Raw genomic sequence first — 71,575 nt, 5'->3', positions numbered from 1 at the left:
ATGTAAACACGTGTGCAGATTTGTGCGAGTTGCAGTTGACCACGAGTGGAGGTGTAATGCAGTGACATTGGGGAAGCGGTCCTGGCTGTGGAGACATCGTCCGCGACTCATTGGATGGAGACCATTGGAAGAAGTCATCTAGTGGTGAAATTCTCCTTTTCTCCTCTTTAATCGTTACGGGGCATTGTGAAGTGTTAGTTTGCTGTGGAATCCTCATCTCCTCTCTGTCTGAGCCCTGTGAATGGAACTAGCTTTGCTGTGGAAACCTCATCTTCTCTCTGTCTGAGCCCTGTGAATGGAACTAGCTTTGCTGTGGAAACCTCATCTTCTCTCTGTTTGCCTGAGCCCTGTGAATAGAGCCAGCTTCGCTGTAGAAACTTCATCCTCTCTCTCTCCGCCTGAGCCCTGTGCATAGAATCAGCTTCGCTGTTGAATCCTCATCTTCTCTCTGTCTGAGCCCTGTGAATGGAACTAGCTTTGCTGTGGAAACCTCATCTTCTCTCTGTCTGAGCCCTGTGAATGGAGCTAGCTTTGCTGTGGAATCCTCATCTTCTCTCTCTGTCTGCCGGAGCCTTGTGAGTAGAACCAGCTTCGCTGTTGAATCCTCATCTTCTCTCTCTCTGAGCCCTGTGAATGGAACTAGCTTTGCTGTGGAGACCTCATCTTCTCTCTGTCTGAGCCCTGTGAATGGAACTAGCTTTGCTGTGGAAACCTCATCTTCTCTCTGTCTGAGCCCTGTGAATGGAACTAGCTTTGCTGTGGAAACCTCATCTTCTCTCTGTTTGCCTGAGCCCTGTGAATAGAGCCAGCTTCGCTGTAGAAACTTCATCCTCTCTCTCTCCGCCTGAGCCCTGTGCATAGAGCCAACTTTGCTGTTGAACCTTCATCTTCCCTCTGTCTGCCCGGGCCTTGTGAAGAGAGCCAGCCTTGCTGTCGAATCCTTATTCCTTTCCATCCATCTGGATCCTGTGAGTAAAGTCGTTATACTATTGCACGCCCACCTGTGTCCGCTGTCCGCCGGTGCCCTGGGAAGCGAGCCAGCTCTGTTGCTGATTCCGTACTCCTCTCCGTCCATCCGAATCCTGTGAAGAGAGAAACAGTTCTGCTGTGAATCCGAGAGAAACAGTTCCGCTGATAACTCTTACCGGTTCTCTGCCTGCCTGTGCCCTGAGAAGAGAGCCAGCTCTGTTGCTGATTCCGTACTCCTCTCCGTCCATCCGAATCCTGTGAAGAGAGAGACAGTTCTGCTGTGAATCCGAGCGAAACAGTTCTGCTGATAATTCTTACCTGTCCTCTACCTGTCTGAGCCCCGAGAAGGGAGCCAGCTCTGTTGCTGATTCCGTATTCCTCTTCGTCATCCGAATCCTGTGAAGAGAGAGACAGGCCTGCTGTGAATTCGAGAGAAACAGTTCCGCTGATAATTCTTACCTGTTCTCTGCCTGTCTGAGCCCCGAGAAGAGAGCCAGTTCTGTGGCTGATTCCGTACTCTTCCCCGTCCATCCGAATCCTGGGAAGAGAGAGACAGTTCTGCTGTGAATTCCGAGAGAAACAGTTCCGCTGATAATTCTTACCTGTTCTCTGCCTGTCTGAGCCCCGAGAAGAGGGCCAGTTCTGTGGCTGATTCCGTACTCCTCTTCGTCATCCGAATCCTGTAACGAGAGAGACAGTTCTGCTGTGAATCCGAGAGGAACAGTTCCGCTGATAATTCTTACCTGTCCCTTGCCTGCCCGAGTCCTGAGAAGGACCAGTTATACGGCTGAAACCTCACCTTCCTCCAGTTGGCTTGAGGTTGTTTTTACTTAATTTATCCAATAAAGATTCTGTGTTTTTCTACATTACTTTTCCTCTGTGTCCTCTGTGGTGTTGGCTCCTCGCGGTGGTACGTGACTCGGGGGCTGGGACGGCCGGTCATTTGGCGTCCACTCCTCCCCCGACCCGGTGACACATTCATGACCTCGAGACTAGATTACTGTAATGCTTTATTAGCCGGTTGTCCTGCATCCTCAATAAACAAGCTACAGTTAGTGCAAAATGCAGCCGCTAGAGTTCTTACTAGGTCAAGAAAATATGATCATATAACACCAATTTTATCATGTCTACACTGGTTACCTATCAAGTTCCGTATCAATTACAAAGTACTATTACTGACCTATAAAGCCCTAAATGGTTTAGCTCCTGTGTATTTAATGGACCTTCTATCGCCCTACAATCCATCGCGTTCTTTAAGATCACTAAATTCGAGGCTTCTAGTCATTCCTAGGATATCTAAGTCCACTAAAGGAGGGAGGGCGTTCTCACATTTAGCTCCTAAACTCTGGAATAGCCTTCCTGATATTGTTCGAGGCTCTGACTCGCTGTCCCAGTTTAAAACTAGATTGAAGACGCATCTCTTTAGCCAAGCATTTACATAATGCTTACCTTTTATAATACTGCTGAATCAGATCAAATGCATTTAATACTATAAAACTTGAAGAGACTGTAGGTTATCTGTATAGGTTGCATCGTATTTGCAGTCATTACGTTCCTGTGTATATTGCGTGAATGACGGGTGGTTGGGCAGATATTGTGTTGCGGTAGGTAGTATGCCAGACGGAACCGTTGTCCACTGAAACTGCCTATTCACGCACCAGTGGGGCTCGACAGCCTTAGTCAACGGGTTGGCGCGTATGGTTGGGTTGCGGAGAGATTGTGGTTAGGTCTCAGCAGCAGGAGGGACGTAGAGGTCAGTAAGCTGGGCTGAGTTGAGTGGGGGACGGAGGGGGGTGATTTTGGGATGCAAGAGTCACTGTCTTCATGTTTTGTCATTTACGCCTGTGTTATGGAAATCATCATTATGAACAGCAGCTACGCTAATTTTTTTCCCTTTGCTTTTCTGCTGTTATCTCGGGACGCGAGTCCCGAGAAAATGGCGTTCGTCAGCTCCAGTTTGTATCCAGCCTCTCACGGAGACTTCAGATGCTCCAATCACAAAGCCTATGAAGTGACGACTCAACACGGGCGATATGGACTCTCTATGGTGGACGGCACTGATCCTCAACAACTCGTCTTAAGACCGGCGTGATTACTTGGACTTCCAAAAAATACTCTAAATGTTCCGATCCAATCTGACTTGTAATGCTGCCCGAATCATGCACTGTTCCTTCGTTGGCCAGAGGAGAACTGGCCCCCCGACTGAGTCTGGTTTCTCCCAAGGTTTTTTTCTCCATTCTGTCACCTGATGGAGTTTTGGTTCCTTGCCACTGTTGCCTTGGCTTTTGGCTTGCTTAGTTGGGGACATTTAATATTCAATAATATTATTGATCTGCCTTACTTAAGGTGGACGTTGACGCAATTTCTTTTAGAAACAAACTTTGTTATATTGTTTTCATGTTATCACTGTGAAGCGCTTTGATACAATCTGTATTGTAAAAAGCGCTATATAAATAAAGGTGACTTGACCTGACTAATATTGGTTGTAGTAATTCGAATCATTTGTGCAGTCTCACTGTGCATGTTATTCAAAAACGTGTTCACAAACAGCAAACAATTATCATCATCAACAGAAAGAGAGGATTGTTCAATCCAAGCACGTTTGAATCTGTTAAAGAAAGCTACTGGACTCTCGCCAGCTTTTTGTTTCGTATTTTGCTGCATGAGAGATGTCTTGTTTAGCAGATGACAATTTCAGCAAAAATGTCGTTAGTTGTTTGAAAAAAAAAGTTGAAGTTTACCCGAATTGGCCCAAACCCAATCAACATCGTAATCATCGTCATCTGTCACCCTAATTCCACGAAAAGGTTGAGACAGATCAACAGGTTCTGAATCTCTTATCAAAATACTACGTGCCGGCGGCGCGTCATATATTGGGCTTAACAGACCAATCTCTTCAATTAATTCCTCCTCCGTGATTTCAGGCGGGAGTGTTTTAGTTAATATGAAACGATAATCACGCCCTGTTAATTGACTGTAATGCCGAGTTCAGACTGCACGATTTTCAAAATAATCGGGTCACTGTTGTTTGCACACTGCATGACTATCTGGGGTAACATTCAGTTGCTGCTGTGTTCACACTGCACGATGGCTCGGCGACAGGAGGTTTCACACTGCATGACTTTACAAAAGAAAGAATTGCCGACAACTTCTGCCTGGTCCGCAAACTACGTTTCACAACCAAACAAACGCGAGAAGTGATAAGGAAATAACGGAAGATCACGCGTGCGTGATACCGGAGTTCTCGCGCGACACTGAATTTGTTATTAAAAATGATAGCCTACAAATTGTCTGTGCACTGATTTGTAGCGAAAATGAAAAAAAAAAAACAGTTTATGCAGGAAATGGTTGGGAAGACGAGGGGAGCCTATGAGGGGAGCAAGGACTGTGTTTTGCAAAGAGAGTTGGGGGTAAATAAATAATTTTGCAAATGTCCTGCTGTTGCTGCTGGTCATGCAAATGTTTGTGCTTTGTTTCTGTTTGATATAATTGTAAATATAGGCCTATCTATTAAAATACTGATATTCTGCATACTCCCCCTCCTCTCTGTATCTTGCTCTCTCATTGGCTGTCGGTCATCGCTGATGTAGTTTTCAGTCAGAAGTTCAGAACACATTCACACAGCAGGATTGTGAATCGCCGACAGGTCCAGATATTTAGCATGCCAAATATCTCACGGGCGTCGGCGACTCGTCGGCGATTCTCTCAGATCGCGTCTTTGCTCATTCACACTGTGTGATTGTCACTCGCGTGAACGAGCACTGATTTGCCTGTGATTTCGGGCATTTGTCGGCGATTTCTCAAAACCTGTCGGCGAGCCAAAATCGGGGCTGAACTCGGCATAAGCTGTCAGTCGCTTCAAAACTGAAACATACTGATGCGGAGTTTTAGCTGGATCTGGAAGTTCTTTGCAAAGCGCAACAACATCGGCAAGAGGCAGAGGATGGACTTTGAATCCGTCCGAAGTTTCAACGAAGGGACACAAAGTCGCGGTTGTGAGATCAGGGTATAATCCATTTCACTGCAACAGTCTGTGGGACAACGGTCTGTTCCACAGAATGTGAGAGCCCTTTTTTCTCATCCAGCAGAGAGTTGTTTTCTCTCTCGGCTGAAGAAGAAAAGGCAGCAAAAACTGCACTCTCCCCCACAGGCAATTCAGCATTTGGGACAATCTTATTGTCCATATTCTCAACCCTTTCTGGACCTTTATTCCAATAGCATTCCATGTCTTTCCAGACCTTATAAGATTGTTTCATATACGAATAATCCCAATCGGGATCACCCCAAATTTCCAAAAAATCATGTCTTTGGCGCTGTGCATGTCCGCATCCTTGAACGAACCCTCACGAGGAAACGGATCCAGCTGTGTTTTGCCAAAAGACCAGCCAGCTAAATTTGACAAATATGGCTCCGTAAAAACTGCTTGATTATTTCTAATCATAAAATCTTTTCGGAGATTCATTTACCAACGGCGGACTAATTATATTCCCCATTGTAAACACACAAAGATTTCTCCTCAATGCAACTTAAATTAAGTTCAGAATGGCCAAAATAAAAAACAAAGAAAAGTATAAAATTTCAAGTTAATTGTGTTAGTAAATTGGCCAATAGAGAGAAATAAGAAAAACGAAAAGAAAAAAGAAAAAGAGAAATGAAAATCTATTTATCCATAGCCCAAGACCAAAGAGAAATTCAAATAACCTTTGCGAAAGAAAGAAAAAATTATCTCTGTGTCAAATCTATTTTTTTCTTGCAAAAATGGAGGAAAGTGATCAATTTTCCTAACGTTCTTCCCGCATTTATCGAAAACCCGAGGATAACCGGTCCCGTATCATTTTATACGAAGACAAATAACATCAAAAGAGGGAGCTCAAGTCTCTTTTGCCTGTTCTTCCCGCACTTTTTATTAAAAAATACGAGGTAACCGTCCTGTATCTTTTTATACAAGGACAAATAACAAAAAAAGAGGGAGATCAGTCCCCTTTTTTCTGCTCTTCCCGCATTAATTAAAACACGAGGCTGATTTCACCAAATATGGTAAAAATCACGGCACTATAAATTAATTTTCTCAGCAGACAGGAAGAATCAACTTTTCTCTTTCGTGAAAAAAAAAAAATCAATTCTTACCTGTCTGGAGAAATCCCGGACGAAGTCCCCAACTGTTAGATTCAAAATGAAATTGTCCAAACGAGAAGTGCCCCAAATCTTGGTCTTTTATTATGAATAAACAAATCACCACCAGCGCTGGATGGAGACAGAAAGCTCAGCTCTTAATATCTAGATTACAATATATATACTGAAAGTTTAAGGGGAGTAATTCAGATCTCACCAATAGAACCATACATTAGATCATTGGATATCATATAGACTTTATGTAACAGCTTCTTTATATGAGCTGTTTCCTGTTAGAATCTCCTTCGAATCCTGGGGTTCCTAGAAGACTTTGTAATACACATTGTATAGGAAACGAACAGAAAGAATATGGAAGGGAGGGGTGAGGAGCTCACTCCTCTATTAATGAAAACCAGATGTTTGACTTACATTTATACAAAAGAATGGGCATACGTGGCTATTCTGCTGGACCATAGAATCTCTATTGTACCTAGACTCTTAGATTGTATGCTAAAGGAGAATAATAATTCTTACAATGTCGAAATCTTATAATCTTTTGTAACATTATAAATGCATTTACTGTCACTTTTACTTGTCACTTCAATGTCTCCTTGCTGAATAAAAATATTACTTTCTTTTTTTATCTTTACTGACCGAATTAATGAAGTTTATTTTTTATTCTTAGTTAAGCCAACGCTGCCATTGCTAGACGGGTTGTATCAATTTGGACATGCTTTATATATGTTCTTACTTAATTGCATAATATAATATTTTAATAAAACTTGTGTGACAATAATATGTCAAATAATTTATCAATTACAAATTATAAGCAATATCTGACAGCTGGTGGTGCGATAGAACAATTAGTAGTGTAATGTTTGCCACTTCACTTTGTAACCACCCAGAGTTTGGTTCCTGGTTTAATTTCTTCGTTTGTAATACCACTACTATGCTGTGGGGGGCGCTAGGTGTCCTGCTCCCTTGTATATAGCCATATAGGAGAAGAAGTTAGGTTATGGTGTGGAAAGGGAAGCATGGTTCTTCTCTCTATGTTTACACAATTTGTTCAGAGTCCAGATTGAGAAACTATAGTTTCATGCTCAATCAAGTAAGTGTTTTTCTTTGTCTGATTTGTTATGTCAATTGAGGTTATTTCTGTGTAAGCTGTATTTAGCTTTTTTTGGGGAGAGGGGTTTCGGCTATTGTTTGGTTTGAAACCAACATGCTAATGCTAGTATGTATGTGTTTTGTTTGTAGAAGGACTCTTTGAATATCCTGTTTTTCATTTGTTCGATGAGGCTCAAGGCTGCAATTCGACTTGGAACATGAGAGTTCTATACGCTAAGGACAGTGTTTTCAAAGCTTGACTCTGGTTGTATGGGAATTGGAGTCATTGTGGATTACAACTAGTTACTGCTTCACCTCTGTCACGGGACTAATATTCCTTTCCTCTCCATCGCTGCAAATGGAATCATTGACTCTGATACAAAACCTTGGATGTACTCTATGGATTACAGGACAATGAAGAACTAAGGGTTTCATCTAAGGTTTATTTTTATTGCTACTCATCAGACAGTATTGCATTTGTGTTTATCTTTGGGGTATGTTATTGTATATTCAGTGTTGGCTGGGTGGTGTTTATGTAAATACTCTTGTGTGGGTCATCGGATATAAAATGAAAGCATTTCTATTTGTCTATTGAGTTTTATCTTCCAACTGGTTTTGCACTCATTATATTCTCAGCAAGTTTGGTCTGTGGGTCCCTCCCTCAAAATTATCTTGTAGCTTGTCTCCTTAGGAGTGGATAGGGAGACGGTTACAGAATGGCACCCGAACAGGGACTTGAAGGCCATTGAGATATTTAATTAGTGTTTCTGACAGTTTTTCGGTCACTTAGAGCAATCTAACTGTCATCTGCTATGGACAGGAAGGAGTCAGTCAAGTCATCTTCATTTATATAGCGCTTTTAACAATGGATTGTTTCAAAGCAGCTTTACAGAGATAAACATATAATTTAAGGTAACAGATTGTTTTGGCGTTATAGCGGTTCTTGAATAATGTTACTTCCAGCTAAAGTTAACTTTGATTCAGCTCCGTCGAAATGATCAGACTTTAAACGCGAACCTGTGATTAACGCTGACGGCGTTCACATGCTCATTCAGAATTCTATAGTTATGTGCTTTTTAAAATATGTGCGCAGGTTTGTAATTCATACAACCCAGCCTAAACAAATAACTTTTCTTGCCTATAAATTTTGATACAGAATTTTTTTTTATTTTATCACTTCGGGGTACGCGAGCCGGAATTCACAACGCTTTATCTGTAGAGTGGGAAAGGGATCCTCCATAGGGAGAGGATAGTGGATACTTCAGCACTGCATTGTCATCGGGTCCAGGCAAAGCTCCCTCGTCAGATCTGGACACAGCCTGGATCCAGCAGGCTGCGGGAAAACCTCGGGATGAACAAAGACACTAATATTAGCGTAGATGCCATTCTTCTTATGATGTAGCGAGTACATCAAGATTTAAGGGAAGTGTTCCCAGTTCCGGCTGACCTAATCTATGCAGCCTAACATTGAATTTATAGAAGTCTATAATGTATTATGTGTATGCTAGGTCAAAGAGATGTGTTTTTAGTCTAGCTTTGAACTGACAGAGTGTGTCTGCTTCCCGGACAATGGTAGGAAGACTGTTCCAAAGTTTTGGTGCTAAATAAGAAAAGGATCTACCGCCTGCAGTCGATTTAGATATTCTAGGTATTATCAACTGGCCGGAATTTTGAGATCGCAATAGACGTGAAGGACTATAATGCGTTAAGAGCTCGCTCAAGTACTGCGGAGCTAAACCATTTAGTGCTTTGTAGGTAATCAATCAATATTTTAAAATTTATACGATGTTTAATAGGGAGCCAATGCAGTGTTGACAGAACCGGGCTAATATGGTCATATTTCCTGGTTCTGGTAAGAACTCGAGCTGCGGCGTTTTGAACTAGCTGTAGTTTGTTTATTTAGCGTGCAGGGCAACCACCCAGTAGAGCATTACAATAATCTAGCCTTGAGGTCATGAACGCATGGACTAATTGTTCCGCATTTCCCAATGAGAGCATATGGCGTATTTTAGATATATTTTTAAGATGGAAAAATGCAGTTTTACAGATACTAGACACGTGGCTTTCAAAAGAAAGGTTGGTATCAAATAGCACACCCAGGTTCCTAACCGACGACGAAGACTTGACAGAGCAGCCATTAAGTGTTAGACAGTATTCTGGGTTATTACGTGTGGAAGTTTTTTGTCCAATAATTAGAATCTCTGTCTTTTCAGAATTTAGTAGTAGGAAATTACTAGTCATCCAATTTTTTATATCAGCTATGCATTCCGTTAATTTTGTGAATTGGTAAGTTTCGTTGGGTTTTGAAGAAATATACAGCTGAGTATCATCGGCATAACAGTGAAAGCTAACTCCATGTTTCCTAATGATATCTCCTAATGGTAGCATGTACAGAGTGAACAGCAGCGGTCCTAGTACTGAGCCTTGTGGTACGCCATACTGAACTTGTGATCGATAAGACATCTCTTCATTTACTGCTACAAACTGATAACGGTCAGTTAAGTATGATTTAAACCATGCTAATGCAATTCCACTAATGCCAACATAGTTTTCTAGTCTATTTAAAAGAATGTTGTGGTCAATGGTGTCAAATGCAGCACTAAGATCGAGTAACACTAATAGAGAGATACAACCACGATCGGATGATAAGAGCAAATCATTTGTGACTCTAATGAGAGCAGTCTCAGTGCTATGGTACGGTCTAAATCCGGACTGAAAATCCTCGCAGATATAATTTCTTTCTAGAAAGGAACATAGTTGTGAAGATACTGCTTTTTCTAATATCTTTGACAGAAAAGGCAGATTCGAGATCGGCCTGTAATTGACTAATTCTGTAGGATCAAGTTGTGGTTTTTTAACAAGCGGTTTTATCATAGCCAGTTTAAAGGTTTTTGGTACGTATCCTAGAGACAAAGATGAATTAATGATATTAAGAAGAGGATATATGACCTCTGGAAACATCTCTTTCAGTAGCTTAGTCGGTATAGGATCTAACATACAAGTTGTCGATTTAGATGAATTAACGAGTTTGCAGAATTCTTCCTCTCCTATAGCAACAAATAAATCAAATTTTTCCTCAGGGAGACTACAATGCACTTCCTGATGCGATACTGTGGTAGACGGTTGCATAGTTATAATTTTGTCCCTGATATTATCAATCTTATAAGTGAAGAAGTTCATAAAGTCAACACTGCTGTGTTGCTTTGACAGTTCTGAGCTTGAAGCTTTCTTTTTCGTTAGTTTAGCCACTGTTTCAAATAAATACCTAGGATTATGTTTATTTTCTTCTAATAGGGTTGAAAAATAAGCAGATCTAGCAGCTTTTAAAGCCTCTCTGTAAGCAATCGAGCTCTCTTTCCACGAAATCCGAAATACCTCTAGTTTAGTTTTCTTCCAGTTGCGCTCCATTTTTCTGGCTGCTCTCTTAAGGGCCTGGGTGTGCTCGCTGTACCACGGCGTTGGACTATTTTCTTTAATCTTCTTTACGCGCAACGGAGCAACTGCGTCTAAAGTGCTGGAAAAGAGAGAGTTAAACGTTTCTGTTACAATATCAAGTTCTTCTAAGCTATCCGGGATGCTGAGGTGATGAAACTGATTAGGAAGATTATTGATAAAGCAATCTTTAGTGGCAGAAGTTATAGGTCTAACGTATTTATAACACGGAGTAGGCTTTGCAGCCTTGGCTAAATATAATTTACATGAGACTAGATAATGATCTGAGATGTCATCGCTCTGCTGCAGAATTTCAACAGCATCAACATCTATTCCATGTGATAATATTAGATCTAGAGTATGATTACGACAATGAGTAGGTCCTGACACGTGTTGTAGGAGCCATAAGGCTATTAATAATGTTACTTAATGTTATGGCTATATGTAACTACTGTCTGAACTCCCCCCGGTGGTAAAGGGAAAGAATTGCACCCCTTTTGGGGACTTCCTGAAGGTAGCCATCTTAAGCAGGAAGTGATGTGGCAAGGGGAAAGGGAGGAAGGGAGACAGTTTTTTGACCTACATTACATCACACTGCTTGTTCATGGAAGTGGCTTAAGAAGGCAAGGAAGCCATTACATTAAGTCAAAAAACTCCCAAGAAGGACATGCAGGCATGCGGTAGGCCCAATCAAGGCCTACATCTGGAATGATCAAGCCATGAGTGACACGGATCGACAGCTTTGAAAGGATTCTGAAATTCATCCAATGCGTGAGTAAACAAGGGTGAACTTATTTCTAAGAGCTGTGGTTGAGAATTTTGGCTTTGATCAAAGCATGGTACAAGAAGCTGATGCTTATCTGTACATTGTGGCCTGCTGATTCTATGGAAAGATGGATACTTGATTGTGCTTGTTTGTGTCAAACATGGCTGATGAAATGTCCAAAAATGAAATGGATGGAGTTGAACAAAGCATTGGATCCCTCAGTTCTATGCGTAGGGGAAGGCTTGGTGTGTGCACACGTAGGATGAATGAAGTAAAGGCATTGCTTGCTGAGGGTTGTGATGTGGAATCAATAAAAAGAAGTGCAGAGACATTTTTTACGTCACTTGGAGAATTTAAGACTGCTCATAGGCTTGTGCAAGAACAACTATCTGATGATATCAGAGAAAATGAGCGCATTGACTGGTTTGAGCCTAAAATGGCTACATTTGAGAACTTTGAGTGAATATGAGATGTGGAAAAATGTTCAAAAGGATCCACAAACACTCATCGAGCCAAGTGATAGTGTTTCGAATGTGTCCAAGAGGTCACATAAATCTCGTAGTTCTCACAGCTCAAGTTTATCATCATCGGTGTCATCAATGAGGATAAAAGTAACTGCTGATAAAGCAGCCCTTCTTGCTCGCAAAGCCGCATTAAAACAAAAACAGGCCCTAGAAATGGAAAAGGCTGCTTTGAATAGGAGAATGGAAACAGTAAATCTGGAATGTGACATTGCTGCAAACGATGCTAAACTGAAGGTCTTTGAAGACTATGCAACAACAGGAAGCCCAAGTCTACAAGTTCGATCTGTTATCTCCCAGCAATCTTTTGAACCTAAGGACGAAATGAATGAGTATCTTGAAAAGTACAACGCCGAGAATTCTAAGAATACATCAACGAAACAGGATCAGACATTACCAGGACCCTCGCCATCTTTTGAATTTGTTCAACTTGGAGCTATCCCGAAAACTCCGTTGCAAAGAATGTTTCAACCTCCAAAACTCAACCAAATAGCACACCGAAAGTCCAATGTCGAGGATGCGACAGTAACATCTGATAATCCTACTACAACCTTTCAAAATCCATCTGTTAGTTGCACAGACGTGGGGCTTACAAATATGAATCTTTCGAACGTGGTGCGGAGGCAAAATGACATTGCTGAACTACTGGTCTTGCAGCAGAAACACACTTTACTCCCATCTAGAGAAATTCCAGTGTTCGACGGAGATCCACTAAATTTTCGCCCTTTCATGCAAGCCTTTGAACATGGCATAGAAGATAATACAGACAATAATAGGGATAGACTTTACTATCTGGAACAATTTACTTCTGGCCAGTCCAAGGAACTTGTACGAAGCTGCTTGCATATGGATACTAGAAGGGGTTATGCTGAAGCTAAGAAGCTCCTCAAATGTCATTTTGGTGATGAAGTGAAAATCACCAGTGCTTATATGGAAAAGGCCCTGAATTGGAGTAATATCAGGACCGATGATGGAAAGGCCCTTAATGCTTATGCACTTTACTTGAGAGGCTGTTGCAATGCTGCGGAAGACCTTCCTAACATGTTTGATCTTGATTTGCCTTCCAATCTTAAACAGATTATATCCAAACTTCCATATAAACTACGTGAAAAGTGGAGAAACACAGCATGTGACATTCTTGAAAGAACACACAGTAGAGCCAAATTCCAGAACGTGGTTGCCTTTATTGAAAAACAGGCAAAGATACTTCAAGACCCTCTCTTCGGCAATATTCTAGACCCTATTTCTGCTACAAAAGGCATTAGGGCCGAGACAGGGTCTCGTCCTTTCAAGTCCGGGAGTAAGAAAAGCTTTGCTACTTCAATATCACCAATGATATCCAGTACGAAAGAAACAAAGAGCCATGAGGCTATAGGTGTTGCATTACAGGCCCCTTGCTTGTTCTGTTCTGGCAATCATGCATTGGAAGTATGTCGTCAGATAGTGTTAAAGCCTCATGGAGAGAAGATTGATTTTCTAAAGGGAAAAGGACTATGCTTTGCATGTCTTCTAAAGGGGCATATGAGCAAAGCATGTAGAAAACGTCTGGATTGTAAGACTTGTCACAAAAGCCACCCAACAATTCTCCATGTCGAAAGTATGCCCCTCAAAGAGCAATACACTTCCCAGAAGGATAAAGGTTGCAGTAACTTAATTACAATTGCCATGGTGTCAGCAGAACAGGCGGAGGTCGGCTCTTTAGACTACAAACTTGCTATTCTGCCAGTGAAGATTAAGGCCTGCAATGGGAGTAACATAATAGAGACTTATGCTTTCCTTGATCCTGGAAGTTCCGCAACTTTCTGTACGGAAAGTCTGACGGAAAAGCTGCATGTGAGAGGGAGGAGAACAGAAGTTCTACTCAGGACCATGGGACAAGAAAGACCAATATATACATACAAATTGGATGGGTTGGAAGTAAGTAGCCTCGACAGTAACAATTTTCTGCCCCTGCCAGAGGTTTTTACTCAAGCTTCAATACCAGTTGGTAAAGAAAATATTCCTACTCAAGAGGACATTCAGCACTGGTCATATCTCAAAGAGATCAGTTTGAATACCATTGAAACGGAAGTCGGTCTGTTGATTGGAGTTAATGCTCCAAAGCTTATAGAGCCATGGAGGGAAATTAATAGTCAAGAAGATGGACCCTATGCAGTCCTAACTCAATTAGGATGGCTAATTAATGGACCATTAGGCAGAAGCCCATCTATAAGCAGAAATGAATGACTAAAGGTGTCCTGTAATAGGATTTCAATTTCCAGCGTGGAACAGCTCATCCTGAGTCAGCTAAATCATGATTTTCCTGAAAAGGTATATGATGAGAAGCCTGAGTATTCAGCCGAGGACAGGATGTTCCTCAAAATTGCGGCAGACTCTGTTATTAAACAAGATGGTCACTATCAACTTAGACTTCCATTCCGTCAAGAGGAGGTTCACCTACCTAATAATAGAACGATAGCTGAACAGAGAGCTAATACCCTCATGAAGAGATTCCAAAGGGATGACACGTTATTGACTGATTATAAGGAATTTATGGGTAACCTCTTGGAGAAAGGGTATGCCGAAAAGTTGACACTAGATCAGCTGTCAGGAAAATTCGGAAGAGTATGGTACATACCCCATCACAGCGTGTACCACAAGAGGAAAAAGAAAATTAGGGTTGTATTTGATTGCGGATCTTCATTTCAAGGCACATCCTTAAATAAAGAGCTTCTTCAGGGACCTGATCTCTCAAACAGTCTCCTCGGAGTTATCCTTCGATTCCGTCAAGAACCCGTGGCAGTCATGGCGGATATCGAAGGAATGTTTCATCAAGTTAAGGTCACACCTGAGGATGTTGACTTTCTGCGGTTCTTATGGTGGCCTAACGGTGACATTAGCCAACCATTGGCAGAGTATCGGATGTTAGTTCACCTCTTCGGTGCCGTCTCTTCACCTAGTTGTGCAAACTATGCACTCAAGAAAACGGCAGAGGACAATGAGAGCAGCGTTGGTAAAGAGCTTTTTAGTACCATTCGAAGGAACTTCTATGTTGACGACTGCCTAACTTCCTTACCCAATGAGGATGCAGCTATTGCCCTGATTCGAGACTTGAGAGCGGTCTGCGCCACCGGTGGATTTAGACTGACAAAGTGGACAAGTAATAGTCGCTCTGTCCTAGCTTCAATTCCAGTAGAGGAGAAGGCCAATGATGTGAAGGCTTTAGATCTTGATATTGACAAACTCCCTGTGGAAAGAGCTCTTGGAATTCAGTGGAGCACTGAAACAGACTCCTTTTTCTTCAAGGTTAACTTAAAGGAGCAACAGTCTACCAAGAGGACTATTCTTTCTACTGTGAATTCCATCTACGATCCAATTGGATTTCTCGCCCCATTGATTCTTCCTACAAAAATAATCCAACAGGAACTTTGCAAAGTCAGCTGTGGTTGGGACGATAAGATTCCAGACAATTTAACAAAATACTGGGAGGAATGGCTTGAGGGTTTGGACAAACTTAACCACCTAAGTATTCGCAGATGTTTTAAACCAGCAAGTTACGGCAAAATAAAAACTGCCCAGCTACATCACTTTAGTGATGCGAGTGAATCAGGGTATGGTATTGCTAGTTACCTGCGCCTTACCAACATCAGTGGTGATGTTCATGTTGCCTTTGTATTGGGCAAGGCCAGAGTTTCTCCATTAAAACCTGTAACTATTCCCAGGCTTGAGTTGGCAGCTGCTGTCCTTGCTACATGTGTTGATAGGATGCTCAAAAGAGAAATGGAAATTCCACTCACAAAATCCGTTTTTTGGACAGATAGCACATCTGTCTTAAAATACATCTTTAATGACACAACACGATTCAAAACATACGTTGCAAATAGGGTCTGCAAAATACGTGATCTGTCCGAGAAATCTCAGTGGCATTATGTGAATGGCTCACTGAACCCTGCAGATGCGGCATCACGCGGCCTATCGATCGATTCCTTTCTTGGTTCAGAAAGATGGTGGAACGGTCCAGAATTCCTTTCACTACCTGAATCAAACTGGCCTTGCTTTCCGGAGGAGCAAATGACCATATCTTGTGACGACTCCGAGATAGTGAAAAGGGCTATAGCTTTCACTATAGTTTTAACAGGAGGCTCTGATACTGTTAACAAATTAATCGAGCACTTCTCTTCTTGGAATAGCCTCAAAAGGGCTACTGCATGGATCCTGAAATTTAAAAGGATGCTCCGGATGATGAGCCAAAAACAAAAGAATGCTCACTCAATTCTTCATCTACAAAGCACTGATCCTTATTCAGCCAGGTCCAATGACAGGAGAGCTGAGAGCAAAACTCAATTCGGAGAGAAAGAGCTTTCAGTGGACGATCTTAAACAAGCAGAGAAGGCGTTAATAGGCTTTGTTCAGCAACAGACATTTCAATCGGAAATTACGTCTCTGACAAAAGGACATACTGTTAAGAAAACTAGCAGTATCTACAAACTGGACCCTTTTCTGATGGATGGTATCCTAAGAGTTGGAGGGAGGCTACACAAAATGTCAATGCCTGAAGATTTGAAGCATCAAGTCATTTTGCCAAAGAACAGTTATCTGTCCACATTACTTTTAGATCACATTCATCAATCGGCAGGTCATTGTGGAAAAAATCAGATACTCTCAAAGCTGCGCCAGAGATACTGGATAGTTCATGCGAATTCCGCTGCTCGGAAGCTAGTCAGGAACTGCCTGCCATGCAGACGTTGGAACGCACCGGTAATGGAGCAAAAAATGGCCAATCTACCTCTAAGTCGTCTAGCTTGTGACTCCCCTCCATTTACATGCGTAGGTACAGATTATTTTGGTCCAGTCGAGGTAAAAAGGGGCCGGAGCCTGGTAAAGAGATACGGTGTCTTATTTACATGCTTGGCCAGCAGAGCAATCCATCTAGAAATGGCCTATTCATTGGATACAGATTCCTGCATTTTGGCCTTGAGAAGGTTCATATGTAGAAGAGGTCAAGTTCAAGAAATGATATCAGACAATGGAACTAATTATGTAGGAGCCGAACGAGAGCTTAGAGATTGTCTCGCTCAGCTGGATAACAGCAAGATCAAGCGTGCAATGCTAAACGAGGGAATCAAATGGAGTTTTAATCCTCCCTCAGGAGCTCATCATGGAGGCGTATGGGAAAGGCTTGTCCGCATCATTAAGAAGTCTCTGTATTCCGTCCTAAAACAACAAGCCTTAGATGAAGAGGGACTACAGACAGCACTTTGCGAGGTAGAGGCTATAGTCAACGATCGCCCTATTACCACCATATCCGATGATATCACCGATCCCGAGCCTCTTACACCTAATCATCTTCTACTGCAGAAAGGAAAACCGATTCTGCCTCCTGGATTGTTCATAAAAAACGACTTGTATTCAAGACGGAGATGGAGTCCAGTATATCAGTGATTTATTTTGGAAGAGATGGACAAGAGAGTACCTGCCACTGATGCAAGAGAGGCAGAAATGGCATGAAGTGCGATAAAATCTTAAGCCAGGGGACATAGTTCTTATAGTGGACGATACATCACCCAGAAACTCTTGGCCTATGGGACGGATCACAAAGACCTTGCCTGACAAAAGAGGACACGTTCGTCGTGTCTTGGTCAAAACAAAGTCCAACACACTGGAAAGACCTATTAACAAACTATGTCTTCTTCAAGAGTAATCCTAATAGTAACTTCAGTTACTTGCAGAGTTGACATGCTCTCTTGATCACCACTTTTGACTAATATTTTTTGGACATATTTTTGAACCTTTTTTTTAATTGATTTTTCCATTGGACTATTTTTGACTATTTTTTTTCTTTCTTTTTTTTCTTTTTTTTCCTTTTTTTTTTCCTTGGACTATTTCGGACACTTTTTTGTGCATGAACAGATTTAAAAAATCTTGAAGTACATTGTAAATATGTCTTTATATGGCTCCTCAATATATGTATATTTTATATAATTGCCTTGTTATCGTCAATTAAGGGGCCGGAATGTAGGAGCCATAAGGCTATTAATAATGTTACTTAATGTTATGGCTATATGTAACTACTGTCTGAACTCCCCCCGGTGGTAAAGGGAAAGAATTGCACCCCTTTTGGGGACTTCCTGAAGGTAGCCATCTTAAGCAGGAAGTGATGTGGCAAGGGGAGAGGGAGGAAGGGAGACAGTTTTTTGACCTACATTACATCACACTGCTTGTTTTGGAGCACAGAGTTTTGTTTTTAAGTTTTCACCTTTTTGTTACAATAAAGCTCAAGTCTTGTTAAAACAGGTGTAGCGTCAAACATACTTTCCCTCATGGAAGTGGCTTAAGAAGGCAAGGAAGCCATTACACGTGTTGTCTAACTCCAATTGAGTTTACAATGTCTTTAAATGCCAATCCCAAAGCATCTTTTTCATTATCTACATGTATATTAAAATCACCAACAATTAGTACTTTATCTGCAGCCAATACTAAATCTGATAGAAAGTCCGCAAATTCTTTGATAAAATATTTATGGTGCCCTGGTGGCCTGTATACAGTAGCCAGCATAATTCTCAAATGTGATTTATCGTTTACACTATATATTTTTACATTAAGCACCAATACTTCAAAAGAAGTATATTTAAAGCTACATTTCTTAGTGGTTTTGAAAATATTACTATAAATTACAGCAACACCTACCCCTTTACCTTTCAGACGAGGTTCATTTTTATAACTGTAATCTTGTGGGGTTGACTCATTTAAAATAATGTAATCGTTTGGTTTAAGCCAGGTTTCTGTCAAACACAGCATATCAAGATTATAATCTGAAATCATATCATTAACTATGAGAGATTTTGAAGTAAGGGATCGAATATTCAGCAACCCAAGCTTTATCATTTGCTCATCTGTATTATATCTGTTTTTTATTTGTTGAACATCAATTAAATTTTTAACCTGATGTTTTTTGGATTTCCAAATTCGGGGAACAGACACAGTCTCTATATGATGATATCTAGGTGAAAGAGGCTCTATGTTATGGGATTTATCTGACCTTGGTGACGTGAGGCCGCTAGCAGACGGTCGGTTTAGCCAGTCTGTCTGCTTCCTGACCTGAGCCCCAGATTGTCATGTTTTATCTCTAAGACTATGAGCCAAATTACTAGAGAGAAGAGCAGCACCAGCCCAGGAGGGATGGATACCATCTCTTTTCAACAGATCAGGCTTGCCCCAAAAACTTTTCCAATTGTCTATGAATTTTATATTATTCAGCGGACACCACTTCGACAACCAACCATTCAGTGAGGCCAATCGGCTAACTATCTCATCACTCCTGCGTACAGGAAGGGGGCCAGAGCAAATTACAGTGCCTGACATCGTACTTGAGAGTTCACACACCTCTTTAATATTAATTTTGGTGATCTCCGACTGGCGGAGTCGAACATCATTAGTGCAGACATGAATGATGATCTTAGAGAATTTACGATTAGCATTAGCCAGCACTTTTAAATTTGCTTTGATGTCAGGCGCTCTGGCTCCCGGCAAACATGTGACTATGGTGGCTGGTGTCTCTATTTTCACGTTCCGTGTGATCGAATCACCAATTACCAGGGCACAATCAACAGAATTCTCAGTGGGTGTTTCACTGAGTGGGGCAAATCGATTTGTTATGGGAATCGGAACGGAAGAGTGGTTCTTTGATCCGCGACTAGAGCGGTGATCTCTGACAGTCACCCATCTGCCCTGCTGCACGGGCTCTACTTCAGCCGGAACCGAATCATGTAAAGAGTTCACTATGCTAGGCGCATCCAAAACACTATCTAAAGATCTAGCATTCTTACCATCCTCAATTAAAGTTTGGATGCGTGTCTCTAGTTCTGAAATCTTCTCCGTCAGCCTGACTGTCTCCTTGCATTTATCACATATAAATCCTATATTGCCATCGGAGAAGGCTATACTAAACATATGACATGTGACACAGGTGACAATAACAGGACAAGAAGACATTACTCACCGTGTTTGTTAACTGATTTCTTACTTACCTGGACTTTATGAACTCAAAGGCGCGGGCGCGCGAGAGAAAATAAATATATAAATGAGCGCACGGGTGGCGCGTTAGCAGGCTAACGTTAGCGAGTTACTAGCGTGCTGTGTTAACAATAACGGAAGCTAGAGATGTAAGGTTAATCTGAGATGTTGGGTAAGCTGTATTTAGTAGTATAAACAACTAGATAGTAAATGATGGCTCAAAACATAAAGAAATACGAGCCTCAGGCGGAGCTTACAGCCTCGAAGCAAACAAACACACAGCAGGCAGCGAGGCAGACAGGAGCAATCGATCAGCGATCAGACCAGGAGGCGGTACCTAGTGCAGATTTTACCTCTGAATCTTTCATTGCCAGAAGAGAACCGCTGAAAGAGTTGATAAACACCTTCAGTGATCTGTATCTTGACTCCGATGAGGAAAATGAAAGAGTTGTGAGTAGTGCTCCTGAGGATGATTTTCTACCTCCACCACCATTAGAAATGGATGAAGAGGCAGACCACAATCCTTATTCATCAGTGACATCCCTGAATGAGCGCATTGCAAAATTAGAAAGTCATATGGCAGACATCACACAGGAGGTGGGTGAGCAAGTTTCTTGGGATAATTTTGACAAACAATGTAAAAAGATGGAAGATAGGATTACATATCATGTTCAACGGGAGTGTGAGAGGGTTAAACTAAAATTGGAAATGTTAGTTAAGGATTTGGGACAAACCATGGTAGATTGTTTGAAAAGAAGAGATCGGCAATGGGAGCAAAAATTTCAAGTGCTGAGAATGTCTTCATCTACTCCAAAAATACCAGAAACCGATCCACAAGAAAGCAAATCCCATTCTCCATCTAGTAACATGACGTATAACTTACAACCCAGCCATATTAACAACCAGTCTTTAGTTCAATATAACCCTCCTGTGAAACTTGATTTTCCCAGTTTTAGCAATACCCTTAATGATGATCCAGTTTTATTCGAGCGGTGTGAGGAATACTTTGTTGTTCGACCCCTCAGAGATGACGAAATCCTGGCCTCATTCTCGGGCTGTATTGAAAGGAACTGCAAAAGATTGGTGGATGGCAGAGAGGAGAAATGTGATCAACTGGAAACAGTTTAAGGAGAGATTCCTGCACTCATTTTTAAGCGAGGACTACAAGGATGTAGCCGCTAGGATACTGCTAGAAAGAAAACAAGGGGCCAAGGAAAGCCTCCGAGACTTTGCATTCCAGTATCGTGCGTTGTGTTTGCGATGGAAAAAGGATATGTCTGAGAGAGAAATGGTTCAGGCAATCCTGAGAAACGTTAAAGATGTGGGAGAATTGGTCAGGATTGGGACACAAATTGAACAAGACTTTGACGAGTCCAAAAGGTATTGGAGTCAGGTCAATGGGGAGGAACAAAAGAAGAAAATGGCACCTGTTCAAGAACCTCAGCGGAAGTTACCACAGGCTGGCAACAGATTTGTGCTACTTGACCAGAGTCCAGACCTTCATGCTTATAAGAACATCACCCTTCCCATAATTCTCAGAGACAGCTATATCGTTGCCATTGTTGACACTGGAAGCACTTTTTCACTAATCCAAGAATCTCTGTGGAAGAGGTTAAGTCATCATAAGGAATGTCAATCTAGTGGAGGACAATCATTCCTGCTGGCCAATGGACTGAGACAAAACTCCTTAGGCAAGGTCAGTTGGAGATGTGAAGTTCAAGGACAGGGTGTGGATGTAAATTTGTTTATCATGAAAGATGCTGATCTAACTATACCTGTTATTCTGGGAATTGATTTTCTGTTAGAATCCAAGATGGTATTGGATTTCCACAAAGTCCAATATTGTATGCCAGCAATTTCAGACCCAAAAACTTTTCCTTTTCAACAACATGATGTCCAACCCTCTTCATATTTCTGTCTTGCTCTACCGGGATCTTCTTTTGATGAAGAAACCTGTCAGCAGATTCACAGTTTAGCCCAAGCATCAGACACAGATCTCCTTACACAAAAAGAGGTAGAGAATCTCTTGTTAAGTTGGCCTACTGTGTGCACCCGGCAGATTGGGCGAACCAATTGTGTAAAACACCGTATCATAACTGTAGATGAGATTCCGACAAGAAAACGTGCTTACAAGGTTTCACTACCAAAGCAGCAATTCATAGAATCTCAAGTGCAAGAACTATTGGACAAAGGAATCATCCGATCATCTACTTCACCTTGGGCATCACCTGTGGTTATAGTTCAAAAGAAGGACGGAAGTTCTAGATTCTGTGTAGATTATCGAGGTCTTAACAGCAAGACGCATCTGGATGCATATCCCATGCCTCAAATTCAGGACATCCTCGAATCTCTCCATGGAGCAACGGTTTTCAGCACCCTAGACTTGAAAAGTGGATATTGGCAGTTGGAAATGTATGCAGAAAGTATTCAAAAAAACGGTCTTTGTAACATCTAATGGGCTTTATGAATTTCTTTGGCCTGAAAAACGCAGCAGCATCCTTCCAACGGCTGATGGAACAGGTCTTACGTGAGGTGAAAGGAAAGTGCTGTATGGTATACATCGACGATATCGTTGTGTACTCCAAGAACATTTCAGAACATCTCCAGCATCTACAAAAAGTCTTCACATGTCTCCATAAAGCTGGTCTCACCCTCAATCTAAAAAAGTGCAACTTCATCCAGAAAACGCTCTCATTTCTGGGACACATTGTGACATCTGAGGGAGTAAAGACTGACCCATCCAAAGTCTCAGCAGTCGAATCATTTCCTATACCACAATCCATCAAAGATGTTCAAAGGTTCCTAGGTTTAGCTGGTTGGTATCACCGTTTCATACCCCAGTTTTCCGAAAAGGCACCTCCATTGCATGCACTAAAAAAAAATGCCACATGGGAATGGACTGAACAATGTCAGCAAGCATTTAACTCCATAAAACAAGATCTTGTGCGAGCTCCGATTTTGATTACCCCTGATTTCTGTAAGCCTTTCAGAGTGCAAACCGATGCAAGCGATATTGGATTAGGAGCTGTTCTTACCCAAGAGTCCGAGGGAGAAGAACATGTTATCGCCTACGCATCCCGGTTGTTAAGAGGAGCAGAGAAAGCTTATTCTGTGCCGGAAAAGGAATGTTTGGCAGTAGTTTGGGCCGTGGAGAAATGGAAGCAGTATCTGGAAGGACAAACGTTTGAGGCAGTAACCGATCATGCAGCTCTGACATGGGCATTCCAACATCCAAAACCTTCATCACGTCTCATACGATGGACCATAAGATTGCAAGGTTTTCATTTCACAGTGAGGTATCGGAAAGGTCAGTGCAATGTTGTACCTGACATGTTATCCAGAAGTCACAATACCAATCCTCAGGATATGTTGCTCGTCGCTACTGCTAAAAAAAACATTTCACCATCATGCAACCTACCGGCTGACCTCTCACAAATTGCCACAGCTCAAAACAGCGATGTTGAGATTCAAGAACTAGTCTCTAAAGCAGAAAAACAAACCATTTTTGACATGGCCAGAGTTCATTATGTGGTGGAAAATGGTTTTCTATTTCGCAGTGTGCCTGATGGTAAAAAAGGGCAAAAACTCCAATTGATCATACCTTCGGCACTACGGCAGTCCTTTCTGAAGTACGCTCATGATAACCCTTTGAGTGGACATTTGGGGAAGCTCAAAACTCTACTCAGGCTACTTGAAACTGTGTACTGGCCTAGCATCAGGGCGGATGTATGGAAGTACTGTAAAGAATGTCAAAGTTGTGTCAAAAATACAAACCCTCCATGACTAAGACATCAGGTCTGCTACAAAGTACTCCTATAGTTGAACCTGGATATATGTTGGGAGTGGATCTTATGGGGCCTTTCCCGAAGAGCAATAAACAACACGAGTATCTTCTCGTAGTTGTTGACTACTTCACCAAGTGGGTAGAGTTATTTCCTTTGAGGACTGCTAGAGCATCTCACATTGCCAAAATCTTAACAGATGAGATTTTTACTAGATGGGGAATACCAACCTACCTTGTGTCAGATAGAGGTACTCAGTTTACCTCCCAGCTCATCGACATTGTCTGAAAAAAAAAATTAACCACTGCCTACCAACCTCAAACAAATTTGACAGAGCGAGTCAACAGAAACTTAAAAACAATGATTGCGTCCTATGTAGAGGATCAGCATCGACAGTGGGATAAGTGGTTGGGCTAATTCAGGTTTGCAATTAATTCTGCCTGGCATGAAAGTACAGGGTTTAAGCCAGCAGAAATAGCTCTGGGACGGAAGTTGAAAGGACCAATGGAAAGAGCCCTACAACAGCTACCCGATCCTAACAGTCCAGTTTACCCTATACTGGAACGGCAGAAGGAACTGATCACTTTGGTGAAGGAGAATGTGGAAAGAGCCCAGATTAAGCAGAAAAGATACTACGACCAACGTCACAAACCAACACAATTTCAGGTTGGAGACGTAGTATGGGTACGAACGCATCCCTTATCCAAAGCAGATGACGGTTTTATGGCAAAACTGGCCCCTAAGTGGAAAGGTCCCGCTAAAATTGTAAAGAAGTTGGGTCCGGTTAATTATCAAGTCTCCCTTGTATCTGCTCCAGATATTATTGACACATATCACGTGCAACACTTGAAGCTTTGTCATAGGTATGTTAGTTCTTCTAATGAGGAGGGAGATATGTAACCACCCAGAGTTTGGTTCCTGGTTTAATTTCTTCGTTTGTAATACCACTACTATGCAGTAGGGGGCGCTAGGTGTCCTGCTCCCTTGTATATAGCCATATAGGAGAAGTTAGGTTATGGTGTGGAAAGGGAAGCATGGTTCTTCTCTCTATGTTCACACAATTTGTTCAGAGTCCAGATTGAGAAACTATAGTTTCATGCTCAATCAAGTAAGTGTTTTTCTTTGTCTGATTTGTTATGTCAATTGAGGTTATTTCTGTGTAAGCTGTATTTAGCTTTTTTTGGGGAGAGGGGTTTCGGCTATTGTTTGGTTTGAAACCAACATGCTAATGTTAGTATGTATGTGTTTTGTTTGTAGAAGGACTCTTTGAATATCCTGTTTTTCATTTGTTCGATGAGGCTCAAGGCTGCAATTCGACTTGGAACATGAGAGTTCTATACCATAAGGACAGTGTTTTCAAAGCTTGACTCTGGTCGTATGGGAATTGGAGTCATTGTGGATTACAACTAGTTACTGCTTCACCTTGACTCTGCTTGACTCTGATACAAAACCTTGGATGTACTCTATGGATTACAGGACAATGAAGAACTAAGGGTTTCATCTAAGGTTTATTTTTATTGCTACTCAACAGACAGTATTGCATTAGTGTTTATCTTTGGGGTATGTTATTGTATATTCAGTGTTGGCTGGGTGGTGTTTATGTAAATACTCTTGTGTGGGTCATCGGATATAAAATGAAAGCATTTCTATTTGTCTATTGAGTTTTATCTTCCAACTGGTTTTGCACTCATTATATTCTCAGCAAGTTTGGTCTGTGGGTCCCTCCCTCAAAATTATCTTGTAGCTTGTCTCCTTAGGAGTGGATAGGGAGATGGTTACAACATTATTGCCTCTATGAGTCGCCAACGGACAAATATATGTACGCCAGACATGAAGTTTACTTGGAGGAACGCACATTCTTACGTTAATTTCACTGTTAGTACATCTGGCCGTGAACGTGAAAGCTGGCGTACGCTGTGTTTTTGTGCGTACGCAGTGTTGATACATGAGGCCCCCGGTCTCCAGAACAGGCCCCAAACTCCCCGCTTCCGGTGCTCAGCAGAGATCCCCTCTCCTCCGGCCCGCTGTTCCCGTAGCCGGTGTGGTGAGGGTGCATCTACGGGCGGCCAGGGTCGGTGGCGGCCAGGACCTTACTCCCCCTGTGTGGCCCGGCCCCCCCATCCGAATAACGACGTGCGGCCTACCCTGCTTGTAGTCCACCTGGGCCCCACCCGCTGGCAGGCACGGGAAAAACAGGGGGCCGGTCTTGGCCCACAGGTCCCGCGCAGCGCCGCACTCCCAGAGCAGATGGTAGACGGTCTCCGGGGAACCACATCCGGACCGTGGGCAGATGGAGTTTTTGGCCATGCCTCTGGGGTGCATGACCGCCCTGACCGGGAGGATCTCGTGAGCGACCATCCACGACAAGTCCTTAAGCCTGTTCTGGAGAGCTGGGTGGGCTGCGTTCCTCCAAACGTCTTTGGCCTCACCTAGTGTGAGGCCTGGAACCGGACTCACCGATTCTCGATCCTGCACAAGAGAGATGAGAGACTTGTGATTAGTTAAAATAGTGGCATCATTTGTTTCTAAAAGATATTTCTTTAAAAATTTCTTAATAAAAAGATGTTCTTTTGACAGATTAAAAGACACTGGACATTTAAGATCAACTGGTAAAATTTTCAAAGATCTTAGGTACGACCCCATCCAGAATCGGGTCATGGCTGCTGTCTTGTGTTCTCTGGATGGGGTCAGGGCGTATTTAATGTGGAGGGCAGTGAAGCGGCTGCCTAAAAACAGGTGGGGGTCTGGGAGCCCTTTTCCGCCATTCTCTCTTTTTTTCTTCACCACTTCTCTTTTGAGTCGCTCCCACTTGGACCCCCACAGGAAATAAAACACTGCCCTCTCCAGGTAAACCAGGAAACTTCGTGGGGGACTAAAAACAGAACAGACAAGTAAAATCAGTGGTAAAATCACGGCTTTAAAAATTAAGATCTTGCCTTCAAACGTCAGATTTCTTAGTCCCCAAAAGCCCAGTCTTTGCCTAACTTTCCCTAACATGTCAGTCCAGTTTCCCTGTCCTCCACCCTCTCTGTCAAATTTTACACCTAAAATTTTCAAATTATTGTCTTTAAAATCCAAATCTAGTCCACCTTTGTCAACGTTCCCCCACGGCCCGAAGAGCTGGGCCTCAGACTTGCTCCTATTGAGCTTGGCGCCTGAGGCCCGACCGTACCAGTCAGTCAAGTCCATTGCTCTTCGTACCGATAAAACGTCCGTTGCTAAAAGGGTCACGTCGTCCATATATAAAACGCAGGTTGCCGTCAGTCCACTAGTCCCTGGAATGCCTAGTCCTTTAATCCATTTGTCCCTTCTCAAGATTTGTGCCAGTGGCTCTAAGCAAGTCACATACAGGAGGGGAGATAAGGGACCACCTTGACGGACGCCGCTGTGGATATTGACAGCTTTGGATAAATGCCCGTTAACTACAATTCTGCTGACCAGACTGTTGTACAGCAGTCCCACCCAGGCTATGAACCGCCCTGGAAACCCCATTTTACCCAGTACCTTAAAAAGGAACTGGTGCGAGATGCGGTCGAATGCTTTTTCAAAGTCTAAATTTAGGACTACTAGCCGAAGGTTTCTGTCTCTCGCATAACAGATGGCATCTCTGATCAGCACCAGGCTGTTCGTGATCTTGCTTCCTGGCACAGCGCATGCTGATCCGGGTGGATTACGTCCTCTAAAACTGTTGACATGCGTGTGGCTAAAATTTTGCTAAAAAGTTTACAGTCAACGTTTAAAAGCGTAATGGGTCGCCAGTTCCGGAAGTCCGTCTTGTCCCCTTTCTTATGTAGAAGTGAAACTATCCCTATTCTAAAGCTGTCAGGAAGTCTTTCAAGAGTCTAAAATTCTTTAAAAACAGTCAGTAAGTCAAAAGCTAAAATATCCCAAAAAGTCAAATAAAACTCCAGAGGAAGTCCATCTGTGCCAGGGGACTTTCCTCGTTTAAAACTTTTAAGAGCTTTGTGAATTTCTAAAATGTTGAAATCTTGAGATAAAATTGTACATTCGCCATCAACTTTCTTTTCTAAACTTCCCTTAACGTGTCTATGTGAACTTCTTTGGTGCTGTATAGGTTTTCATAAAATACTTTAGTTTCCTTTAAAATTTATTTTGTGGTGTAAACCTCCCTCCCTCCACTTTTCAAAGCAGTGATTGCCCCACCCCGTGAAATAATTTTTTAAAAGAAATACCTGGTACACCTTTCACCTTCCTCAATCTCCCTCTCCCTGCTCCTTAAAATGACACCTTTGCTTTGAATTTCGGATAAAACTGACATTTCTTGCTTTATTTTTTAATTTCTTCACTAAAATCGATCCCATCGTTTAAAAGATTAAAATATCTCTCTAGTCGTTTTTGCAGCCCCATCATGCGTCGATTTAATCTGTTCTTTTTGATTTTCCCTATCTTTCTAAAAAATTGTCTCGTCCGTTCTTTTACCATCTCCCACCACTGTGCACGTGAGTCGTAAAAGTCTTGGAGGGTCTGCCATTGGCTGAACTGCTCCCTATACTCACTAACTATGTCTTTATCTTCCAAAAGGGAGCAGTTCAGCTTCCACAGCCCTCCCCTGCAGTCACACCGGTGGGCAGTGAAAGGGTGCATGACAGCATTGTGTGATCTGAAAAAAAGAGGGGGGTTAATGTTGCATCGGTTGGCAGGCAGTCCCGTGTAAAAAAGTAGTCAATGCGAGAGGCTCTGGCGCCGTCACCACTGAACCAGGTGAAGCCCTCCTCTCTCTGATGCATTGCTTTAAAACAGTCTACTAATTTAAAATCTCTGACTAAATCCTGCAATAAAACCGATGTTTTGTCAACTTTAAAATCCTCTGTCCTCTTCCTGTCTTTCTTGGTTAAAACACAATTAAAATCCCCTGCTACCACTAGGGGAGCCCTACCTAACATGTGGGGCTGCAGGTCTTCTAAAAGCTCAAACCTGTTGTTTTTATCTGTAAAACCATACACATTTAAAATGTTAAAATCCTTACCTAAAAAAGTCAGATTAGCTAAAATTGCCCGCCCGTCCCTCACCACAGTGCTGCCCTTCACCAAGATATTGGGATTTTGGATTAAAATAGCAACACCGTCATTTTTGGTAAAATTGGACCCACTCCAAACGAAAACTCCTGGGGTCCAAATCTCCTCCCACGTCCTGTAATTTGTTAAAAAAGGCAGACCACATTCTTGTAATAAAAACACATCTGACTTAAAAGTTTTTAAAAAGGACAGGACGCTTTGTGCTCGTATTTTGATCCTCACACTTCTCACATTGATTGTGGAGATAGTGAGAGCCATGAGCAGTATGGTTAAAAAGGTATGAGACATTTAAAAGCAACAAAAGGACTACAGAGACATAATTAAAATCAGGTTATTTCTTGTTGCACTTGCCTTTCCTTTTCCCCAGAAAACCTGGGATCAAGGGGGCAAGTGCTCGACGCCTCAGGGCTCACAGAGAGAAACTCTTGCGACTCCTTTGGCGACGATGTTCTTAGCTTAAAATGCAGAAAAGAGACTTTATTAGGAGATTCTGCGGGCCACATACGGTCTAGATCTTCCATGGGGGAACTATCTAGCCGATGCGCTACTCGCAGCTTTTTCTCCTCTGTTTGAACCAGAGGAGATCTCGCAGTTCTTTTCTGCACTTGAGCATTTGGGAGAGAACAATCTGTTCCACTCCCACTAGTCAACACACTAGCCTCAGACACGGTTACTAGGGAGGAAGCCGTTTCCTCCTCTTGATCCTCCACCTCTTCTTTTCCATTATCATTTTGAGGATTGGCTTCCTCCCCCTGACCAACTGCTGGAACTGACTCCGCCCCTGTGGCCGCCCCACTTCCTCCTTCCTGTCCAATCCCTGAGGCTGGCTGGGGATTTGAATTTCCCACCAAAACCTCAGGGATTACCTCCTCCTCCCTTTGTTCTTTTCTTTGCTCTGCTTGTGGGGCGGCCATTTTGTTGCCTTTGAGTTTGTTGGCAAAACTTTTTGGGCAATCTCTGTAGAGATGGGATGACTCCCCACAGAGGTTGCACTTTCTGCCATTTTGGCACTCTTCAAAAGTGTGCCCAATCTCTCTACACTTTCTACAATTATTTCCTGACATGCCTCGGCGAGATGTCCAAGTTTACCACACTTGCGGCATAGCTTGGGCATCCCTTGATAGTGAATGTAGCCTCTATTCTCCCCCAACACAATCATTGATGGTATTTGACTCAGGCTATGGTAGCTGTTGGGATCTGCCCATTGTTGGATGGGCACTCTCCACGCACAGCTCCAGATACCGTCTTCGTCTAAAACCTTGACTGGTTGTCCGCGAATAGAGCAATATCTTGCCAACCATACTACAATATCCTCTCCACTAACAGTTTCATTAAACATCCTGACAATAACAACTTTCAGTGAATTATCAGTCAGTTTTTCCACTGTGAACATGGAGAAATTGGCTTTGCATGTTTCAAAACGAAACCAGAAAGTATTCAGCAGAGCAGTGGATGCAAAACTTACATCAAAACCACGATTTTGGGGCAGAGTCAACAAACAGTTTATATCAGTTGCTTTAAAACCTAGAGTCTGTTGGATGTACTTCCGTGAAAAGTCCAACCTAGAACAATTCAGGAGAGTACCATCCTCTTTTGTCTTGAAGTTAAAACGCACGCTGTGGTGCCTTCTCACGCCGGCACGAGCAGCCGACATGTTGAAGGCACCACAAGCCTGCTGCGGCTAAAACCCAACAATAAATATAAAAAAAAAAAAAATTTAAACCTGCTTACCTTAAAACAAGAAGATTCCTCATAGAACGAGTCGTCACCTAAAAGCCGCTTGTCAATGTACCTCCTGAAGGGTGTGTGTCCCGTGTGACAAGCAACACACGAGACCAAGGTCCCACAAGAGGCGATCGCTGTCTCAGACGTCTGACCAGACCACGTGATCTTAGCCAAAAGGCCGAGAAGCGATGACACAATGACGCAGAGGCGGGAGAGCCGGCAAAAGCCACGCCCACCTGGGCCGCGGTGAGAGGGTCTAAGGTCGCCAACAAACAAGAATCTCAGCTCAGATTGGTTGTCACACCGAAAATGGATCACAACAGAGTGCACAACACGACACTCTGGAGTGTAACCTGGGATTTTGGATCATCAACATTCTGCCCTAAAAGTGAGCGGGCAGACCAAAGCGTACGTCGTAGAGACTTGAAACTCTGACGGATGGTAGTACCCGCCCGGTCTACAACATTACCAAGGCTCGCCCCGATCGGCCCCAGGGTGGCGCTGCAGCGATCAAAAGTACGAAATGGCTCGTAACTCCTCGACCGTCCGTCGCAGACCCAAGTGTCTTACATGACCGGAATCCTTGGCTCGGGCCGAACAAGACGCACGCCTCGGATTGGATGGTCGCGCTGGCGAGATTTTCGGGTATTTTGGATTTTCTGAAAAACCTACTTTTGCACACTAGTCCTAGGTTTTTTGCCCGATCTGACCCAAACCGGTGCAGAAAGATTCTCTGGAGTCTGACTGCCAACAGTGATCATGAAAAAAGTCGGAATTTCCATTCGCGTTGGCGACCGGACGCCAAAACGTTGGGAGTTGGCGAGGCGGGCTTTACTTAAATGGCTATAACTCGCCAACGGAATGAGACAATTACACCCAACTCGGTACACCTGTGTACGGGCTCAGCCTGTGGTCACGTGAAAAGGGATGCGGCGACTGGCCACTTGGTGGCGCTGTAAACAGAAAAAACAACAACATGAATACGGCCATAGACGGCTGTATATCACGTGATGTTTCACACATGCACAAGGTATTCATACCACATGATAGACCTCCTCATTACGAACAACTTTGCCTCCAGGACAACTGCTGTGAATCAAATCGTTTGTTAAATATTGGAGATTATTTGAAGAAGAATAAAACAAATCCATTTAAACAAAAAAGAAAAAACCTCCTTTCACAGAGGTTGTTTTATATCTCCCGATCAACCACTGCAGTTAAAATTATCTGGACTTCCTAGGTCATCAACTATCAGAAGAAGAAGAAGAAAAACATAAGTGGAACTTTAACAATCTGCTCTTTTAACCAGTGTGTCCAGGGGAGAGCGCGAACGCAGTCCCCCACTACCATAACTTATGCAGTCGAGATTCCCACATTTGGGGAATTCGCAGGGGTCAGCACAACCGGAGTGCAATGACCGAGCCTCGCCCTGGGTGAACCACCTTCCTGATCATGGTGTCTCCCCTTCCAGGTAAGTATGAATTCCCAGGCCTTCAGTCAGAAGCACCCTGTCCCTCTTCGCAATCCTCACCAACGGTTTGACAATCAAACACACACACACCCCTGATTCAACTCATCAGCTCGTTAGTAAAGACTCCAAGAGATAAGAGAGACATCAAAAATGTGCAGTGGCGGGCTTTTTTGTTGTTTTTTCATGCTCCGGCTCCGTGAGCCAAAAATCTATTTAATACGCAGTCCCCGGATAGTGGACGAATCAGATATTAAACGGATAGGAACAGAGTTTTTTTTTTTTACACCACGATTCTACCTTTACTAGTATGGTATATGATCACCTACAACACCCATACACGACAATACACACTACTTCCATTAACACCTGCTGCCACATAACACCAAAACATTTCATTCATTGAACACTTTAGGGGGATGCACCGTTCCCAGAAGTACTGCAATACCGGGTCGATGCGTGGAGTGGACGGAGCAAGCCCCTATTCCATCTCCCAGCTCCAAAAAGCAATTTAATATATGGTGCCCGGGTAGGGCACGTATCAGATATTAAACTGATAAGAACAGATTTTTTTATTATTATTTTTTTTTAAATATTATTTCTCATACATTCTACATATATCCATCATATTACAATTCAAACAAATTTTTCCACCTTTCTCTAGCAGCATGTTTCCCCCACCTTTGACTATCCCACCTAATCCTTCCCCTTAATTCAGCCTCCACACCCCGTTTTACTCCCTCTGCCGAATTTTTCCCCTTCCCCCTACTTATACATTTCCTTTCCTCCCACATTCCTTTCTTTATCAAACTCATTATTAACCAAAGCAAAAATATATCTTTCCCTTCACCCCTCTTGCACCTAATGCCCTCCATTATATTCTCACTAGAAACCTTAAAGCTACCTGAAATCATTCTTAATAACCTCTCACCCTTTGTCCACACTCTCTGAGCAAAGGCACACTCCCAAAATGTGTGCCTGATAGTCTCTTCCCCAGAACACCCCTCTCTGGGACAACTTCCATCCTTAGCTGACCCATGCCTGTACATAATCTCTTTCACTGGTAGACGCCTCAAAAAACATAACCAATTAAGATCTTTTAAACTATTCTCAAGGTTTTTTGGCTGAATATTCATCCACACCAACTGCGGAACCCCAACCTGAACTACACTGGACACCCTTTCTCTTACCATCCCATACAACTTCCTCTGCTCCAAACAAACTTCCACCTCCTTACTCTCAGGATATTTACTCATCCATCTAGCGGCATGCTTGTAGTGCCAAGGCTGCACCTCTGCTCTTGGACCATCGTTGGACCACCTCATTACATGCCTCGCCTGATAAGAGAAAAACAACCTAAGAAAAAAACATGATGGATGCTTCAATGGCTCAGCTAACTGTGCTAGAATGGAAGACACAAACAAGCAATCAAGTTTTAAAGGTATATGAGGCACATCCCGTCCTCCTTTGCTAACAGGGTTGAACATTTCAGACCTCTTCACGTATTCATACCTCCCACCCCAAACAAAATTAAATAGCAACCTCATTACCACCTTCCTCATACATGCTGGTAAAGGATAAATGTAAGCTAAATACTGAAACACTGGCAACATATCCATCTTCAGTATCAAAACCTTCCCCATCAATGTCAACCTCCGCCCCTTCCATCTAGCCAGCCTCATCTGTGCTGATGCAATACGGCCAATCCAGTTCAAAGTTGCTGACCCTTCATTCTGAAAACTTATGCCCAAAATTTTAACAGGGCCCTCACACACCTGCAGACCACCAATTCCATCTCGTCTCTGTTTAAACCTTCCAAAGAACTTGACAGATGACTTTGAAATGTTTAAACAACCCCCGGACGCTAAAGAAAACTCCCCAAATAAGTACAAAGCTCTTTCGAGACACTTATCTGACTCCAACAGCAACGTAGTGTCGTCCGCATACTGTGATAACTTAACTACAGTACCCTTGCCGCCAGGTATCGTCAAGCCCTTTATCCTACCATCTATTCTGATTGCCTCTGCCACCGGCTCCATATAAAGAATAAAGAGTAATGGTGAGAGAGGACACCCCTGCCTCACACCCTCCTTTATCTCAAAACCCTGGCCTAACCTCCCATTCACCTGGACCAAACAACTAGCTTCTTTATACAGCGTTCCAATCCATCCTATGAAGACTTCCCCAAACCCCATCCTCTCCATAACCTTGAACATAAACCATCTATTTACCCTATCAAAGGCTTTAGCTTGATCTAGACTGACCACCATCAATGGAAGGTCCCTATCTTCAGCCCACGCAATGGCATCCCTAATAAGCTGTAAGTTCCATTTAGTACTGCGACCCACTACCCCACATGTTTGATCAACATGCACTACATGAGGTAGGGCTTTCTTCAGTCTGTCTGCCAAAAGTTTTGCTATGATCTTGTAGTCCACAGTTAGCATTGTAAGCGGCCTGTAATTAGCAATATCTGCCCTTTCACCTTTTTTATAAAGAAGGGTCATAACCCCGGTTGACATTGAGCCCTTTATTTTTTTGTTCTCCAACACCTCCCTAACCATCTCCACCAAATAAGGGCCTAATACATTGAAAAATCTGACATAAAATTCAACCGGTAAGCCATCAACCCCTGGTACTTTACCTTTACCCATCCGCTTCAATACTCCCTGGACCTCTTCGATTGTTATAGGGGAGCTCAACTCTTCCTTTACATCCTCCGGAACTGTATTTGCCAGAAAATTAACAAACATTTCACTTTTCTCTACAACTATATTTCTTTCACTAAAAAACTGTTTGAAATGCTCTTCTACATATTCACTTATTTCCTCTGTTTTTGTCAAAATCACTCCCTCCTTATCTTTTAACTCAACAATTGCTTGCTTCTCTTTACGATCCCTCACAGATCTAAAAAGGGCTGCATTACAACTTTCCCCGTTCTCACGAGTCTCCTGTCTTCTTTTAAACAAAAACCTTTTAGCTTGGTCTTCATAAACCAACCTTATCTGTCTCTTCAGGGAATGAACCACGTCCCAGTCAAAAGTACCCCCAACATTGTACTCTTCAAACTTCAACTCTAAATCTCTTTGCAAAGCACCTGCCTGTCTCCAAATCTTCCTCATCCTTCTTTTACAGTATTTAACAATCCACTCCTTTGAGCGGCTCTTAACCATTTCCCACCATCCCCCGACATCGCTATACAGGACCTTTAACCCCTCCAACCCCCTAAAAAAGAATACATACTCATCACAAAATTGTTTCTCATTCAATACCTCAATATTCATCCTCCAGTACCCCTTACCAAACCTTAAATTATTCCCTTTAACTACAAACCAAACCATTTCATGATCAGAAAAAAACACAGGCCTTACTCCACCCCTTTCCAAAACAAAAGTCTTAGAAAAAAAAACATAATCTAACCTTTTCTCCGCCCCTCTAGAGTTCCTCCACGTTGTTACACAAACCTTTGGATTAACCCCTTGGCCCCCATCTACCAACCCATGCCCTTGCAGAACCCCTTCCAACACCGACAGACTACTGTCCTCTATATCTTTCAATTGCAAATTAAAATCCCCTCCCATTATAATTTGCTTATTGGTGGCACAAACTGTTAACAACATTTCAAACATCTCCCTTCTCTCATCAACAGTTTGAGGAGCGTAAACTGAAAGCAATCTATATTCTCCCCCCCTCCACTTTACATCAGCCCCAATCACCCTCCCCGGAGAAACAATGAAATGATTTATGACTTCAATCTCTTTATCCCAAAACAAAATCCCCACCCCTGAAGAATAAACCCCACCCACACTCCATACTGCTCCACCTCTCCCCCACTCTTTTGTAAATTTCCTAGAATCCTCTAGACTCTTTAAATGAACTTCTTGTAAAAAAAACACATTACACCTATAATTCCCTAAAAAAGAAAAAACAGCTTTACGCTTCACTGTGTCCCTAATACCTCTAACATTTATGGACCCCACAGTCAATTCATCACTGCAGAACATTTATTCTGCCAGTGGAGTCCCCTTTGTCTCTTGTCCCTCCACACTTGTGGACCCAGTGTCACTGACCACCAAATCTGACCAGCGAGTAGGAACCTCGCTAAGGCCCACTGAATCATCCATCTGATCCTCATCATCGCTGCTAACATTCCCCTCTGTCAGCAGAAATAAGGGCCTAGCATTGTCCATCTCAAGCCCCTCTTGACTGTCTGTGGACGAGGTATCCTCTGAAAAGCTTAACTTTAACATCTTTTCAGCTCTCGCCCTCTTGCCAGGTCTCTCCTTTATCTTTTCTGCCTTCCTAACCAGCTGACTTTCTTCACCTCTCGATCCCTCTAGGAGGCCTTGTCCCTCCACCTCCATCACGCTTTCCATGTCATTTGGGCGCTGCTCTGTGACTCTGAAATGTTTCCCATCCAATGCCTCCAAGAAAGCAACCATCACATCTTCCACTTCCTCAGTCGCATTACCTTCCTCCGCCGCTTTGGCCCCCTCCTTTCCCTCCACAACTGCCATCTTCTCCTTTGCATGTTGCACCATGACATCTTGTTGGCCAACCTCCTCCATCTGTCTCTCTGTTTCTTCCACACCCCATCCTCTGCCATGCTGCCTCCAACCCACCTTACAATCCTTCATCAAGTGGTCTAATGAGCCGCAGCTGTGGCAAGTCTTAGGAACGCTGCAATCTTTTGCCGTGTGACCTAGCTTGGAACACCGCCGACATCTTTCTTCACCACACCTGCCATCAACGTGCCCGTACCGTCTACACCTCCTACAGAAAGGGGGCTGCCGAGAGTAGAACAGAAAACCTTTATCAGCCCCAATGTTGAAATATGCAGGAGGGTGCATCAACCCCTCAAAACCACTCTCGTCAGTTCTTAAAAGAACTTGGAATTGTCTTTTCCCAGTCCATAAACCAACACCATCTTTTAAATATCTTGCAGGTGTGAGGACTTCAGCATAATTAGCAAGGAACGTCATCAGAGCTTCATCAGTAACGTATGGATTGAACATGTGCAAAGTGATGACTCTAAAATTGGGTCTGTCAAGGCTTACCACATTGAATTTCCCCATGATACCTTCTTTGCCACTCTTTCCAACCTTATCCATCACATCTTTGTACAATTCCACAGTACTCAGCGTTACATCAAAGCATTTTTCCATTCTGTTGGTCTGCAAGCAGTACACATCCTCCACTTTCAACTTCATCTTGTCCAAAAGTATAACCCGTGCAAACACTTCTCTTTCCATCATTTCCATCACAGGCTCCTTCATTTGGAAACGCAAAGTGTTTCTCAGACCCGCCCTTGGGACTGAAGGCGCAGCTGCACCTGCCATCATCCTTCTCCAAAGATCAAAAAGACAACCACTTGATCTTAGCCAAAAGGCCGAGAAGCGATGACACAATGACGCAGAGGCAGGGGAGCCGGCAAAAGCCACGCCCACCTGGGCCGCGGCGAGAGGGTCTAAGGTCGCCAACAAACAAGCTCAGCTCAGATTGGTTGTCACACCGAAAATGGATCACAACAGAGTGCACAACACGACACTCTGGAGTGCAACCTGGGATTTTGGATCATCAACATTCTGCCCTAAAAGTGAGCGGGCAGACCAAAGCATACGTCGTAGAGACTTGAAACTCTGACGGATGCTAGTACCCGCCCGGTCTACAACATCACCAAGGCTCGCCCCGATCGGCCCCAGGGTGGCGCTGCAGCGATCAAAAGTACGAAATGGCTCGTAACTCCTCGACCGTCCGTCGCAGACCCAAGTGTCTTACATGACCGGAATCCTTGGCTCGGGCCGAACAAGACGCACGCCTCGGATTGGATGGTCGCGCTGGCGAGATTTTCGGGTATTTTGGATTTTCTGAAAAACCTACTCCTAGGTTTTTTGCCCGATCTTACCCAAACCGGTGCAGAAAGATTCTCTGGAGTCTGACTGCCAACAGTGATCGTGAAAAAAGTCGGAATTTCCATTCGCGTTGGCGACCGGACGCCAAAACGTTGGGAGTTGGCGAGGCGGGCTTTACTTAAATGGCTATAACTCTCCAACGGAATGAGACAATTACACCCAACTCGGTACACCTGTGTACGGGCTCAGCCTGTGGTCACGTGAAAAGGGATGCGGCGACTGGCCACTTGGTGGCGCTGTAAACAGAAAAAACAACAACATGAATACGGCCATAGACGGCTGTATATCACATGATGTTTCACACATGCACAAGGTATTCATACCACATGATAGACCTCCTCATTACGAACAACTTTGCCTCCAGGACAACTGCTGTGAATCAAATTGTTTGTTAAATATTGGAGATTATTTGAAGAAGAATAAAACAAATCCATTTAAACAAAAAATAAAAAACCTCCTTTCACAGAGGTTGTTTTATATCTCCCGATCAACCACTGCAGTTAAAATTATCTGGACTTCCTAGGTCATCAACTATCAGAAGAAGAAGAAGAAAAACATAAGTGGAACTTTAACAATCTGCTCTTTTAACCAGTGTGTCCAGGGGAGAGCGCGTACGCAGTCCCCCACTACCATAAATTATGCAGTCGAGATTCCCACATTTGGGGAATTCGCAGGGGTCAGCACAACCGGAGTGCAATGGCCGAGCCTCGCCCTGGGTGAACCGTCTTCCTGATCATGGTGTCTCCCCTGCCAGGTAAGTATGAATTCCCAGGCCTTCAGTCAGAAGCACCCTGTCCCTCTTCGCAATCCTCACCAACGGTTTGACAATCAAACACACACACACACACACACACACACACACACACACCCCTGATTCAACTCATCAGCTCGTTAGTAAAGACTCCAAGAGATAAGAGAGACATCAAAAATGTGCAGTGACGGGCTTTTTTGTTGTTTTTTCATGCTCCGGCTCCGTGAGCCAAAAATCTATTTAATACGCAGTCCCCGGATAGTGGACGAATCAGATATTAAACGGATAGGAACAGAGTTTTATTTTTTTACACCACGATTCTACCTTTACTAGTATAGTATATGATCACCTACAACACCCATACACGACAATACACACTACTTCCATTAACACCTGCTGCCACATAACACCAAAACATTTCTTTCATTGAACACTTTAGGGGGGTGCACCGTTCCCAGAAGTACTGCAATACCGGGTCGATGCGTGGAGTGGACGGAGCAAGCCCCTATTCCATCTCCCAGCTCCAAAAAGCAATTTAATATATGGTGCCCGGGTAGGGCACGTATCAGATATTAAACTGATAAGAACAGATTTTTTCTTTCTTTCGAAAAAAGTTTGTCACATTGTTTTCATTCCATTCTTTCACTTTCCCTTTTTTTTTCCCATAAAAAATCGTGTAAACATTTTTTACACATATCTTAAAACAACAAAAAGGACATAATTTACAATTAAAAATCAGTTATGTTGATGTGTTGTGTAAAAGTCCATGTATGTTGACATGTGTGTTGTTTTAAAGGAAAGGTAAAATGGATTAAAATAAATAGGAAAACAAATATAAAACAATAAAATATGCCAAATAAAACATCTCTTGTACAGGATCGCGGGTGAGTCCCTATCAAGATTGTCCATTCACTCCAGGTCTCCAGAACAGGCCCCAGACTCCTCGCTTCCAGTGCCCAGCGGAGATCCCCTCTCCTCCGGCCCGCTGGCCCGCTGTTCCCGTAGCCGGTGTGGTGAGGGTGCATCTACGGGCGGCCAGGGTCGGTGGTGGCCGGGACCTCTTGGTGTGACCCCAGCCCCCCCATCCGAATGACGACGTCCGGTGCCTCCTGCAGCGTAGATCTAACTATTTGCTCGCACGCGTGGAGGAGCACCGTAACGCGTTTCCCCACCAGCAGGTTTCTGGTGGCCCAGATGGCATCCTTGATGTGGTTGAGGGTGAGCCAGAGCGAGGTGAATTGCTTTGATGTTAGCTCCTTCAAGCCCTGACCCACCCCCAGGATGGCAAACCTGTGTTCCATCTGGGCCCGACCCGCTGGCAGGCACGGGAAAACCAGGGGGCTGGTCTTGGCCCACAGGTCCCGCGCAGCACCGCACTCCCAGAGCAGATGGTAGACTGTCTCCGGGGAACCACATCCGGACCGTGGGCAGATGGAGTTTTTGGCCATGCCTCTGGAGTGCATGACCGCCCTGACCGGGAGGATCTCATGGGCCACCATCCACGATAAGTCCTTAAGCCTGTTCTGGAGAGCTGGGTGGGCTGCGTTCCTCCAAACGTCTTTGGCCTCACCTAGTGTGAGGCCTGGAACCGGACTCACCGATTCCCGATCCTGCACAAGAGAGATGAGAGACTTATGGTTAGTTAAAATCGTGGCATCATTTGTCTCTAAGAGATATTTCTTTAAAAATTTCTTAATAAAACTATGCTCTTTTGACAAATTAAAAGACACTGGACTTTTAAGATCAATGGGTAAAATTTTCAAACTTCTTAGGTATGACCCCATCCAGAATCGGGTCATGGCTGCTGTCTTGTGTTCTCTGGATGGGGTCAGTGCGTACTGGATGTGGAGGGCGGCAAAGCGGCTGCCTAAAAACAGGTGGGGGTCTGGGAGGCCTTTCCCGCCATTCTCTTTTTTCTTTTTGACGACCTCCCTCTTAAGTCGTTCCCACTACGACCCCCACAGGAAATAAAATACCTCCCTCTCCAACTTGGCCAGGAATCGTCTTGGGGGACTAAAAACAGAACAGACAAGTAACATTAGTGGTAAAATCACTGCTTTAAAAATTAAAATCTTGCCTTCTAGCGTCAGTTGTCTTAGTCCCCAAAAGCCCAGTCTTTGTCTGACTTTCCCTAACATGTCAGTCCAGTTTCCTTGTCCTCCACCCTCCCTGTCAAATTTTACTCCTAAAATTTTCAAATCATTTTCTTTAAAGTCCAAATCTAGTCCTCCTGTGTCCACGTCGCCCCACGGCCCGAAGAGCAGGGCCTCGGACTTACTCCTGTTAAGCTTGGCGCCTGAGACCCGACCGTACCAGTCAGTCAAGTCCATTGCTCTTCGTACTGATAAAAAGTCAGTCGTTAAAAGAGTCACGTCATCCATATATAAAACACAGGTCGCCGTCAGTCCACCAGTTCCTGGGATGTCTAGTCCTTTAATCCATTTATCCCTTCTCAAGATTTGTGCCAGTGGCTCAATACAAGCCACATACAGAAGAGGAGATAAAGGACACCCCTGACGGACGCCGCTGTGGAGTTTTACAGCTTTGGATAAATGCCCATTAACCAAAATTCTGCTAGACAGATCCTTGTACAGCAATCCCACCCAGGCTATTAACCTCCCAGGAAAGCCCATTTTTCCCAGTACCTGAAGCAGGTACTGGTGCGAGACGCGGTCAAAAGCTTTTTCAAAATCTAAATTTAGGACTACTAGCCGAATGTTTCTATCTCTCGCAAAACAGATGGCGTCTCTGATCAGTACCAGGCTGTCCGTGATCATCCTGCCGGGCACCGCGCAAGCTTGATCCAGGTGGATTACGTCCTCTAAAACAGTCGACATGCGTGTAGCTAAAATCTTACTAAAAAGTTTACAATCATAATTTAATAGAGTGATTGGTCGCCAGTTTCTCAAGTCAGTCTTGTCTCCTTTTTTGTACAGTAATGTAACTATCCCTACTCTAAAGCTGTCTGGAAGTCTGTCAAGAGTCTCAAATTCTTTAAAAACTGTAAGTAAGTCGTGTGCTAAAATATCCCAGAAAGTCAGATAAAACTCAAAGGGGAGTCCGTCCATGCCCGGGGACTTCCCCTTCTTAAAACCCTTTAAAGCTTTTTCCATTTCTAAAAGAGTAAAATCCTGGGATAAAAGCACATCTGGACTCTTAACTTTTTTTTATCTAAAAACCCTAAAACTTCCTCTAAGATGCCATTGTGTACCTCTTTAGTGCTGTATAAATTACTGTAAAAACTTTCAATTTCCCCTAAAATCAGATCAGTTGTATTTACTTCCCCCCCTCTAAAAGTTTTTAAAGTATTGATCTACCCTCCCCGAGCTATTGTCTTTTTAAAAAAATACCTGGTACACTTCTCTCCTTCTTCTAACTCCCTTTCTCTACATCTTAAAATAACACCTTTGCTCTTTGTTTCAGACAGGTCTGACATTTCTTTCTTTACTTCTTTTATTTCATTTGTAAAATCCAATCCATTGTTTAAAAGGTTAAAATATCTCTGCAGTCTTTTTTGCAACCCCATCATGCGTCTTTTTTCTTTATTCTTTTTTTCCTTTCCAATTTGTTTAAAAAACCGTCCTGTCCTTTGTTTCACCATCTCCCACCACTGTGCTCGTGAGTCGTAAAAGTCCTGGAGGGTCTGCCATTGGCTGAACTGCTCCCAATACTCACTAACCACTTCCTCGTCCTCTAATAGGGAACAGTTCAGCTTCCACAGCCCTCCCCCTACAGTCACACCCGTGGGAAGTGAAAGAGTGCAAGACAGCATCATGTGGTCGGAAAAAAAGAGGGGGGTCAATGTAGCATCGGTCGGCGGGAGGTCCCTTGTAAAAACATAGTCAATTCGAGAGGCTCTGGCACCGTCACCACTGAACCAGGTGAAGCCCTACTTTCTTTGATGCATTATTTTAAAACAGTCAACTAACTTAAAATCTTTGACTATATTTTGTAAGAAAACCGATGTCTTGTCGACCTTAAAATCCTCTCCTACCCTCCTTCTGTCCTTTTTTGATAATACACAATTAAAATCCCCTGCTACCACTAGGGGAGCCCTGCCTAGCATGTGGGGTTGCAGGTCTTCTAAAAGCTCATACCTGTTATTTATTCCAGTAAAACCATACATATTTAAAATGTTAAGATCCTTACCTAAAAAAGTCAGATTTGCTAAGATTGCCCGCCCGTCCCTCACCACAGTGCTGCCCTTCACCAAAAGGTTGGGATTTTTGATTAAAATAGCAACACCGTCATTTTTGTTAAAATTGGACCCACTCCAAATGGAAAATCCTGGGGTCCAAATCTCCTCCCACTTCCTGTAATTTGTTAAAAAAGGCAAACCACATTCTTGCAATAAAAACACATCTGACTTAAAAGATTTTAAAAGGGATAACACACTCTGTGCTCGCAACGTAGACCTCACACTTCTCACATTGATTGTAGAGATAGTGAGTGCCATGAGCAGTATGGTTAAAATTACAAGCATTAATAGAAGAATAAAACCAAAAGACTGCAGAAAGTTACATTAAAATCATGTTATGTCATGTAGCACTTGCTTCTCCTTTTACCCAGAAATACTGGGATCAGGAGGGCAAATGCTCGCCGCCTCGGAGTCCACAGAGAGAGCCTCTTGTGGCTCCTTCGGTGACGATGTTCTTAGCTTAACGTGCAAAAAGGAGACTTCATTGGGAGATTCTGCGGGCCACATACGGTCTAGATCTACCGAAGAGGAACTATCTAGCCGATGCGATGCCCGCAGCCTTTTCTCCTCTGTTTGAAGCAGAGGAGATCTCGCAGACCTTTTCTGCACTTGAGCATTGGGGAGTGAACCCTCGGTTTCATCCCCACTATCCACCACACTAACCTCCGATACGGTGTAGAGGGAGGAAGCCGTTACATCCTCCTCCTCCTCCATTTTGTTTCCACTTTTCTCTTTTTCGGGAACGGCTTCCTCACTCTGTTCGCTGTTAAAACTTGACTCCGCCCCACTTCCTTCCTCCTGCCCACTCCCTGAGGCTGGCTGGGAGATAGAATTTCCAGCCAAAACCTCAGGGACCGCCTCCTCCTTCCTTTGTTCTTTTGTTTGTTCCACATGTGGGGCGGCCATTTTGTGTCCTTTAAGTTTGTTGGCAAAACTTTTAGGGCAATCTCTGTAGAGATGGGTTGATTCTCCACAAAGATTGCACCGCCTGCCATTGGTACATTTTTCAAAACTGTGACCAATTTCTTTACACTTCCCACATACTAATTCTTGGCATGCCTCGGCAAGATGCCCAACTCTTCCACATTTCCCACACTACTTGGGCATCCCTTGATAGTGTATGTAGCCTCTGTTTTCTCCCAGCACAATCATGGAAGGCAGATGTTTCAGGCCTTGGTAGCCCCCAGCATCTTCCCATTGTTTGATGGGAATCCGCCAGGAGCAATTCCAAATGCCATCCTCATCTAGCACTTTGACAGGCTGACTTCTAACAGTGCAAAATCTACCCAGCCAGACACAAATATCATCCCTTGTTTAGGGGCAGAGTCATCAAACAGTTTAAGTCATCAGGCTTAAAATGTAAGGTCTTTTGGATCAGCTTCCTGGAAAAGTCCATGCAGGACATACCCAGAAGCTTCCCCTCAACCTCTCTGAATGTAAAACGCACGCTGTGGTGCCTCCGTACGCCGGCACGGGCAGCCGACATGATGGAGGCACCGACAGCCTAAAACTTTAAAATACCAATAAAAGTTTAAATAAATAAATAGATAAATAAATAAATAGATAAAACAGGTCTTACCTTAAAACTGAAACGGAGTAAAATCAGCTGGGTCAATCTACCTCTCAAGAGATGTGTGGCTCGGGATACCGGGAGATCTCGAGCCAAGAACCTCCAAGAGGCGATCGCAGTCTCAACCGTCTGACCAGATACTTGATCTTAGCTAAAAGGCCGAGAAGCGATGACACAATGACGTAGAGGCGGGGGAGCCGGCAAAAGCCACGACCACCTGGGCCGCGGCGAGAGGGTCTAAGGTCGCCAACAAACAAGCTCAGCTCAGATTGGTTGTCACACCGAAAAGGGATCACAACAGAGTGCACAACACCGACACTCTGGAGTGCAACCTGGGATTTTGGATCATCAACATTCTGCCCAAAAAGTGAGCGGGCAGACCAAAGCGTACGTCGTAGAGACTTGAAACTCTGACGGATGCTAGTACCCGCCCGGTCTACAACATCACCAAGGCTCGCCCCGATCGGCCCCAGGGTGGCGCTGCAGCGATCAAAAGTACGAAATGGCTCGTAACTCCTCGACCGTCCGTCGCAGACCCAAGTGTCTTACATGACCGGAATCATTGGCTCGGGTCGAACAAGACGCACGCCTCGGATTGGATGGTCGCGCTGGCGAGATTTTCGGGTATTTTGGATTTTCTGAAAAACCTACTTTTGCACACTAGTCCTAGGTTTTTTGCCCAATCTGACCCAAACTGGTGCAGAAAGATTCTCTGGAGTCTGACTGCCAACAGTGATCGTGAAAAAAGTCGGAATTTCCATTCGCGTTGGCGACCGGACGCCAAAACGTTGGGAGTTGGCGAGGCGGGCTTTACTTAAATGGCTATAACTCTCCAACGGAATGAGACGATTACACCCAACTCGGTACACCTGTGTACGGGCTCAGCCTGTGGTCACGTGAAAAGGTATGCGGCGACTGGCCACTTGGTGGCGCTGTAAACAGAAAAAACAACAACATGAATACGGCCATAGACGGCTGTATATCACGTGATGTTTCACACATGCACAAGGTATTCATACCACATGATAGACCTCCTCAGTACGAACAACTTTGCCTCCAGGACAACTGCTGTGAATCAAATCGTTTGTTAAATATTGGAGATTATTTGAAGAAGAATAAAACAAATCCATTTAAACAAAAAAGAAAAAACCTCCTTTCACAGAGGTTGTTTTATATCTCCCGATCAACCACTGCAGTTAGAATTATCTGGACTTCCTAGGTCATCAACTATCAGAAGAAGAAGAAGAAAAACATAAGTGGAACTTTAACAATCTGCTCTTTTAACCAGTGTGTCCAGGGGAGAGCGCGTACGCAGTCCCCCACTACCATAAATTATGCAGTCGAGATTCCCACATTTGGGGAATTCGCAGGGGTCAGCACAACCGGAGTGCAATGGCCGAGCCTCGCCCTGGGTGAACCACCTTCCTGATCGTGGTGTCTCCCCTGCCAGGTAAGTATGAATTCCCAGGCCTTCAGTCAGAAGCACCCTGTCCCTCTTCGCAATCCTCACCAACGGTTTGACAATCAAACACACACACACACACACACACCCCTGATTCAACTCATCAGCTCGTTAGTAAAGACTCCAAGAGATAAGAGAGACATCAAAAATGTGCAGTGACTGGCTTTTTTGTTGTTTTTTCATGCTCCGGCTCCGTGAGCCAAAAATCTATTTAATACGCAGTCCCCGGATAGTGGACGAATCAGATATTAAACGGATAGGAACAGAGTTTTTTTTTTTTACACCACGATTCTACCTTTACTAGTATAGTATATGATCACCTACAACACCCATACACACTACTTCCATTAACACCTGCAGCCACATAACACCAAAACATTTCTTTCATTGAACACTTTAGGGGGGTGCACCGTTCCCAGAAGTACTGCAATACCGGGTCGATGCGTGGAGTGGACGGAGCAAGCCCCTATTCCATCTCCCAGCTCCAAAAAGCAATTTAATATATGGTGCCCGGGTAGGGCACGTATCAGATATTAAACTGATAAGAACAGATTTTTTTTTATTTTTTTTTTTTATTGAAATCCATCCTTTACATACATATATTACATGATTTTACAACACACTTTTTCAATGTACCATCATTTTACACATAGAACCAATTTTTAAATCCTATCTCCCTCTCCTACTCAGGTATCTTTCTATTTCTTTTTTAATTTTTCCTTCGTCTACATATTTTAGTACTCTTGCTAATACACAACATACAATTAACTTTGAATCCATCCTTGGTTTTTTGACCCTCAACATTGAGGTCCTATGATTCCACACAAATCTCTTTCCTTCGGTTACAATTATCCATACTCCTTTCCTCACATCCGCCCTCTGCCTCTCCAAACCTTCCCCATAAATTACCAGGTTTCTGGTCAATATAGGGCCCCTCCATCCCACCCACCATTGATTCACCTCTTTCCAAAAGGCTGACGCAATTGGACATGACCAAAAAACATGTTCAACTGTCTCTTCCTTCCCACACTCATTTGGGCATAAAGGTGACCTTCCTTGCCCATGACGGTACAGCCTTTCTCTTACAGGCAAGCGCCCCAGGGCCCCCATCCAATGAAGGTCCCTGCCCGCCCCATCTATATATGACGGCTGTATCATCTTCCAATTCACCTTGACCGGCAGCAGTCTTTCTAATCCCTCTTCCCCCCTCTCCCTTTCCCTTAAGCCTCTATACAATTCTTTATGGTTCAAAACTATTCCCTGTTCCAAACCCCAAGAATGTTTGTGCAGAAAATTAGCCAGCCATTGGTATTCCGCCGTCCTATCCATCGACCATGGAACCAACTTGTCCCACGTAGTCATTGATCTCAGTAAGAAGGCTGCCCAGAACCTTGCAAAATAATAAGCTTTGTGAACCCTCTCCTGTACAATCAGGCGTGCCGTAAAAGAAACAAAAATAGCTGCAACCCACAAACTAAAAAACGGCACCCCTCTCCCGCCCTGCTTAACATCTTGCCCCACCTGTGCCCTTGATACCATCTCACACCCACCCTTCCACAAAAAAGAAAACACCAGACTATCCAACTCACGGCCCTCATTATAAGGAATAGGGAAAACATAAGCTAAAAAATTAACTGTAGGCAGCAAATCCGCTTTTATCACCAATGCCCTCCCCGATAGAGAAAGTTCTCTTGTTCTCCAAAACCCCACTTTGGAGCGGATTTTCCCAACCAAAACCTTCCAGTTCTCCTTGGCACTATTCTGCCTGAAAAAACCGTACCCCCAAAATTTTTAGGCCATTTTCACATAAACTATAACCCCCAGTGACGGTTTCCTTCCCAGCCCACTTCCCGACAAACATCACTGCTGACTTTGACATGTTCACTTTTGCCCCTGTAGCCTCCCCAAAGTCCCTAAGGATCTGGGTTGATTCCGCAAAATCCCTCTCAGTCGTCAAGAACAGTGTCATGTCATCTGCATACACCGACACTTTTGCGCACCTACCTCCCGCGCCTGGCATATGCAAGCCACTGAACCTCTGCCAAGTTCTTAAACGGGCTGCCAAAGGCTCTATGAACAGGATATATAAGAGGGGGGACAAGGGACAACCTTGTCTCACCCCTCCCAACTGTTTTACTGACCTCGTCAAAAAGCCATTCACTCTCACCTTACTCTCCGCCCCCTCATACAATAAACGCACCCACGCTCTAATCCCTTCCCCAAATCCTACCCTCTCCAAAACTTTGAACAAAAAAGAAAGCCCGACTCTATCAAAAGCCTTTTCTTGATCGAGGCTTAAGATAGCTAGCGGAAGATTCCTCTGCTCAGCCCACCCTACAGCGTCCCTTATCAGCGTTAGATTCAAACTACTAGTCCGCCCAGGCACCCCGCAGGTTTGGTCCGGATGCACTACCCTCCCTACCACCGACCTCATTCTCACCGCTATCACTTTTGCCATAATCTTGTAATCTATATTGAGCAAAGTGATGGGTCTCCAATTTGCCAAATCTTCCTTGTCTCCCTTCTTATACAGAAGGGAGACATGCCCTGTCCTCATTGACTCGGGAAGCATTCCCGCCGACAGGCTCTCATTATACACCTCCACCAGGTCCTTCCCAATTTTCTGCCAAAAAGAGCAATATAACTCAATTGGCAACCCATCACAACCTGGAGCCGTCCCTTTCTTAAGAGTTACCATCGCCTCTCTTGCTTCTTGCCAAGAAACTTCCCCTTCCAGACCATCAGCTTCCTCACTCTCTAAAGATTTCCTTAAGCACTTTAAAAACCCTTCTGCCAAAGAATCTACAGAACCTCTAACACTAAAAAGCTGCTTATAAAAACCCTCCACCACACTCAACATCTCATCCGTCGACTTTGTATACCCATTCTCTGTCCTCAAAATCTCTATACCTCTCTTCTGTTGATTTTTCTTTATGGCAGCGAATAAAAATTTTGATGGCCCTTCCTCCAAAACCCTTCTCCTCCTGCCCATCTCTAACATAAACTTTTCCGCCTCTTTCATATAGAAATCCTTTATCTTTCCCTGTAACTCGTAGAACCTGCCTCCTACCCCTGCTACCCCACTCCCTCCATTATTCCACAGAAACTGCATTTCCCTATTCCAACCATTAATTACCTCTCTCCTTTTCACCGCTTTAGCCCTCCCCCACCACCTACAGAAAATTCCTATTCTCTCCTTAACTCCCTCCCACCACAAGGCCCGCGACACATACAACCCCTTCAAATTCTGCCACGCCCTATAAAGATGTCTGAACACCTGGCAGAAAATCTCTTCCTGCAAAAAGGACCTATTCAGCCTCCAGGACCCTCTTCCCCGCTCAAACCCCCCCACTTCCACCTCCACCCCTACCATACAATGGTCCGACAACCAGACCGGTAACCTAAAAAACTTCCCCATTTCAATTCCCGCAGGTACAAACACATAATCCAGGCGGGAAGCTTCTCCTCTACTGTTTCTCCATGTAAATCCCTCTGATGCTCCCCCTACCACCTTGAAGGAATCACGAAACGAAAAACTTCTAATTAAATTGGCTAACTCCCCTCTAGGTTCTCTATCCAGCGACACATTAAAGTCCCCCCCAAGAAAAACCTTCCTATGCGTAAAAAATAAAACTTTCAAACAATTAAAGAAACCCAACCTCTCATCTCTTTTGCTGGGAGCATAAACATTAATAATTCTAACACCCACCCCTCTCTATCTTACATCAATGTATAACACCCTCCCCGGAACAACCATTGCACTCCCTTCAACTAAAAATTCTTCAGAATTGAAAAGTATTCCCACCCCATCAGCCTTAACGTTTCCCGCCCCCCACACTGATGGGCCCCTTTCCCATTCCTCTGAAAAAATAACTTCGTCTCTGCTGCCCTCTAGATGGCATTCTTGTAACAACAAAACATCAAAACAACAGGTCTTTAAAGACTCAAAAAAGGCTCTCCTTCGCTCTGCCATCTTCAGACCTCTCACATTGAGAGTAGCTATCCTGAAACCTCTCATCTCGGGCATACAGAAATATCACAAAACCCCCCAAAAAATATACATAGAACCACAAACAGTTTTGACCTTTTCAAACTGCACCTAAAAGCTGTCCCCCCACCCTCCCTTACATTAAATGTTGCCTTCCTTAAACAAACCATATGGATAAAAAAAACTCTTAGCAAAGAAAAGAACAGGAACCCTTACTTTCACCACATCCAAAATTCACCTACTGTCCATCTTCCCCAAACGCTTCTTTCCCCTCCCTCTCCCCCCTGATACCTCAATCCAATCCCCCCCTTCCCCTTCCACCCTCTCCCCCTCATCCCCCCCTGTATTCTTTTCCAAAATAGATTTCACCTTTTCAAAAACTCTCACCCTCCCCTCATTCCCGCATGTCCCTTCCCCTTCAGGAAGCTCTATCTCAATGTCCATCTCGTCTCCATCCTCTCTCCAGTCACTTCTGGCTGTCAGCTCTTGGGCCTGGAACCTGCTGCACTTTCGCTCGACCTCTGCACTCTTGTCCTCCAAAGGCCTCCGACGTCTTAATCCTTGACCCGTGCCCAGTTTCAGCGTGTCCTGTTGCTGTAGGCCCTCACCATCACCTGAAGGGAGCTGTTTCTCTCCGCCACTTGCCATCTCCACTGCCCCCTGGTCTGTCTCATAGATTCCGCACAGCACCTCTGCCACGTCGAATTCAGACCACACTTGCGATGACGCCGTCTGCTGTTCCACCTCCACCTTCCCGCTCTTTCCCGGCCCCTCTGCATTCCTTGTTTCTCCAGCCTGCTCCTTCGACGCCGGTTTGGTCATCACCGCCTGCACACTCTCCAGTAAGCCAGCAAAATCTTCCTGCAAATCGTGCCCTTCTTTGAACAGGCTGGCGTAAGATTTCTGCCTGCTGGGACACATCCGGAACAAATGATCTTTCTCCCCACACAAGCTGCATCTTTTAGGGTCTGGGCAGTTTGAGGCCACGTGCTCAGACGATTCACAAAAGCGACACCGTTGGCCTACACAGTCCGCCTTCACATGGCCTTGAGCGCCACACCTTCTGCAATACAGTGGCTGCCCTGGGTAGTGCAGAAAGCCTCTATTTGACCCGATGAAAAAGGATCCTGGAGGGTGCACAAGGCCTCCCTGAGCTGCTGGGTCTACTCGCAGTTTCACCAGATACCTCCGCTTGCCAGTCCAGATTCCAAAGCGGTCTTTCAAACGCTCACCTCCTTTGACTGTCTCACAATATCTAGCCAGAAAAGATAGCACATCACTGTCCTCCACAAAAGGGTTGTAAACGTGGATTGTCAAAGGTAAAAAGTCCTGAGCAAAGGCTGGAATTATTTGCAGGCCTTTCAAACACTGATGGTCTTTCTTCTTTTCCCAAGCTTCAAAAAAAAACACACAATCCCTTAACTGGAAAAAGGTCAAGTCCATAAACCCAGAAGAAGAAGAAAAGTCTTGCAGGCAAAAGACTAGTGAGGCTGAAATTCCAAAAACTTCCCTCAAGAGCTCGGTTACCACGAAGTCCCATCCAAATCTTCTCTTTACTTCCATATCCGTATCCGCTTTCACTTGTATCCTGACCGTGTTTCTCAACCGCACCATCATGGTCGGCATCTGCATCTCCTCTCTCGGTGCATCCATTTGGCGTACACTTGATCTTAGCCAAAAGGCCGAGAAGCGATGACACAATGACGCAGAGGCGGGGGAGCCGGCAAAAGCCACGCCCACCTGGACCGCGGCGAGAGGGTCTAAGGTCGCCAACAAACAAGCTCAGCTCAGATTGGTTGTCACACCGAAAATGGATCACAACAGAGTGCACAACACGACACTCTGGAGTGCAACCTGGGATTTTGGATCATCAACATTCTGCCCTAAAAGAGAGCGGGCAGACCAAAGCGTACGTCGTAGAGACTTGAAACTCTGACGGATGCTAGTACCCGCCCGGTCTACAACATCACCAAGGCTCGCCCGATCGGCCCCAGGGTGGCGCTGCAGCGATCAAAAGTACGAAATGGCTCGTAACTCCTCGACCGTCCGTCGCAGACCCAAGTGTCTTACATGACCGGAATCCTTGGCTCGGGCCGAACAAGACGCACGCCTCGGATTGGATGGTTGCGCTGGCGAGATTTTCGGGTATTTTGGATTTTATGAACAACCTACTTTTGCACACTAGTCCTAGGTTTTTTGCCCGATCTGACCCAAACCGGTGCAGAAAGATTCTCTGGAGTCTGACTGCCAACAGTGATTGTGAAAAAAGTCGGAATTTCCATTCGCTTTGGCGACCGGACGCCAAAACGTTGGGAGTTGGCGAGGCGGGCTTTACTTAAATGGCTATAACTCTCCAACGGAATGAGACAATTACACCCAACTCGGTACACCTGTGTACGGGCTCAGCCTGTGGTCACGTGAAAAGGTATGCGGCGACTGGCCACTTGGTGGCGCTGTAAACAGAAAAAACAACAACATGAATACGGCCATAGACGGCTGTATATCACGTGATGTTTCACACATGCACAAGGTATTCATACCACATGATAGACCTCCTCATTACGAACAACTTTGCCTCCAGGACAACTGCTGTGAATCAAATCGTTTGTTAAATATTGGAGATTATTTGAAGAAGAATAAAACAAATCCATTTAAACAAAAAACCTCCTTTCACAGAGGTTGTTTTATATCTCCCGATCAACCACTGCAGTTAAAATTATCTGGACTTCCTAGGTCATCAACAATCAGAAGAAGAAGAAAAACATAAGTGGAACTTTAACAATCTGCTCTTTTAACCAGTGTGTCCAGAGGAGAGCACGAACGCAGTCCCCCACTACCATAAATTATGCAGTCGAGATTCCCACATTTGGGGAATTCGCAGGGGTCAGCACAACTGGAGTGCAATGGCCGAGCCTCGCCCTGGGTGAACCACCTTCCTGATCATGGTGTCTCCCCTGCCAGGTAAGTATAAATTCCCAGGCCTTCAGTCAGAAGCACCCTGTCCCTCTTCGCAATCCTCACCAACGGTTTGACAATCAAACACACACACACACACACCCCTGATTCAACTCATCAGCTCGTTAGTAAAGACTCCAAGAGATAAGAGAGACATCAAAAATGTGCAGTGGCGGGCTTTTTTGTTGTTTTTTCATGCTCCGGCTCCGTGAGCCAAAAATCTATTTAATACGCAGTCCCCGGATAGTGGACGAATCAGATATTAAACGGATAGGAACAGAGTTTTGTTTTTTTACACCACGATTCTACCTTTACTAGTATAGTATATGATCACCTACAACACCCATACACGACAATACACACTACTTCCATTAACACCTGCTGCCACATAACACCAAAACATTTCTTTCATTGAACACTTTAGGGGGGTGCACCGTTCCCAGAAGTACTGCAATACCGGGTCGATGCGTGGAGTGGACGGAGCAAGCCCCTATTCCATCTCCCAGCTCCAAAAAGCAATTTAATATATGGTGCCCGGGTAGGACACGTATCAGATATTAAACTGATAAGAACAGATTTTTTTTCTTTTGAACAGTTTTATTGTCACAGTTTTCACAACATACAACTTACAAAAACATTACAATTTTTAAATAAAAAACCACAGTGGAATCATTAAAAACAAAACAAAATTTGTATATGCATGTATGCATGTTTGTTAAAAGTCCTTGTGCTTGTTTTTTGTTTGTAAAGTCCATGTGTGTTTTCAAGAGTCTTTGTGGTGCTGTTGTTGTTGTTAAAAAGGTGTCAAAAACCATCTTTAGAGGATAAAAATCAATCATAAAATAAAAATAAAATGTTAAAAAAGGAAGTCATCTTTTGTGCTGGACCGGAGTGAGTCCTTATCAAGATTTCCCATCACTCCTCTCTCCGGAACAGGCAACCGGCCCAGCGTTTCCAGTGCCCAGCGGAGGTCCCCTCCCTCCGGCCCGCTGGCCCGCTGTTCCCGTAGCCGGCGTTGGTGAGGGTGCATCTACGGGCGACCAGGTACGGCGGTGGCCGGGACCTCTTTCGTGCGACCGCAGCCCCCCCATCCGAATAACGACGTCCGGCGCCTCCTGCAGCGTTGATCTTACAAGTTGCTCGCACGCGTGGAGGGGCACCGTAACGCGTTTCCCCACCAGCAGGTTTCTGGTGGTCCAGATGGCATCCTTGATATGGTTGAGGGTGAGCCAGAGCGAGGTAAATTGTTTCGATGTCATCTCCTTCAAGCCCTGACCCACCCCCAGGATGGCGAGCTTGTATTCCATCTGGACCCCACCCGCTGGCAGGCACGGGAAAACCAGGGGGCTGGTCCTGGTCCACAGGTCCCGCGCAGCACGGCACTCCCAGAGCAGATGCCGCACGGTCTCCGGGCAATTGCACCCGGACCGTGGGCAGGTTGAGTCTTTGGCCATGCCTCTGGAGTGCATAACCGCCCTGACTGGGAGGATCTCATGGGCCACCATCCACGCTAAGTCCTTATGCCTGTTCCGGAGAGCAGGGTGGGCCGCGTTTTTCCATGTTTGCTTTGCCTCACCAAGGGTGAGGCCTGGGATTGGACTCACTGATTCCCGGTCCTGCACAGAAGAGACAAGAGCCTTGTGATTAGTTAAAACTGTGGCATCTAAATCCTCTAAAACATGCTTCTTTAAAAACTTCTTAATAAAACCGTATTCTTTTGGGAGGTTAAAAGACACAGGGGTCGTCAAATCAACTGGTAAAAGTTTTAAGAATCTTAAATAAGACCCCATCCAAAATCGTGCAAAGGCTGCGGTCTTGTTTTCTTTGGATGGGGTCACGGCATATCTCAGGTGCAGGGCGGTAAAACGGCTGCCTAAAAACAGGTGGGGGTCTGGGAGGCCTTTTCCACCATTTTCTGGTCTTTTCTTGACCACCTCCCTCTTCAATCTTTCCCACTTGGACCCCCACAGGAAATAAAACACCGCCCTCTCTAGGTTCCTCAGGAATTTCCTAGGTGGGATAAAAACAGAACAAACAAGTGACATTAGAGGTAAAATGACGGCTTTAAAAATTAAAACTTTACCTTCCAAAGTCATCTGTCGTAGTCCCCAGAACCCCAGTCTTTTCCTAACTTTCCCTAGCAAGTCAGTCCAGTTTTCACGTCCACCCCCTTCCTTGTCAAATTTAACTCCTAAAATCTTAAAATCTGTGTCTTTAAAATCTATATCGAGTCCATCTGTGTCGGTCTCGTCCCACGGTCCGAAGAGCAGGGCCTCGGACTTGCTTCTGTTGAGTTTGGCGCCCGAGGCCCGACCGTACCAGTCAGTCAAGTCCATTGCTCTTCGTATGGATAAAATGTCCGTGGCTAAAAGAGTGATGTCGTCCATATATAAAACACACGTTGCTGTCAGTCCACCGGTCCCAGGTATGTCTAGTCCTTTTATCCATGTATCCCTTCTCAAGATCTGTGCCAGTGGCTCAATACAAGCCACATACAGAAGGGGAGATAAAGGACACCCCTGACGGACGCCACTGTGGATATTTACAGCTTTGGAAAGATGCCCATTTATAAGAATTTTGCTGACCAAGCCCTTATACAGCAGTCCCACCCAAGCTATAAACCTCTCTGGAAAGCCCATTTTTTGCAGTACCTGAAAGAGGTACTGGTGCGAGACCCGGTCAAAAGCTTTTTCGAAATCTAAATTTAGGGCTACAAGCCGAATGTTTCTGTCTCTCGCATAACAGATGGCATCTCTAATCAGAACTAGGCTGTCTGTTATCTTTCTTCTGGGCACAGCACAAGCTTGATCCGGGTGGATTACGTCCTCTAAAACGGTCGACATACGTGTAGTTAAAACTTTACTAAAAAGTTTGCAATCAATTTAAAAGCGTAATAGGTCTCCAATTTTTTAAGTCAGTCCGGTCACCTTTTTTGTAAAGTAAAGAGACTATCCCTGTTCTAAAACTGTCCGGAAGTCTGTCAAGGGTCTCAAAGTCTTTAAAAATAGTCAGTAATTCGTGAGCTAAAATATCCCAAAAGGTAAGATAAAACTCCAGGGGGAGTCCATCTGCCCCTGGAGATTTACCCCTCTTAAAACCTTTGAGTGCTTTTTGGGTTTCTAAAATGGTAAAATCTTGGATTAAAAGCTCATTTGGACTATTTACTTTCTTGACTAAAAATTTTAAAACTTCCTTTAGAGTGGTTTCATGTACTTCTTTTGGACTATATAACTCCTGGTAAAAATGCTCAACCCCTTTTAAAATTTCATGTGTTGTTTTTACTTCCCTCCCTTCTACTTTTACACTGGTCATAGCCCCTCCCCTAGTTAATATCTTTTTAAAAAAAATACCTAGTACATTTTTCACCTTCTTCTATATCTCTCTCTTTACTTCTTAAAATAACCCTTTTACTTTGAAAACTGGATAAAACTGACATTTCTTTTTTGACCTCTTTCATTTCATCATTAAAATCAAAGCCATTATTAAAAAGATTAAAATATCTTTGTAGTCTTTTTTGCAGCCCCATCATGTATCTCTTTTCCCTATTCTTCTTGTCCCTTCCTACTTTCATAAAAAACTGTCTTGTCCGGTCCTTTACCATCTCCCACCACTGTGCACGTGTATCGTAAAAGTCTTGGAGGGTCTGCCATTGGCTGAACTGCTCCCTATATTCCCTTACTACATCCTCGTCTTCTAAAAGGGAGCAGTTCAGCTTCCACAGCCCTCCCCCTACCGTCACACCAGTGGGCAGTGAAAGGGTGGAAGACAGCATTAAGTGGTCAGAAAAGAAGAGGGGGGTAACTGTAGCATCGGTTGGCGGGCAATCTCTTGTAAAAATATAGTCGATGCGAGAGGCTCTGGGGCCGTCACTACTGAACCAAGTGTAGCCCTCCTCTCGTTGATGCACATTTTTAAAACAGTCGACTAATTTAAAATCTCTCACTAAGCCCTGCAATAAAACCGTTGTCTTATCGACTTTAAAATCCTCTCCTACCCTCTTCCTATCTTTTTTTGATAAAACACAGTTAAAATCCCCTGCCACCACTAGGGGAGCCCTACCTAGCATGTGGGACTGCAAGTCTTCTAAAAGCTCATACCTTTCATTTTTTCCTGTAAAACCATACACATTGAGAACATTTAAATCTCTTCCTAAAAAGTTTAGATTTGCTAAAAGAGCCCGCCATTCCCTCACCACTGTGCTGGAGGGACCAGGGGGCCATATTTCCTCCATCTTGGTGTACCTGGTTAAAAAGGGCAAAGCACACTCTTGTATTAAAAACAAATCTGATTTACAAGTATTTAAAAAGGATAAAATGCTCTGTGCTCGTATGGTGGACCTCACACTTCTTACATTGATGGTTGAGATAGTGAGGGCCATGAGCAGTAAGGTTAAAAAGGTATGAGACATTTAAAACAGAAGACAAACAAGACTACAAAAATAAATAATTAAAATCTTGTTGCAATTGCCTTTCCCTCCTCCCAGATGGACTGGGGTCAGGAAGGCAAATGCTTACCACCTCCGGAGCTACAGAGGAAACCTCTTGCAGTTCTTTCGGCGATGATGTTCTTAGCTTTATGTGCAAAAAGGATACCTCATTTGGGGATTCTAGGGGCCACATACGTTCAGGATCTTCCAAATTGGAACTATCCGAACGATGTGCTGCCCTAGCCTTTTTCTCCTCTGTATCAAACAGAGGAGATCCCGCAGGCCTTTTTTGCACCTGAGCGTTTGGAAGTGAAAGCTCAGTTTCACTCCCACTGGTTTCTAAAAACACATCCGGAACCGTTTCTAAAGAGGAAACTGTTTCTTCCTCTGACTCCTCTCCTTCCTTATCTTTCCCAATTATGGTGGCTTTCCTTTCAGTTTGAGTGTTTGACTCCGCCCCTGTGGCCGCCCCACTTCCTCTCTCTTGCCCAATCCCTGAGGCTGGCAGGAGATTTGAAATTCCCGCCAAAACCTCAGGGACCACCTCCTCCTCCCTTTGTTCTTTTGTTTGGTGTGTTTGTGGGGCGGCCATTTTTAGCTTGTTGGCAAAAACTTTTAGGGCAGTCTCTGTAGAGATGGGTTGATTCTCCACAAAGATTGCACCGCCTGCCATTGGTACATTTTTCAAAACTGTGACCAATTTCTTTGCACTTCCCACATATTAATTCTTGGCATGCCTCGGCAAGATGCCCAACTTTTCCACATTTCCTACATAACTTTGGCATCCCTTGATAGTGTATGTAGCCTCTGTTTTCTCCCAGCACAATCATGGAAGGCAGATGTTTCAGGCCCTGGTAGCCCCCAGCGTCTTCCCATTGTTTGATGGGAATCCGCCAGGAGCAATTCCAAATGCCATCCTCATCTAGCACTTTGACAGGCTGACTTCTAACAGTGCAAAATCTACCCAGCCAGACACAAATATCGTCTCCAGTCAATGTTTCATTAAACATCCTGACAATCACAGTTTTAAGTGTGTTATCAGAAAGTTTCTCCACAGTGAACATGGAGAACTGGGCTTTAACATTTTCAAACCTTTGCCAAAATTCTTTAAGAAGGGAAGCAGCTTTAAAGCTCACGTCAAATCCCTTGTTCAGGGGCAGAGTCATCAAACAATTCAAATCTTCAGGCTTAAACTGTAGGGTCTTTTGGATCAGCTTCCTGGAAAAATCCATACGGGACATACCCAGGAGCTTCCCCTCAACCTCTCTGAATATAAAACGCACGCTGTGGTGCCTCCGCACACCGGCACGAGCAGCCGACATGATGGAGGCACCGACAGCTAAAAGGGTTTAAAACTATACAATAAATAAATAAATAAGGAAATAGACAACTGTGTAAAAGAATAAAAAGATTGATAAGAACAGATTTTTTCTTTCGAAAAAAGTTTGTTACAAATTCATTCTTTACACTTCCACATTTATCTTTCAAACATTCCACATGTCTTTAAAACAAAATAACACAATTAAAGGTTAAAAATCAGTGTTGGATAGTGTGTTGTGTAAAAGTCCATGTGTGTAAAATGTTGGTTTTTTAAAAGAAAGGTAAAAGGAATGAAAAAATACAGTAGCAATAAATCAAATAAAAACAATAAAACATGCCAACTAAAACATTGTCTCTTGTGCAGGATCGCGAGTGAGTCCCTATCAAGATTGTCCATTCACTCCAGGTCTCCAGAACAGGCCCCAGACTCCTCGTTTCCGATGCCCAGCGGAGATCCCCTCTCCTCCGGCCCGCTGGCCCGCTGTTCCCGTAGCCGGTGTGGTGAGGGTGCATCTACGGGCGACCAGGGTCGGTGGTGGCCGGGACCTCTTTGGTGTGACCCCAGCCCCCCCATCCGAATGACGACGTCCGGCGCCTCCTGCAGCGTAGATCTAACTATTTGCTCGCACGCGTGGAGGGGCACCGTAACGCGTTTCCCCACCAGCAGGTTTCTGGTGGCCCAGATGGCATCCTTGATGTGGTTGAGGGTGAGCCAGAGCGAGGTGAATTGCTTTGATGTTAGCTCCTTCAAGCCCTGACCCACCCCCAGGATGGCGAGCCTGTATTCCATCTGGGCCCGACCCGCTGGCAGGCACGGGAAAACCAGGGGGCTGGTCTTGGCCCACAGGTCCCGCGCAGCACCGCACTCCCAGAGCAGATGGTAGACGGTCTCCGGGGAACCACATCCGGACCGTGGGCAGATGGAGTTTTTGGCCATGCCTCTGGAGTGCATGACCGCCCTGACCGGGAGGATCTCATGGGCCACCATCCACGACAAGTCCTTAAGCCTGTTCTGGAGAGCTGGGTGGGCTGCGTTCCTCCAAACGTCTTTGGCCTCACCTAGTGTGAGGCCTGGAACCGGACACACCGATTCCCGATCCTGCACAAGAGAGATGAGAGACTTATGATTTGTTAAAACAGTAACATCTTGATTCTCTAGATCATGTCTTTTTAAAAAGGTTTTAATAAAACAATATTCTTGTGGAAGGTTAAAGGACACTGGGACAGTCAGATCGACAGGTAAAACTTTCAAACTACGCAGATATGACCCCATCCAAAATCTGACCATTGCTGCAGTTTTGTTTTCTCTGGAGGGGTTTATAGCATATTTAAAATGCAGTGCTGTGAATTTACTTGCTAAAAACAGATAGGGGTCGGGGAGGCCTTTCCCTCCATTCTCTTTCCTCTTCTTCACCACTTCTCTTTTTAGGCGCTCCCATTTTGACCCCCAGAAGAAATAAAACACTGCCCTCTCGACTGTCAGGAGGAAGAACCTTGGTGGCCTAAAAACAGAGCAAAGCAATAAAAACAAGGTTAAGATCACAGCTTTATAAATTAAAATCTTCCCTTCCAATGTCAGCGTCCGTAATCTCCAAAAGCCCAGTCGTTGTCTAACTTTCCCTACCATTTCTGTCCAATTTCCTTGTCCACCCCCCTCTTTGTCAAACTTTACTCCTAAAATCCTAATGTCAGTTTCCTTAAAATTCACGTCTAGTCCTGTCGTGTCTATGTCACCCCATGGTCCAAAAAGCTGGGCCTCGGACTTGTTTCTATTGAGTTTTGCTCCAGAGGCTCGCCCGTATTGGTCAGTCAGGTCAAGTGCTCTCTGTACTGATAAAAGGTCAGTTGTTAAAATTGTCACATCGTCCATGTATAAAACACATTTTAAGTCCGTCAGTCCTTTTGTACCTGGAATTCTCAGTCCTTTGATCCATTGGTCCCTTCTCAAGAGCTGTGCCAGTGGTTCGATGCAAACCACATACAAGAGCGGAGATAACGGACACCCTTGACGGACGCCACTGCATACAGTTACTGCTTTTGTCAAGTGCCCATTTATAAGAATTCTGCTGGTTATGTCTTTATACAGCATCCCCACCCACTTTAGAACCCTCCCTGGCAGCCCCAATTTTTCCAGTACCTGAAACAGGTACTGGTGCGAGACTCGGTCAAATGCTTTCTCAAAGTCTAAATTTAGAACTATAAGCCGATTGTTTCTGTCTCTCGCAAAACAGATTGCGTCTCTTATCAAAATCAGGCTGTCCGTGATCTTCCTCCCTGGCACAGCGCACGCTTGATCCGGGTGGATCACGTCCTCTAAAATTCTTGACATACGACTAGCTAAAAGTTTACTAAAAATTTTACAGTCAACATTTAAAAGGGTGATTGGTCTCCAATTTTTTAAGTCTGCTTTGTCTCCTTTCTTGTGTAAAAGTGATACTATCCCTGATCTAAAACTGTCGGGTAATATGTCCAGTCTGTCAAACTCTTTAAAAACGGTCAATAGATTGTGTGCTAAAATGTCCCAGAATGTTTCATAAAATTCCAGGGGAAGCCCATCCATCCCTGGGGACTTCCCCTTTTTAAAACCCTTTCTACATTCTGTCAACTCGAGAACCGTAAAATCCTGTGTTAAAAAGGCACACTCCTTATTAATTTTTGTTTCTAAGAGGCTTAGCATTTCTCTTACTGCATCATCTTGCACTATTTTTTCATTGTATAACTCTGAGAAGAAATGTTCCACTTGCTTTAAAATTCCCTCTGTGTCTTTCACTTCTTCCCCACCTGTTTTTAATTTTGTTATTCCCCCGCCTTTTGTTATAATCTTTTTAAAAAAATAGCGTGTACATTTTTCACCTTCTTCCAACTCTTGTTCTTTACTTCTAAGTATTACTCCTTTACTTTTTTCTTGTTCATAAGCAGACATTACTCTTTTGATTTCAATTATTTCTTTACTAAAATCAAGACCATTGTTTAAAAGATTAAAATATCGTTGTAACCTCTTTTGCAGCCCCACGATGCACCTCTTTTCCTTTTTTCTCTTCTCTTTGCCCTTCTTTCTAAAAAACGTCTGAGTCCTACCCTTCACCATTTCCCACCACAGTGCTTGTGAGTCAAAGAAGTCTTGGAGAGTCTGCCATTGGCTAAACTGCTCCCTGTATTCTTTGACTATCTCCTCATCCTGCAACAGGGAGCAGTTTAGTTTCCACATCCCTCTGCCTACTGTCACGTCCGTGGTTAGTGCGAGGGTGCAGGATAGCATTGCGTGATCAGAAAAGTAAACGGGAGTCAATCTAGCATCAGTTGGCGGGCATTCACGTGTAAAAACATAGTCAATGCGAGAGGCTTTGGTGCCATCACCACTGATCCAGGTGAAGCCCTCCTCTCTTGGATGCAGACTTTTAAAACAGTCAACTAGTTTAAAATCTCTGACTAAGCTTTGCAGTAAAACTGATGTTTTGTCCACTCTAAAATCATCCCCCGTTCTTTTCCTATCTGCTCTAGTTAAAACACAGTTAAAATCCCCTGCTACTACCAGAGGAGCCCTCCCCAGCATGTGGGGCTGCAAGTCCTCTAAAAGCTCATACCTTTCATTTTTTTCCGTAAAACCATATACATTGCACACTTTAAAATCCCTTCCTAAAAAAGTCATGTTTGCTAAAAGTGCCCGTCCGTCCCTCACCACTGTGCTGCCCTTTACCAAGATATTTGGATTTTTAATCAGTATAGCGACTCCATCGTTTCGATTAAAATTTGACCCACTCCATATTGAGGGTCCAGAGGTCCACCTGTCTTCCCATTTCCTGTACTGGGTTAAAAAGGGCAAAGCACACTCTTGTAATAAAAACATATCTGAATTACATGATTTTAGGAAGGTAAAAATGCTCTGTGCTCGAGACGTGGACCTCACACTTCTCACATTGATGGTCGAGATTGTGAGGGCCATGAGCAGTATTAAATAGAAAGGCATGAAGCTTAAAACATACATTTTTAAAAGGTTACAGTTTTAAACAAATAAAATCATAGAATTCCCTGTGCCTCCTGCCCCTCCCTTCTCCCATGGGGACTGGGTTCAGGGGGGCAAGAGTTTGACACCTCCGGATTCACAGAGCTGAACTCTTGTGACTCTTTCGGTGTCGATGTTCTCAGCTTGAAGTGCAGAAAAGAAACTTCATTGGGGGATTCTGAGGGCCACAGGCGGTCCAGATCTTCCGGGGAGGAACTATCTAGCCGATGTGTGGCCCTCGGTCTTTTCTCCACTGTTATGCACAGAGGAGATCCCGCAGTTCTCTTCTGCACTTGAGCATTTGGGAGTGAAGATTCAACTTCACTCCCACTGGAGGGCATACTCACCTCCGAGACGGTATTGAGGGAGGAAACCGTTTCGTCCTCTCCGTTTTCTGTTTCTTTGCCTTTGTCTTGCCCGGGAGTGGTTCCCTCCCCCTGTTCCGTTTCCATTTGTGACTCCGCCCCTGTGGCCGCCCCACTTTCTCTTTCCTGACCAATCCCTGAGGCTGGCTGGGAATTTGAAATTCCCGCCAAAACCTCAGGGATCACCTCCTCCTTCCTTTGTTCTTTCCTTTGATCTGTTTGTGGGGCGGCCATTTTGTTGCTTTTAAGTTTGTTGGCAAAACTTTTCGGGCAATCTCTGTAGAGATGGGATGACTCCCCACAAAGGTTGCACTTTCTGCCATTGTGGCACTCTTCAAAGGTGTGCCCAATCTCTCTACACTTTCTGCAAATTATTTCCTGACATGCCTCGGCGAGATGTCCAAGTTTGCCACATTTACGGCATAGCTTGGGCATCCCTTGGTAGTGAATGTAGCCTCTATTCTCCCCCAACACAATCATTGATGGTATTTGACTCAGGCCATGGTAGCTGTTGGGATCTGCCCATTGTTGTATGGGCACTCTCCACGCACAGCTCCAGATACCGTCTTCGTCTAAAACCTTGACTGGTTGTCCGCGAATAGAGCAATATCTTGCCAACCACACTACAATGTCTTCTCCACTCACAGTTTCATTAAACATCCTGACAATCACAACTTTCAGTGAATTATCAGTCAGCTTTTCCACTGTGAACATGGAGAAATTGGCTTTGCATGTTTCAAAACGAGACCAGAAAGTATTCAGCAGAGTAGCGGATGCAAAACTTACATCAAAACCCCGATTTTGGGGCAGAGTCAACAAACAGTTTATATCCATTGCTTTAAAACCTAGAGTCTGTTGGATGTACTTCCGTGAAAAATCCAATCTAGAACAAGTCAGGAGAGTACCATCCTCTTTTGGCTTGAAATTAAAACGCACGCTGTGGTGCCTCCTCATGCCGGCACGAGCAGCCGACATGTTGGAGGCACCACCAGCCCGCTGCGGCTAAAATCCAAACAATAAGTACACAATAATAAATAAATTAAAACCTGCTTACCTTAAAACCAGAAGATTCCTCGCAGAACGAGTCGTCAATAAAAAAGCCGCTTGTCACTGTACCTCCTGAAGGGTGTATGTCCCGTGTGACAAGCAACACACGAGACCAAGTCCAACAAGAGGCGATCGCTGTCTCTACCTTAGGACCAGACACTTGATCTTAGCCAAAAGGCCGAGAAGCGATGACACAATGACGCAGAGGCGGGGGAGCCGGCAAAAGCCACGCCCACCTGGGCCGCGGCGAGAGGGTCTAAGGTCGCCAACAAACAAGCTCAGCTCAGATTGGTTGTCACACCGAAAATGGATCACAACAGAGTGCACAACACGACACTCTGGAGTGCAACCTGGGATTTTGGATCATCAACATTCTGCCCTAAAAGTGAGCGGGCAGACCAAAGTGTACGTCGTAGAGACTTGAAACTCTGACGGATGCTAGTACCCGCCCGGTCTACAACATCACCAAGGCTCGCCCCGATCGGCCCCAGGGTGGCGCTGCAGCGATCAAAAGTACGAAATGGCTCGTAACTTCTCGACCGTCCGTCGCAGACCCAAGTGTCTTACATGACCGGAATCCTTGGCTCGGGCCGAACAAGATGCACGCCTCAGATTGGATGGTCGCGCTGGCGAGATTTTCGGGTATTTTGGATTTTCTGAAAAACCTACTTTTGCACACTAGTCCTAGGTTTTTTGCCCGATCTGACCCAAACCGGTGCAGAAAGATTCTCTGGAGTCTGACTGCCAACAGTGATCGTGAAAAAAGTCGGAATTTCCATTCGCGTTGGCGACCGGACGCCAAAACGTTGGGAGTTGGCGAGGCGGGCTTTACTTAAATGGCTATAACTCTCCAACGGAATGAGACAATTACACCCAACTCGGTACACCTGTGTACGGGCTCAGCCTGTGGTCACGTGAAAAGGTATGCGGCGACTGGCCACTTGGTGGCGCTGTAAACAGAAAAAACAACAACATGAATACGGCCATAGACGGCTGTATATCACGTGATGTTTCACACATGCACAAGGTATTCATACCACATGATAGACCTCCTCATTATGAACAACTTTGCCTCCAGGACAACTGCTGTGAATCAAATCGTTTGTTAAATATTGGAGATTATTTGAAGAAGAATAAAACAAATCCATTTAAACAAAAAAGAAAAAACCTCCTTTCACAAAGGTTGTTTTATATCTCCCGATCAACCACTGCAGTTAAAATTATCTGGACTTCCTAGGTCATCAACAATCAGAAGAAGAAGAAGAAAAACATAAGTGGAACTTTAACAATCTGCTCTTTTAACCAGTGTGTCCAGGGGAGAGCGCGAACGCAGTCCCCCACTACCATAAATTATGCAGTCGAGATTCCCACATTTGGGGAATTCGCAGGGGTCAGCACAACCGGAGTGCAATGGCCAAGCCTCGCCCTGGGTGAACCACCTTCCTGATCATAGTGTCTCCCCTGCCAGGTAAGTATGAATTCCCAGGCCTTCAGTCAGAAGCACCCTGTCCCTCTTCGCAATCCTCACCAACGGTTTGACAATCAAACACACACACACACACACCCCTGATTCAACTCATCAGCTCGTTAGTAAAGACTCCAAGAGATAAGAGAGACATCAAAAATGTGCAGTGACGGGCTTTTTTGTTGTTTTTTCATGCTCCGGCTCCGTGAGCCAAAAATCTATTTAATACGCAGTCCCCGGATAGTGGACGAATCAGATATTAAACGGATAGGAACAGAGTTTTTTTTTTTTACACCACGATTCTACCTTTACTAGTATAGTATATGATCACCTACAACACCCATACACGACAATACACACTACTTCCATTAACACCTGCTGCCACATAACACCAAAACATTTCTTTCATTGAACACTTTAGGGGGGTGCACCGTTCCCAGAAGTACTGCAATACCGGGTCGATGCGTGGAGTGAACGGAGCAAGCCCCTATTCCATCTCCCAGCTCCAAAAAGCAATTTAATATATGGTGCCCGGGTAGGGCACGTCTCAGATATTAAACTGATAAGAACAGATTTTTCTTTTGAACAGTTTTATTGTCACAGTTTTCACAACATACAACTTACAAAAACATTACAATTTTTAAATAAAAAACCACAGTGGAATCATAAAAAAAAAGAAATAATAATTGTATATGCATGTATGCATGTTTGTTAAAAGTCCTTGTGCTTGTTTTTTGTTTGTAAAGTCCATGTGTGTTTTCAAGAGTCTTTGTGGTGCTGTTGTTGTTGTTAAAAGGTGTCAAAAACCATCTTTAGAGGATAAAAATCAATCATAAAATAAAAATAAAATGTTAAAAAAGGAAGTCATCTTTTGTGCGGAGTGAGTCCTTATCAAGATTTCCCATCACTCCTCTCTCCGGAACAGGCAACCGGCCCAGCGTTTCCAGTGCCCAGCGGAGGTCCCCTCCCTCCGGTCCGCTGGCCCGCTGTTCCCGTAGCCGGCGTTGGTGAGGGTGCATCTACGGGCGGCCAGGTACGGCGGTGGCCGGGACCTCTTTCGTGCGACCGCAGCCCCCCCATCCGAATAACGACGTCCGGCGCCTCCTGCAGCGTTGATCTTACAAGTTGCTCGCACGCGTGGAGGGGCACCGTAACGCGTTTCCCCACCAGCAGGTTTCTGGTGGTCCAGATGGCATCCTTGATATGGTTGAGGGTGAGCCAGAGCGAGGTAAATTGTTTCGATGTCATCTCCTTCAAGCCCTGACCCACCCCCAGGATGGCGAGCTTGTATTCCATCTGGACCCCACCCGCTGGCAGGCACGGGAAAACCAGGGGGCTGGTCCTGGTCCACAGGTCCCGCGCAGCACGGCACTCCCAGAGCAGATGCCGCACGGTCTCCGGGCAATTGCACCCGGACCGTGGACAGGTTGAGTCTTTGGCCATGCCTCTGGAGTGCATAACCGCCCTGACCAGGAGGATCTCATGGGCCACCATCCACGCTAAGTCCTTATGCCTGTTCCGGAGAGCAGGGTGGGCCGCGTTTTTCCATGTTTGCTTTGCCTCACCAAGGGTGAGGCCTGGGATTGGACTCACTGATTCCCGGTCCTGCACAGAAGAGACAAGAGCCTTGTGATTAGTTAAAACTGTGACATCTAAATCCTCTAAAACATGCTTCTTTAAAAACTTCTTAATAAAACCGTATTCTTTTGGGAGGTTAAAAGTGTAGACTTGGAATTAAAGCCTCTTTTGTTTCCCCGTTATTATTTGATTTACGGGACCGGACACCAGTTATCTTGCCAAGAAAGATTTTTATTCTTATATGTCAGGAGAGAAACTTCAAGATGTTGTATTCATGCCAGGTCAATGCGTTTCCGTGTTTCTCTGAGGTAGTACAGTAAGATTGTGTTTTTATGCATCACAGAGAGTCTTACAGCTTCCTTGTAAGGTAACAAAACATGTTGCTCTGAGCTTCTTAAAATTAGAACGTATGTCATACGTATACGTTATGTTTAACATGTCACAATTCACTTCCATATTAAGAACTATCCTTGTTGTTTACATCTGTGATACACTTACATCAGTCGAACATGTTACATTGTACACACCCCATAGCAAAATATAGCTTCCCCCTGTCTGACATATGATCATCTCATGCTTCCATGCTATCTATAGTTTCCCTCATGCGTTCAACTCATGCTTTTGAAACTCCATAAGATAATACAACTGATTATGAATATTAATAAAGAATAATAATACAGATACCTAATATTTAATAATGAAATAATATTAAAAGATGAAATTTTGAATCTTCATTTCCCTCCACTGGAACTACGGCCGTCAGTTCCACACCATCATTCCCAGGTGGCCAACCTATAGAAGTGATAGTGAGGAGAAGAAATAGCAGACCAAGAAAATAGACAGAAAGAACAGAAGAATGGAAACAGGAAAGGAAAAAGAAAAGAAAAGAAGAACAAAACAAAACAAAGAACAAAACCCCAACCCATGTTATGTCCCCGTATACTGTGTGTATTTTAATATCTATATGTATGTATTTAAAATGAACCCCAGTCATCTAAGAAAAGAAAAACTAATAAGTCTTCTGTCCGTGCCTGAACTCATTAATTAATTAACTCGTTAATTAATTAAATCCTCCAGTTCCAAACCAAAACAAGAAATTAAAATAAACGTTGATGTTAAAGGATCCTATCCCTTGGGGTTGAAAATCAGTAAACGGATGTTCATTGTTTGTGAGGTAGTGTAGAATGTGTGAAATCTCTTATTTCACGCTGTATGTCCCATTCTTAGTTCTATCCATTTCGTTAGAAATAATCAATTTGACAGGTTTGGTACTTTTCCTTCTAGTAACACATATAAGGACTTGGATTATTAGCATGAACACAAAAACTCCTACCATAGTCAAAACTATCCAATCTGACCATGATAAATTCCCTAGGATTCGTGGTAGTTTCCTCTCAGACATTAGTTTAGCTACTCCATTTGCTACAATAACATGACCCATTGCTTGAATTCCCTCCTCTTGAGCTGCTTTTACACTCTTTTTAACTATTCTAACCATCTCAAAGAGTTCATAATTCCGTTCTTCTACTAGATCATTATTCCACCATTGTGGTTCTAACTGCAACAATTGCACATGTGGAACATGAATTCCACCCAAGTGAAGAGGATAGAGAATCTCAAGGCAAAATGGATCAGGAGGAATTGGACACAACTTTCCCCCGTATATCATATTTTCACTTATTCCATCATGTAATATACACCACTGTGCTTCTGACACCTGCCATGCACCTGTTGCTTGATCTAAAGGAACTACTTCCCAAACAGCAGAACCATTAAGAGATAGACTAAACATTGTAGAGCATGAGCAAATTACCCACTCATGTTCCTCAACACAACAGTCTGTGGTAGAAATCATTGGTGTATCGCCGTCAGCCCAATATCCATTCCTTCCTAATCTAATTACTGAATTTCCTTGTCTAACACCCATTGATTGGAATTGCCTGACTGTCATAATATTGCGCTTCCCATATTGAGGCCATATCATAATCAAAGGTAACATTCCAGAACCTGACAACGAATTTTCATTAATAGCGATTTTAACTAATGGAATATGTTTAGCAGAAGTCAAATTAAGCTGATTACCGAAAACCACTAACAAAGATTCTGCTATTCGCTCAGGAACTTGTCCCATTCGAATAACTTGAATATCTTCTACCATTTGATCCTTTAAATTCTGAGCTAAAAATAAACACGCCGCACGATGGGTCTCAAAATTAGACGATTTTGTTAATGCATCTGCCAATTCCTTTGCAGCATCATTAAGATGCTGACCCGCTGCTATAATATGTAGAGAACCCTGAAGAGCCTCAGTGAGTCCTTTCCCAGACATTGTCCCCACCCACTGAGTATACTCGCTTAGTTGATTCATTTGAGCAGTATTACTAATTGAATTGACAGAACCAAATACCCCCGCTATGTCTCCCCATATACTTCGAGTTTTACGATTTTTACTACTCAGAGGATTTTTAGAGGTATAATTAGGGATGGCCCGATACCGATACTGGCATCGGGGATCGGGTCGATACTGTCCTAATATACTTGTACTCGTACTCATAAAAATTCGCCGATACCACGCACCGATACCACATACATTTTGCAAAACGAAACTGGCCGCCGCGAGTGCTTTGTCGAGGTGAACTGAGGCATAGGAAAGTATAATGTCGGCGGTTTGGGCTCATTTCAAGAAAAGGGGTGATGACAACAGCAAGGCAGACTGTGAGTTATGTTCAGCTAAGGTGTCGAGAGGAGGGAAAGAAAGTACATCGTTTAACACCAGCAATCTAATTAAACATCTGAAGACGCATCATAGATCTGATGGCCGAGCGCGCGCGCGGGCGGTAATGCACTCACTCTGTGTGTGCGGGTTACGAGAGAATAAAACGATTCGCGGGACTCCCGCAAACTAGAAATATCTATGAATAAAACATAAAAACTAAAAGATTTTTATTCATCTCTTGCAGAAAAGCAACAAGAACAACTACAACAAAATAGAAACGATTTACAGGACAGAGTTTCTATTCATAACATGGTTACAGCGTTGAGCGATGTAGCCAATCACAGACATATGTGTTGATTTCTTGAACGCAATGGCCAATCAGAAGCATTTAAGATAGACTACCCTCACCGCTCAAAACTGACTTTTTTGTTCAGTGCTGAATTCTGTATGCTGGCAAATCCTCTAATTATAACAAACAAAGTGTGGATATTATGAAAGATTCATTGTGCAGTCAGCTTCATTGATAATAACAGAGATGTGTGAGATCGCGATGAACTGTCAGCTTTTAGGATTTATTAAGGGAGCGCACTTTGCGCGCATTCAGTCATGCCAGACCATGCACTAGCCTGCTTGCTTTTATGTTAAATTAACAGTGGTTTGTGTGTTAATACATTTATTATTTTACTAATTTTTATTTATTTTTAGACTTGTTAAAACAAGCAGAGAAGAAAATAACCTTGTCTTCTAACCTGTGTTCTAAAATAGTCGTCTTCTTTTCTGGGAGCCTATTACTTTTGCGGTAGAAATATCGGTATCGGTACTCGGTATCGGCAAGTACACAAATGTAAATACTCGTACTCGTATCGGTTTGAAAAAAAATGGTATCGGGCCATCCCTAGGTATAATATTTAACTTCTTTGTCCAACCAACTTCTTATTTGTGTAAAATTACCACAATAAGACTGATCAAAAACTGTAAGAAGAGAGTTCAAGTTATAATTAATTCGTTGTCGCACCATATGGGCTTCATTTATCAAGGTTTTGGTTTCTTTTGCCAACAAAATACCATGAGCTGGTGCAATAGTTGTATTTGGGCATGTTTGAGCTTTGTTTGATTTTACCGCAGAAAGATAAAAACACCTTCCGATTTCCCCAGTTTCTAGTTCAGTCTCACAATATTCATTCTCATCTTCTGAATGCCATACTCGTACATAATTACCCTTAAATCTTGTTGTTCTTGAGGAAGCATCCCTCAAAAACCCTTCACATGGCAACACTATGGGATAAATACACCCTTGGGTCAATGAATCCCATATTGTAAGCATGTGGGTACGATTCAGAACTAAATTAATTTCCACATTAGTAGACGTTATGAGGTTTAACCCTATAACTTCACACTGTTCTTTGGAACAAATTTCTCGTCTTTGAGCACTACCAGTATACCCCCCGTCTTTTACCGGCCAAATTACTCTGCTTTTGTATATTGGTGGTAAAAGTTACATCCTCCAAAGACGTCCTTACGATATTTAGCAAGGTCTTTATCATTGCGTGGCACCCAATCCCATAATCCCCATTTGGAAATAAAGGGTAGAGTAAAATGTTGGCCAGATTTCAGAGTTGCATTCCGAGTAATTTCTTGAACTCGAGGAGTCCATAAGGCTTGGCTTTCTTGATAAAAATAAGCATACCATCGTCGTTGGGTATCGAGAATAACTTGCAACCATCTCTAATCAATGTCAATGGAATTGATTCCTGAAATGGAAGCAGAGAAATAATTAACATCACTTCTTTGTTCCCAATCTTTAAAACTAATGGATGAACATTGCTCAATCTCAGGCCATAAGCCATCATTATCATCTTGTTCATTCACTAAGCAAGGTTTAACTTGTGACCAATGATACCATCTATCT

At 43.9% G+C, this 71,575-nt stretch overlaps 1 protein-coding gene, 8 non-coding genes and 2 pseudogenes across 9 annotated transcripts; all 11 read right to left on the bottom strand.

Annotated features, from left to right (window-relative positions):
- Nucleotides 1–31,757: 31,757 nt before the first annotated feature.
- Nucleotides 31,758–31,921, bottom strand: LOC130104254 (U1 spliceosomal RNA). Its single transcript, XR_008809464.1, has one exon. It is a non-coding gene; the product is annotated as a U1 spliceosomal RNA (small nuclear RNA).
- Nucleotides 31,922–32,324: 403 nt separating this feature from the next.
- LOC130104287 (U2 spliceosomal RNA) lies at nucleotides 32,325–32,509 on the bottom strand. The gene has a single exon (XR_008809475.1). It is a non-coding gene; the product is annotated as a U2 spliceosomal RNA (small nuclear RNA).
- Nucleotides 32,510–38,420: 5,911 nt separating this feature from the next.
- LOC130104252 (U1 spliceosomal RNA) lies at nucleotides 38,421–38,584 on the bottom strand. Its single transcript, XR_008809462.1, has one exon. It is a non-coding gene; the product is annotated as a U1 spliceosomal RNA (small nuclear RNA).
- Nucleotides 38,585–39,011: 427 nt separating this feature from the next.
- Nucleotides 39,012–39,190, bottom strand: LOC130104283 (U2 spliceosomal RNA; annotated as a pseudogene).
- A 6,445-nt stretch (nucleotides 39,191–45,635) lies between these two features.
- LOC130104256 (U1 spliceosomal RNA) lies at nucleotides 45,636–45,799 on the bottom strand. The gene has a single exon (XR_008809465.1). It is a non-coding gene; the product is annotated as a U1 spliceosomal RNA (small nuclear RNA).
- Nucleotides 45,800–46,202: 403 nt separating this feature from the next.
- LOC130104293 (U2 spliceosomal RNA) lies at nucleotides 46,203–46,389 on the bottom strand. The gene has a single exon (XR_008809479.1). It is a non-coding gene; the product is annotated as a U2 spliceosomal RNA (small nuclear RNA).
- Nucleotides 46,390–52,596: 6,207 nt separating this feature from the next.
- On the bottom strand, nucleotides 52,597–52,760 carry LOC130104253 (U1 spliceosomal RNA). Its single transcript, XR_008809463.1, has one exon. It is a non-coding gene; the product is annotated as a U1 spliceosomal RNA (small nuclear RNA).
- A 409-nt stretch (nucleotides 52,761–53,169) lies between these two features.
- LOC130104296 (U2 spliceosomal RNA) lies at nucleotides 53,170–53,345 on the bottom strand (annotated as a pseudogene).
- Nucleotides 53,346–65,219: 11,874 nt separating this feature from the next.
- On the bottom strand, nucleotides 65,220–65,383 carry LOC130104248 (U1 spliceosomal RNA). Its single transcript, XR_008809459.1, has one exon. It is a non-coding gene; the product is annotated as a U1 spliceosomal RNA (small nuclear RNA).
- A 409-nt stretch (nucleotides 65,384–65,792) lies between these two features.
- On the bottom strand, nucleotides 65,793–65,976 carry LOC130104290 (U2 spliceosomal RNA). Its single transcript, XR_008809477.1, has one exon. It is a non-coding gene; the product is annotated as a U2 spliceosomal RNA (small nuclear RNA).
- Nucleotides 65,977–66,263: 287 nt separating this feature from the next.
- Nucleotides 66,264–70,773, bottom strand: LOC130104239 (uncharacterized). The gene is made up of 3 exons (XM_056270728.1): nucleotides 70,566–70,773; nucleotides 68,251–69,421; nucleotides 66,264–66,977 (listed from the first exon to the last, which is right to left on the bottom strand). The coding sequence occupies exons 1-3, from the start codon at nucleotides 70,682–70,684 to the stop codon at nucleotides 66,264–66,266; spliced, it is 2,004 nt and encodes a 667-aa protein (XP_056126703.1). The 5' UTR covers nucleotides 70,685–70,773.
- Between the last annotated feature and the right edge of the window lie 802 nt (nucleotides 70,774–71,575).

This window comes from Rhinichthys klamathensis, unplaced genomic scaffold (genome assembly GCF_029890125.1).
Source record: "Rhinichthys klamathensis goyatoka isolate OS25496 unplaced genomic scaffold, OSU_Roscu_1.1 h1tg000306l_1, whole genome shotgun sequence".
Lineage (NCBI taxonomy): Eukaryota > Metazoa > Chordata > Actinopteri > Cypriniformes > Leuciscidae > Rhinichthys > Rhinichthys klamathensis.
The sequence above is the reverse complement of the archived record's forward strand: the minus strand, read 5'-3'. Positions and strand labels throughout refer to the sequence as shown.

Coding starts and splice junctions, on each gene's coding strand:
- LOC130104239 (XM_056270728.1), bottom strand. CDS start 70,684: ATGGTGCGACAACGAATTAATTATAACTTGAACTCTCTTCTTACAGTT. Junction 69,422..70,565: donor AAAGAAGTTAAATATTATAC/CTAGGGATGGCC, acceptor CCCTAATTATAC/CTCTAAAAATCCTCTGAGTA. Junction 66,978..68,250: donor TGTTCATGCTAATAATCCAA/GTCCTTATATGT, acceptor TCTTCTGTGCAG/GACCGGGAATCAGTGAGTCC.